The sequence below is a fragment of the Acanthochromis polyacanthus genome, chromosome 8, assembly GCF_021347895.1.
Source record: "Acanthochromis polyacanthus isolate Apoly-LR-REF ecotype Palm Island chromosome 8, KAUST_Apoly_ChrSc, whole genome shotgun sequence".
Taxonomy (NCBI): domain Eukaryota; kingdom Metazoa; phylum Chordata; class Actinopteri; family Pomacentridae; genus Acanthochromis; species Acanthochromis polyacanthus.
Genome location: NC_067120.1, coordinates 6944135 through 7016223, shown reverse-complemented (window position 1 = coordinate 7016223; position 72089 = coordinate 6944135). Strand labels below are relative to the sequence as shown.

General features: G+C 42.1%; 1 protein-coding gene across 1 annotated transcript; it reads right to left on the bottom strand.

Annotated features, from left to right (window-relative positions):
* Positions 1-21590: 21590 nt before the first annotated feature.
* mrpl23 (mitochondrial ribosomal protein L23) lies at positions 21591-67888 on the bottom strand. Its single transcript, XM_022193940.2, has 5 exons — positions 67736-67888; positions 64208-64330; positions 50140-50222; positions 45027-45100; positions 21591-22608 (listed from the first exon to the last, which is right to left on the bottom strand). Exons 1-5 carry the CDS (start codon positions 67753-67755, stop codon positions 22444-22446), a joined length of 465 nt encoding a protein of 154 aa, XP_022049632.1. The 5' UTR covers positions 67756-67888; the 3' UTR covers positions 21591-22443.
* Positions 67889-72089: the final 4201 nt, after the last annotated feature.

Genomic DNA, 72089 nt, shown 5'->3' with positions numbered 1-72089 from the left:
TCCCCCTCTTTGTTTCACTTCTTTCTCATTCCTGTGCGTTCCTTCTTTTTGTTTTTTTGGTATTTTTCTTTCTCTCTCATCATCCTTTGCCCATCTGTCTCACTCAGACATGTTTTCCAAGGTCTGCCATCCATAGATACCGTATCCACCAACAGTAGTCCGCCAGTGCCTAGCGGCGAGCCCCAGGGGAAGGTGGAGAGCTGAGGGAAAGCCTGCTGGGTAAGGGGTGATACGGGTGATATGGTTGGAGGGGGGGGGTCGTAAGCCCTCCCACCTGATAACCACAGCAGCTCTATCCAGAGATGCTTGGATGGAGGAACACACTGGTCCACTTCCAGTGTAACAACAGGGTGAATTCAGACTTTACAGATAGTCATAAAAACAATAATAAAGTAGGTTTATCCTGAATTTCTCTCTACTCTGATATTTTATAACAATTTGAAAATAAAATACGCTAAAATAGCAAGTGGATTGATAGAAATGGCTAGTCAGAACTTCAGCTACTATACCTGGAAAATATCTTGCAAAAAGTTATATTTCAGTGTGCCTGGATTTTAAAAAAAATGCTTTTTATCGCTTACATGTAGCCCAAGGCTGCAGGATACAGGAGTTCTGATAAAATCAAATAAAACCGAATTGCCACATGCACTTTTACACACGCTGTGTAAACTGTGTAACGTTTTATTTTCGTGATATAAAATGACTTGACTACTATTTTCTCTTATTTGTTTTTAAATTGTTGTTTTTAAACATGAACAAACTCCATAAAGGGAGAAACGTCGGCTTTTAAATTATCCCAGGTTCGTACACGTGCTTACATTGTTGTGTATAATCTACTTGTAATGCGTGGCTTATGGGGGTCCCATGAAAGTATTTAGGAGTTACTGGGAACTTATACGAAAGAGAGCGAGAGAGGTACAGCTCAGCTCTTATGGCTCAGCTTACTGGAAAAAAAAATTCCTTGAGCTTCCTGGGAAAAACAAGCAGGACTTTATCAGGGAAAGTACAAGTCACTGGATTCTGATGTGGAACTGGAGGCTGCTGTCAGAAGGGAGCTACGTTAACAGATACTCAGCAGTCACCAGTCATCCCTAAAACATGTGGTTCCTGTAAAAACAACCCACTGATCCCCCCCTCCATGAACCCCCGCTACTATCCAGTCACACTGACCATCCGACGGGGGAGGGAGAGACGTGTTTCTTTCCTCAGGGTATCCCCCTTGGGCATGATGTATTGCATGAGCGTGGGTGTGTTTGTGTGCGTGCACGCGTAAGACGGGAGCTGTTGGTTATTCTGGTGTCGAGATCAGCACCACAACACTGCAACTGGTCCTGATTTAGAGTAAGTGAGCGGGGCTGTTCCTCTTGCCTTGTCAAACTTCACAACTAAGAGGAAAAGTCTAATCACTTGCATTATGGTTTTGATCTTTACAGGCATTTTTTCCTCCTCTGGATGCTTTATGGAAAGACAGGGATGACTGGAAATGATGGGGGGGGGGCATGCATCAAAGCAACAAAGGTCCTACATGGGACACTGAGCTAACAGCCCCACCAGGATGATCACTGAATAAACATTTTCATCTTTGTCTTTTAACTGATGCTGTAATAAAACACAGATTTAACCAGTCTGATGTAACTTCAGTCTCCTCGCTCAAAGTGCCTCAAGCGACAAACCTCTGTTTGTGCCTGCCGTGTATTACCATTAAATACAAGCTACAGCAAAATAAACCCTCTTTGATTTGAACTGACACTCTTTGATAAAACCCAGAAGGTTATGTCTGCTACATGAAAATAACGAAATATCTTTCCAAATTGAGACTCTGTTTTCTATTAACCTGGCCAAAAATAACATACCTACTTGATTGCTCTATAAGCCTTATTTTATGTGAAAAGAACGTAAACCCAGTCAAACATACTCTATAATTTTTCACACCTGACCAAGGTCACATGTCAGTTTGCGAGATTAATCTACCAAGAACAGCAGCAGCAGGTTCAAGTCACAAAGCCCTCTAGTGGTCGCCGTGTTCAAGAAAAGAGCTAAGAGAGAAGTCAGGTGGCATCATTATTGGCCATGAGTAAAAGGGATGTTTTTTTTCCACTTGGAAAAACTCCACACAGGTTGCATTTGAACAAATTCCTATTTTCTTTTAATCAATTGCTGTGTTTTATTTGGTGTAATTCAAAACTGTAATTCAATTCAGCTGAGTTTCGTGTGCATGGTGCCAATTCAGAACATGCTGTAAATCCTATCAAGACACTTCACACAGGAGATAAATACTACATTATAGAGACAACTTCAAAGATTCATTTTCCACAAGCTCACTGGCAACAGGGGGAAGAAAAAGCCTTTGACAGGAAGGAACCTCCGGCAGAACCAGGCTTAGGGAGGGAAGCTATCTGCCTTGACTGGGTAGGGTGAGTGTGAAGGGGAAAGAGAACAGGATAACAAATAGAAAAAGGACAAACAATAAACACTGGGAAGTTTGGTGAGGCCAGTAATTGCAAATCAGAAATGTGTAGCTCTGAGAGAACCAAACACAAAACACAGCAGAGAAGACACAAAGGTAGTGGCATGAAACTGTAGGAAAAAAAGGATAAAAAGACAGGATACAAAAAGTCCCACAATTACATATTGACCCCTCTATTGAGATAATTTGTTACAAGAAGGTCTTTAAGATTTGATGCAGATTGGTCATTAAGGGTTTTCTGAGTGAGGAGAGAGATGGAGGAATTTAAATTCTATGCTTGATTTGACAGGAAACCAGTAAAGAGAAGTGAATATGGGAGAAGTATAAAGACTCATTTCTGTCACTACTGTTTGATCAACTTGAGGTTTTTCAGAGAGTTATTGGAACATCCTGATAATAAAGAACTACAATAGCCCAGCTGAGACGTAACAAATGAAGGAACTACTTGCTCAGCATCATTATGAGACGAGATGTTCCTGATTTAGACAATGTTTTGCAGATGAAGGAAGGTTGTTCATTCCTTTATCGTACATGTGTTCTCTCAATGTTCTCAATGTAGCTGTGCATTCATTTTAAACTCAGAACTTTCTGGATGACCTGTGAAAGGACTTGGTAAGTATAACCTATATGTAGGCAGAAGTAGTCTTGGTGTTTTCCATTGCAGAGATGAGAGTTCAGTTTTTAGCTGGAGGACAGGGTGTGACTGTGCAGTCCTGCAAACATTTTGAAGGTCAGTGCATATAAGCTCAGGAAGGAGAATCTGACAAGGCCGGGGGAATGTGAGCAGGTTGGACACTAAGCACTTAATAGTGGCAACATGAACTCAGCAACTTTTACGTGTGTGATTTTCCATTCAACCTTTGACACAGCTTCAAACAGGATACACAGTGGCATGCAGAGAGTCACAAAAATAAATTTCATACTCAGTCGTTGCAGCGGCGTTTCACAGCAAGTACATGACAATCCAGAGCCTTGAACTGGTAAACACATCCTTTTGGAAAACTCAACACCTCACTTCACAGTAGATCTATATTAGAAAAAAAAGACAATCCTGGAAAGCAAAACAACAGGCTGGAGCAAAAAACACAACTCCTGAAAAACACATCAGGCTAAAAAAAAAAAAAAAGAGTGGACAAAAACACATCCTGTCTCATACTGGAACCTCAATGACCCGGCGGCTAACAAAAGTATATCCCGAATAACAGGCAGGTTTGTGTCAGGGTTTGCATCCTGGAGGGCATGCCCAGGGAGGGAGAGGAGGAGAGCGGACGCAGCTGGGTTCAGGGTGGGCCTCTAACCTCTGGGCCACCCTATACCAAAAGAAATATCTGCAAAGCGGAAATCCTCTTTAATATTCCGCATGCAAGAAATCTGACAACGGCAAAAAAAGGTATAGGCTTCCTCATTTATTTCAATGCACCGGTATAACCGAGGTGCCACGCTGCAAAGACAAAAAACACACAGAAGCACAAGGAAGCTCATCCTGTTTGGTGCTATCGCATCATCAAGTCACATTCTGAATCAGTGAAATACATAGGATTTACCTTACAACAAAACACCTGCAGCAGGGGTGGCAAACATACGGCCCGGGGGTCAAAACCAGCCCACCAGAGGGTCCAATCTGACCCGCAGGACGACTTTGTGAAGTGTAAATTACAGAAAAGACATTAACTGCAAATTTTTCATTTGCAAAACTATAAATTTAAAGTAATTTCTAGACCTTGACAGGTTGTTTTGATCACAAAGTAAAATAGTAGATTGTTCATTGTTCTTTTGTCTCTTTTTTTGTAATATTTTGCCTTTTTTTATCTCATATTTTTGGCGTTTTTCTTGCTTTTGTAGTTTACTTTTTGTCTCGCTTGTATTTTTTGTCTTGTTTTTGTCATTTTGTGTTTTGCTTTATTCATTGTTTTTTGTTCCTTTGTAACTTTTTTGTCTCTTTTTGGGGTTTTGTTGTGTCATTTGCCTCATTTTTGTCATTTTGCAGCTCAGTTTTGTAATAGCTTGTCTTGCTTTTTTGTCATTTTTATCATTTTGATGATAAAGTAAAACACTGTCGTTCAGTTCTAGATACCTGTGACTAAATGTTTTGTGCCTTTGTAGACACACTGTGATCTGTAAGTTGTAATGTGTAAAGAAACTGAGGCATAATATTGCTAAAATTGAATTAATTTTTCTTAAGAACTGTCAGGGTGTTCATAATGTTTTGTACAAAGATAGTTCATTAAATGTGAACATTTTCAGAATGTACTTTTTTGCACTAAAACAAAGGAAAATTTTGGAGTTGTCGTTGTTAATCGGTAAGTATGTTATGATTTTACTGGATTTTACTGAGATCAAATTGAACTGAATGTGGCTCCTGAACTAAAATAAGTTTGACTCCTACAGGACCTACAGGAATGATGGATAAATACAGTAATCTATTATGTTAAAACACCCCACTGACACACAAGGATGAAGGGAGCAAAACTCAGCATTCATGGAAAGGAAAAAAAAAAAAATCCTCTTGAGCTTTTGTGAACTTTTACCCAGATCCTGAGATGAAACGTACCGAATCCACATAACTGATGCACGATCCATTTGCTCTATATCACACAAACACATTCACTATCATATACAATTATACCACATTATACACAAGAGTTAATAATCCCACTCCACACCTAATGGGCCCCATCAGTCAAGAATACCCTCCGTGTAAGGGTTACACAGGGCCATTCAGAAAGTCAGTGCCAAAAAACTGATTTAACAAATGAAGCGTGTGCCAAATGTTTTCGTCAGCCTCTCAATTTAATGTAACTCTACAGCCGACATGTGCTTCATCGGGTAAATTAAAAATGTTCCCTGTATAACTTGTTAGTATTTTACTTGATAAATGGAAGCCCACTGAGTGGTGGTCCGCGCTACAGTCGAGTTTACATGAGGAGACGGAGTGACCAAGGCCGCAAAACCAAACACTGAAGCCCCTGAGAGTCCCCCCAACTCTACTATTAAACCTGTCAGAGATCTGACTTGTGTGTACGTGTTTGTGTGTATGTATATATGGCGGTCCCACCCCACATTTTAGAAAGTTCTGCCAAACACAGATCCATGTAAGGTCATTAGCCCACCTTGGACGTCTCTGCTTTGTGTCTTAATGGCAACTTCCCAAACACTCCACTCCTCTCTGCCAGGGCTTCCCACAACTCACACGAACATACTCTGTCTCATGTGGACACAAACACACACACACTCACACTCACATGCACGTACGTACAAATAGAATACAACCTGGCTGCCATATTGTAGGAGGCCTGCAGGAGCCCAGACATCGCTCTATAAATAGTGGTCGGTCTGACTGTGTGGTGCCCAGGGTGAGCAGAAGTTTATAAACTCAATTTACCAGCGTGTTGCCATCATTTCCTCTACTGTAGCCAATAGATTATTATTTATTAATTCATTTATTTTTATTAGAAATCAATTTTCTCTTTATAGTTTGAAATGTACAGTCTTTATTCCCTTTAAATCACATGAATTATTATTAATTGTTGTTTAAAGTCTAGGTTGGATGTGGCTGATTTTCTCATGAATGGGTTCCTTGTTGCCGTCCAAGAACTTTATAACTAGATTACCACACAAAACGAATGTTTCTAGACATTACAGGGATGGGAATTAATTTAATTAAATGCAATTTAACTGACTCCCTTGAAACAAATGAAGAGTAAAAGAGTGGAAACTTTGGTATGGATAATGACTTCTTAGAGTTTATTTGATTCTGTGCTGCAGAGTTTAGTGACAAACTGAGATGAGCCTGTGAGAGGTTATGGCTCCAGTGCAGCTGCAACAAAAGTGGACTGATGCACCAAAATCAAAATTAGAAACAGTTTGATTGGCAAGTAGGTTCTACTATACAAAGAATTTGACTTTTAGTGCATTGCAGTGAACAGCAGCATAGATTTGAAAAGCGCAGCACATCAGTGGACAGAAAGTGTTGCAGGACAAATAAGAAGCAAGTGTATTCAAGGGACTGTAGGTCATGAAAAGTAACGAAAATAGGTTCAGTGTGAAAGCTTTTTCTGCAAACAAGGTCTGACAAACCTGCATCTCTCATTAGTAGCCAGTAGCAATAAAGCTGAACATCTAGGAGCTAAAAAAACAAAACAAAACTAAAATATTCCACAAAGCTGGTGGGGACAAAAACAGAGCAAAAAGGACTAATAGCACTCCAGGGGCATAATACTGTTTCTCCTTTTCTAATTGGCGAGTAAGTCGGCGAATGTTTTCAAACACAATATTATCTTTAAAAGCCTGTCAGGTTGCTTTGGAGTTTCACCTTCCAGTGGCTTCGGGCTGTTAAATTAAATTTAGTGCAGTGTCAGAAACAAATAAATAATAACCCTTTAAATATTTAAAACATACTTGCTATCTGTTGTTTGAAAAGACCCAGTGACCTTGCTCCTGGGACAATATAGAGCCTTTCTCACACCCTCGTTGAGGCTTAGAGGAGCGCAATAAATAGGCGGCTAATTGGCACTAAAGGCGAGAACTGAACAGGGGAGTTTACCATTTTTGCCTTTGATGCAATGAAACTAAAGGGCAAAGTTGTTTTCGAGCGTTGTTGTTTTAGAGTGCAGTTTTGCACTCATCACCTGCAGTGAATTTATTAAACCCCTCCGTGGATGAGGTCAGCGTGTTTAAGGCAAAGGATATGCGGGGTATTTTAGTAACTGAAATACACACACACACACACACACACACACACACACACACACACACACACACACACACACAGGCACATTCATACTTCTATCTTTGTGAAGACTCTCACTGACATCGCTGCATTGTCTGCACACTCACCCTAAACTTAACCACTAAATGGTTAACCCTAACTCTTACCTAAACCTATTTTAACCCTAAAACCAAAATCTTAACCCTTAAACGGGCCTTTGAAGGTTTGCAAAGCGTTCTCATTTCCCACAAACTCCCTCTGGCCCTCACAGAGATAGACAAACGAGCGCACACACATGCACAGTATGACTCAGGCCGGTCGAATGTGTTTGCTGCCTGCTCGGCTCTCATCTGGAAGCTCCAGACATGAGATAACGGGGATCTAATGATGACTGTCTGTCTGACCGAAGGAAAACGACCCCCTGGGCTGAGTCCCGTTACCTACTCCACACAAACACACACACAACTGACACAAAAACAGATGTACACAAACAACCTCCAGCCAGCTCCATGCCATAGTCCATCTAATCCCAAACAACTACACGAGGCGGTGTGCGAGTGATCCGTTGCATATGTTGGACAGGAAATTTACACACGCCATCCATTCATTTACTTTGCTGTTTATCTATGATTAATCAGGGTACTACATCCTGTCACCCGCCTGCAAAACAAGTCGTATATCTGCAGGCTAATGGTCCAGCCCAGTATTGTGTAATGTTTAACGTCTGCTCCAACGGATTTATATATGTATGGATGGAGGATTTTTGAAATGGAAAAGGCATATGAAAATGGATCCCATGATGGAATCTACCTGGAGGGCACGTTGAACCAACAAAACCCCCCCTTAACAAGAATCTATTTCCAATCCACTGGAGCATTTGCATGTCAAGATGTTTTGGAATGCTTTGCTGTTCATTGACCTGTCACAGTACAAATCCGCTAAATAGATTGAATTTCACTTCAGAAGACTCTTTGCTGCGCACACACGGGAACACAATGCATACTTTTTGGTAGCAATGCATTGCAAATTACAGCCGTGGTACATAATGTAAGCCATGCACACAAGCACATGTGTTCCTAAATCACACACTTACAGTATAAAACCCTACGTATGCAAGTATCCCATTACAGATATATTCATGTTATTTTACCCCTTTGCCATTTTCCTCCCCGGCCAAACGCAACACAGTTTGGAAACTCAACATGGATCAGTTCCCATCATTGCCATAGTTGCCATTTTCATAGCGTTAGATTTTTCCAGAGTGGAGAACTTCTATTTGTTTTTACTGCTACTGTCACACACTCAGCTGCCCTGCAACCTAATTCATACTGCCCAACCTGACAGTGCTCCTTTGTATCACAAAACTGGCGCACAAGCTGTACATTAGCTTACTTCCACACATAAATCCACACCATATGGAAATGTACATTGTCATGCATTAGCGACAGATAACAAACACATCTTCTCAGCTGCACACACGCGACCACAGAGCACACACTTCTGACAGTAAGTAGGTAAACTGGTTCCTTTACATCAGAGTTTCCTCCAAGCAACCCGCCTTGTTGGGAAATAATAAGTAGCATTTAACGGGCACAAAAGGAAACAGAGAGAAAGAGGGGAGCAAGTGAGAGAGAGCAGCCACCGTGTCCACTCACACAAAGAGTGTGTTTGACTGCCAGTGTTGCAGATGGAGCGAGTGAGTGCGCAATAACAACGCCGATGACTGATATTTCTTTAACACTGGGGCCTATTCCTCCACGTGGAAAAGAGCAGAAGAAGAAGGAGGAGGAGAAGAAGAAGAAGAAGAGGAGGGGTGGTGGTGTGTGGCTGAGGGGAGAGAAAAAACCCACTGTATTCACCTGATGCCAGACCATAACATTATGACCCAATCCCTGTTATATTTACTGGTGGGGAACACTCAGTGGTGCAGGAAGCAGCTATAACATTGTTTTTCCCTCCTGTTAAAAAGCCTGTGTTCTAATAAAACTTTGGGGGGTTCAAACCCACAGCTCCCCTTCGCTCTGCTTCCAGGGGGAAAGCTGAGTCACCTGAGCCCTCCTCTGCCCTTTAATTCTCTCCATCTATCTCTTCATCTTTTTTTCTTGTTCTTTCCCTCCATCTCTACTCTCCTGCCTTTGGAGCTAACCGCAGAGTACAGAAAAGCCAAGTCAGAAAAAAAAAAAGAAATGTATTTTTATGGCGAATCTAATAATGTAATGTAATGGATCCATCATGTAACCCAGAGGAGAATCTGCTTTCACACACTGCACGGCCAATAACCGGGCCAGGGATTTATGTAGACTACATATACATTGAAATATGATCCCAGGACTATTGTAGTTTACTGCCGTTATGCAAGTCTGTTTGAAAACTTGGAGACGGACAGAGAGTGAGGTAAAAAAATATCAGAGTTCCTCTTTTGTGGATATTTTAGTGGGTCATGGGCTGCCTTCTCAAGATGTCATCAACACACCAGAGGGATCTTTCGCACACACAAACAAATATTATGTTACAGGAACAACAACTGAGAACAGAAGGGGGAAAAAAAGCAGGCCATGATCATAACAAGGCCGGAGCAAGATGGATCTGATGTTGTCTGGGTGAGGACATCGCAGAGCAAACTTTTTAATTACAAATAGATTAGACCACTGTGATGCTGTTGTGTGGTCTCTGTGTAAACTCCCCTCTATTTTGTTTTGAGACTTGTGTGGATTCCTTTTCCTTTTGTTTGTCTTCAGGAGACCCAGGAATCTCTCCCTCTCTCTTTCCCTCCCTGCCGATCCGTGCACAGGAAAGAGCGAAGGAGAGGGTTTGCTGGTGCTCAGACCCGAATGCACATGTATTCTTAACTGATTCTGAGTGGCGAGACTTGTCAGGATGTTTCGCTAACTGTACACTTAAGGCGCCAACAGCAGTTCCAGTCACTTCAGAACCGCAGATGAAGTGTTGGACTTGAACGCACATTAACGGGGCATCCACCCTCCCTCGGCCTGCCTCTGACTTGGGTCCAGCTCCAAGGGTTGTGCGCTGATGTTGTTATTGTTGTTTTCGTGCTGAGAACAGGAGTCCTCGCCAAAACGTACTCCTGTAACAATAACAAGACCTGGAGGGCCCCTGCTCGGTTCTATGCTGGGCTTTATTGGCACAGGGGAGCACCAACAACTCTGTCATCTCTGCTCGCTTCCTCTCATGTGTCATCAACCACCACAAGAGGCCACATGGAGATGTTGGCGACTATCTAAGAAGAACGCAGGGAGATGTGGTCTGTCTCACTGGTGCTCCCATGTATGATGACAATGAAGTTATTCTATTCTGTTCTGTTCTATTCTATTCTATTCTAAACATACGAACATGGACAGTGTGCAGGGAAACACACAGAACAGACTAACACGCATGCAAAACACACTAAATATACATGCTTGTATATGTACGTCACATTTACAAACCTGTGAGTACAAAATTCACACTTGGATGCAAATCATGACTTTTGGGTCAGAAATTTTGAATCCTAAACACCGATGACTCATGGGCTATAATTCTCTCTGTAAATATTAGGGTAAACATTAGCAAAATACACAATGTAAAAAGTAGTAACTATATCATGATATCTTTAAACAATTAACAAAATTACACCATACACAGAAAGAATTGTTGGAGTTTCACCTTTCCAACACTCCCTGAATATATTGTGTAAAAAAATCAAATTAAATCTAAGCTTAAAATCATTGCATTTTAAATAAAAATGACTTTAATCTAATTTAAAACATTACTGTGAAAGATTAAACATCTGCATTAACTATATCCTGTAAAAAAATAAATAAATGAAAACTCTCCGCTTCTCTGGATACCTAAGAAGCCACAGCAGAAAATTTCAACTTTTTGACTGAACTCAAATAACACACACATATATATACGTATGCATATATATATATATATATATATATATATATATATATATATATATATAGATATATATATAGATATATATATATATATATATATATATATATATAGATAGATAGATATATTTAGCAACCTTAATAGGTATGTACTAAGTTAAACGTTCTATTATTTGATATAATAACAGAAACTCCAGTGGCACTGAAGCATTAATTCAAGATCTAGAAACTAAACTGAAATCTTCTGGCCAAGGGCACATACTGTCTTTATCAGAGGCATGAACTGATTCACAATGAATGACGCATTTTGCAGTGAAGTTTCATAAAGTGCATCAACTTTATCAGATACTTTAACAGACATATCTCCTACACAGGTACAGTCCCTCAAGCATGTAATTGATGGCCGTGTACTACAACATGTTACTATGTAAATACGTAACTGTGAGGGAAACTACAACGGCCAACATGTTTGACAAAGGGGTTACTGAGGCAGAGGGTGGGGACTGGGATGGCAGTGGAACCCCTCAGACCTCGCTACGTCTCCCCCGCATTTTGGGGAAAGCCCGTTCATTTCATCGAAACTATTTACATAACTTCTAGGAAGAATGTTGGCCCATAGCAGTTAGCTATTCCATGTGCGCCACACAGTAGAAACGCTGTTACGATAATTGTCCTCTTACACGAGCGGAGTGCATATACAGTAAGAAAATAAAGACGGCGGGAGGGGAAAAGGCGTAGAGGGAGGGAGAGGGAGAGAGGGAAAGTGAAAGAGAGAAAGAGAAAACTGCTGATCAGGAAAGAGAGAGTGGGGTTCCACGGATATTCCCCCAACACAAACACATCCACTGTTGATTTTTGTCATTTTCTTGGCTCTGTGAAGAACAGTAGTTGGCAGAATAGTAGGCTCACTGATGGCTTGTATGACTGGCTGGTAGGGTCCTAGAGGTGACTTCCTTTTGACCTATTACCTATTCTCTTTCCTGTGCTTTTCCTCATTCACTTGTCTGCCATTCCTTCTCTTAACTTCTCCTGCAAACCAGTTGAAAAAACAATCAACCTGGACCCATTTGTGCTGCCTGCTACACCTACTGCACAGCTGGCATCCATTGTTTGCAATTAGCTCCAAAGCATGTGTTTGACAGCATGCGCACTTGTATACGTGCAAACTTGCTTGTACATTTGTTTTTTTTTCTTATTTTGTAGGGGTGCACATGTGTGTCAGGGTGCAAATGTGGGCACACATGTGAATATAAACACATTTTTCTGCACATTTCATGATCAGCAGAAAAATCAGGCGGCCTGGGAAAAACCATGGAAGGACACGGGCCTGAGCAGGTCCAATTATTAAGAACAATCCATCAATATGCAGCCTAAGTCCTGGAGCAGGCTCAGCAGAAAAACATGGCAAAAAAAAGTGAAAGCAGAAAAAATGTGGTCCGTACGAGGAGGGAGAGAAAAATCTGTCTTTACAATCCCTCTGTTTCGGCTTGCCAACTTTCTGCTGGCTGTTGGTAGTGCGGAAATGAGAGCGTGCTAGATTCTCCCCTCCCGAGAATAACACAAACCCCTCAAAGCTCAAATCAAACACACAATCCACGTCACAGGAAACCATTTTGAAGCGTAAAACCTCCCAATGGGAGCTCCATTTGAATGCTGCGGGTATGCACTGCCTTGCTTGCCCCCTGCGCCTCCCACTCTCTCCCCTCCCGCTCTCTCAAGGCTTCAACCACAACCTAACCCGAACCACACCACCTCTCAGACGACAAGACTCCCTTTCTCTCACTCCCTGTCCATTTATCCTTTTATTTCTTACCCTTTTTTCTCTTTTGTTGTCCCTCTTTGCCTCTCTCAATTCCGCTACACAATCAATTATTATGTTATCATCAATAATTTCATTTAAATGATGTGGGACTGCTTAGATATGGATCGTACTTTGCATCTTTACTGTGCACATGTACACTGAGGGACGTGGTCTAATCAGGTTAAGGGTCGTGAGGCAGTCCTCTCTGTGAAGTACTCAAGTGACCTCTCCTGCCACCAGCAGCCCCCCACACCTCCCCTTCCCATCTCAAACCTCAACCACAACCTCTCATACCCCCACCCTGCTCTCCTCGCCTCTCTGAACCACCTCCTCTCCCTCCACGTCACCCCCTTTTCCTCCTCTTTGCCCGGCAATTGAAACACTGAGGTCAGGAGGGCATATGGGAGGCAATCACAGTAGTTTGTTTTGGCTCCCTTGCCCCCACACCAAGTCCTCGGCTGTGCAGAAGCAATGCCGCCACCTTGCCTGCTTGCTGCCTGGGAAACAAACACATCCTCAATCACCCAGAGGCCCTGTATCCGCCAAGGCCACACTAGTAGAGCCTCATCTGACAAGCTCAGGCCACAAAAGTTGGACTCCATCTGATGAACTCAAGCCATACAAGTCAAGCTCTGTCTACTGAACCTAGGCCATATTAGCGGGAGCCAGACGGTCAAATCCAGGTCGCACTAGTCGAGTACCCTTTGTTGAACCTGTGCCAGCGAGGACATATTACTCAAGTTCAGTGTCTACTCAACCCAAGCCACTCTAATCAACCTCTGATGGTCAAACCAAGGCCAGGAGAGTCAAACCCTGTTGAGTGAATCCAGGCCACAAAAGTCCACCCTGTGCTGGTTGAAATCAATCCAGAAAAGGCTGATCTATGTTTGGCTGGGTGAGCAGTTCTGTCATTATGTTGGCTAAGTGTTGGCTAACAGTGGCATTCTCTGACGTAAGTGCTGCGCAGCTGAGGGCTGGAAGTGAAACGAGATGTAAGACAGGAGAGAAGATGTTTCCCAGTTAGAGCCAGTGGCCAGCAGCCATTTAGACTAGAGATTAGTTATACGAGTTAGACGAATTGTCTTACGCCATCCACCCCTTTCTAATCCTCCACAAACCAAGACCAATAGCTTCTAAATCTCACTCTATTTTTCTCTCTGTCCGACTGTCTCTCACCAGTTCACCTTCTCAAATATTTTCCTAACCGCGCTCCTCAGCCGCTCACTGCTCTGCCGTACTTTCACCCTCCTTTGAACGTCGGCCTTAAACACTCTCAATGTGAATGACCAGCGATGTACAAGTCTGAGAATGTGTTTGTGCAACTCTGCTGGTGTGTAAATAATAGGGGTACTAAACTCCAGTCAGTGTTTTTGCAGCTCCCCCACCAATGTCTTTCTGACAATGAGAGCTAAGGCGGGGCCTCAGAGCAGTGTCATAATGTAAACCACAACATTCTCAGACCTTAAAGAATCTCCCATTTGGGATGCATCTTATTAGCATGGACTCTGTTGGCCCTACACACACACACACATTGCCACCACACCCTTAGTGTTATGCTTTGTCTCTATCAGGATGTCGGTAAATTAACCTCAAGGCTCTGCTCCTACAGTGACATAAAGAGATTAGTGACCCCAGTATGATGAGAAGAAACTTCTGTTAAAGCACAAAAGATTTTGTCACTTGAAGGAAATTAATTCGCCCAATCTCTGAGGCTCATTGTTTCAATGATCTCTGCTCTCCTCTATTCTCCTCTGGCCCATGTTTCAAGTCTTAGTGACCTGTGGGCAGACGAACAGGAATGAGAGACCCACTGATCTCTGTTCAGCCAGGCAGCAGCTGGAGTGCTGAGCAGGTACATGAGGCGCTGAGACCGGCCAGCACTTCCAGGAAGTTCAGCATCAGGGATCAGTCTGTGTTATTGACTTGGCAAAGCCTCCGGCCAGTATGATTCCACCAGCTAGGGGTTCACTGACAAGTGCGCATATGTGTATGTGTGCAAACCAGGGCTCGGTGCTCTGTAGTCCAGATGGGTGGCCAGGCCCCAGTTGATTTCCGTTGAACTGAACCCATTTTGAACCACTCTTTTTCTCTCATTCTTTCTCTCTGTGAAACACACACACATCAAACCAACAGCATTCTCTTCCTGTGCTCTTCTTGTATCTGTATCACCGTTATTAATTTGTCTAAAATGCAAATATAAGTGTTGGACAGGTGGCAGAGACAGAGACCACCCAGTCGGTCGAGACGTATTTTGTTGACAGCAGATAAGCTGAAATGGAATATCAGGAGAAATTCTTCCCCGTCAGACAGACAGCTGGGCATAAATCTCACAAAAACTATAACACACTCACACACACTAAAAAAACACCTCTTTGCCAACACAAACAAATCTTCCAGTGCAAACACAGATCAAATACCCTGCCAGGGCCGGTTTAGCTTCAGCAGCTGGCAAGTGCCATCTTCTAATTTATCCTAATTGATGTCGTGACAGGCAAAGAAGGGAAGGATCTCTGGAGGAGCACAACATTAAAAAACAGCAGGAAAGCACTATAAGCCAGTACACGGCTGGCTTTGCCTCTGCGTTCCACTGAAAGCCAGGGGACGAACAGAAGCAATAAGATGCTTCAGATGAACCAGAGCAGGACAAGAAATGGACATTCTACAAATAGTTGTGGAATAACGGTCCATATTTGTGACTATATACATAGAAATACGACAAAAAAGTATTATTACCTAAATGTCTCCGCTGTGCTGAATGGTAGCACATAATAGGACTAATATAGAACATCATGTGTCATAAGTGTTTTAGTTTTGCAGATAGTTGGAGTGGAGGGGATCATAACTACTTTATATCTTGTTGGATCTTTAATCCGCAAATCAGCTATGAAATCAGTTTAGCATCATATAAAAGTACAACATTTCCATCTAAAATGTATGTCATGACAAGTGGTAGAATGCAAATGAAAGTTCTTTATCTTAGAATTCGATGCTACATTTTATGTAAACTACATAAACACAGATCATTTACCATTTAAACTCTGCTAAATATCACCATTTTACATTTTATTCTAAAATACGATGGATTGTGTTAGAGATTTGAGAAACCAACCACATTTTTTCAAAGTTACTCCATCAAGGAACGCGACGGAGTTATGTGACGATCGGCATGCGTGAATCCATCTGTATGAAACATTACTCAAAAACGGACAAACGGATTTGGATGAAATTTTCGGGGAAGGTCAGAAAAGACACAAGGATCAATGGATGAGATTTTGGCAGTGATGCAGCTTATAGTCTGGATCCACCGATTTTTTTTTGTCTGCATTTATTCTCATTGTTTAACTCCACAGAAGAGGTGTCAACATTTTATGAGATTAATGCATATTTTAGTCTTGCAGCCAAATATTTTAATATTTACTGCATGCGTGTGACATCACCAGCCCTCCCTGAGAGCTAAGCTGATATTCTTTATTAGAATTCCCTATCATGAGTTAGGGAGGGCAGTGCTACACCTCAGTGATGTGCAGGGGAAACAAAGGGTGGCCAGGACGAAACAGAACGAACAGGGATAGGATCTAACAAGTGGCGCTGTTATAATTGAAGAGTGTCAGGTGCTGTGTTATTCCCAACTCCTAATTACCCATCAATAAACAAAAAACAAATAAAACAAAACCAAAAAATCAAAAAATAAATAAATAAACAGCATTGAACACCATAGTTGTGGATGTCTTGACAGTATAGAATATAATAGAATAGAATAGGCCAGAAGAAGATACTAGAGAAAGAGATAATGAGTTTAGTGTAGAGACTCTGGAGAGAGTCACAGCACATTCTGGCGGGTCCCATAATTTGTCTACAATGGGACTCAACAGGAGCTGGCGAGACCTGATCAAACATGCAAGTGTGAAGGACCCCGAAGCCCAGAACAGCTATCACAGCAAGGCAGGGCCAAGCCAACAGGGCGCACCGATTTGTTACGGATTTCCCTTTGCCAGATAGTGGCACGGCATCACTGTAACTATGACAACGAGTGAACATTAGGTCAGCAGGCAGCTGACGATCATGACTGTGATTCTACTACAAATCCACCACTGTGGACTTATCAGAAATTATACAGTGAACATTTGATTAAATTTGGGGGAGTTTCCGAGTCCCATCAATTCCCGCTGCCCGCTACATATTTAGGTCACGCGATTTGGTATTCGTACATAACCTACACATGCATAACACACGTCTGTGCTCAGTGCAAGGTAATAAATTAAAGATTTCATCAGTCAGAAATGATACAGATACTGAGTGGTCTTGGTGGAGTACTGTGCTCTCTGAGTGCTTTTCTTGTTAAAATTGGTTTTATTTTGAAATGCTGTTTTTAAAATAATTTTAGGACAAAACATGTTCTAACATAATAATGTAACTCGAGCATGTATTACAATATATAGTCACTTTATGTTTCGGACACGTAAAGGACTATTTGGTTTTAAAATTTCTGCAATGTTACTTAAGTGAATGCAGGATTTGTACTGAATATTTTTAGAGTTTGTGTTAACGCTTTTACTTTGCATCAACGACAATCAAGTAAATTACCTTAAAACTTCATTTCAATACAGTCGATCATTTTTAAAAAATCAAATGTATCTCAGAGCGTACACTACATTATGCTTTGAATTAAATCTGACTCTTTTCAAGCCTGAGTCTCAACTGATGTTGCCTTTTTTTTGTTGTTGTCAACATGATTCATTGCATTGTAAAGACTGGATTTCATTTTGTTCACAAGAAATCCATGTTTGCTGCAACAGGAGATCATCTGTCAGGCCTTCTCGATATTTGAAAATACTTGTTCATTTGCAATGCATGCTGATTTCTCGTAATCCAAGCAACAATAAACAGCCTGTCCACATGTTTTCTACAGTGTACTCCCTCAGTTGTTGCTCCTGGCTCTACGCCAGCAAATGTATAGATGTGAGTACAGTATGACCGTATACTGAGGGGCCATATCAGGGGACGCACTCTGCTTGTGCGACTGGTACACAAGGAGCCAAGAACACAGGCATCATGTGTGTGTTTTGTTAATTCTTGGAAAAATGGAAGATGTTAGCATTTTCTCTTTTTACGTAAGGGTACGTATAGTACATGGACTCAGTGGAAAAACACACCCGCACACAAACACACACGAACGCACATATATGCACACACTTATGGGGTGACAGAGTGCACAGGCTGAGCTCAGATGAACCAATGGCAACCTGGGGAAGGAGGAATGTGTATGGCGCTAGTCCAAGAGAGGCCGTCAGAATCCTCAGCAGGCAACCCCGGTTGTCTTAGTGAACACAAGTGTGAGTGTGTGGGAGTCTGTGCATCGGAACAAGAGGCTGCTAGGGGTAGTAACTGTCCAGCTATGAGTGTTTGCAATTTTACAGACAGTTGGCATCGAGTTGTGTGAATGTATGCCACAAAGCTTTCCTCTTTTGCTACGAGCTTAGCCTGTATGAAGCTCTCTCTTTCTACGCAGCCAGCACAGCCACAATCAGCACATAAAGATGAGATAAAATGACCTCATCAGCAGCCTTACTGCGAGATCTAAACTCCTTAAGAGTTACAGGATGCAGTGGAGCATCTGTAGGCGAAGATTTCCCAATGCAAGAGGAGGCCGGTTACTACAGCCAGCAAAGGAGGAGATCTGCCCCCGAGGGAGGCTATAGAGAGGCCGGGAGGACACTCACTATACCGCCACTCATCCCAAAAATACAACATGATGTCATGCTTACTGCAGTAGCAGAAACAGGGTCATGTGTGCACTTGACTAATGCACAACTGAAGAAAAAAGAAAAAAGGGAGGGGTGAGAGTGAGAGAGAGAGAGAGAGAGAGAGAGAGAGAGAGAGAGAGAGAGAGGAGTGTGGAGGGGAAGGAGGAGAGGAAAGAGCTGTTTAAAATATTCAGCCCCCCTTCCATTAACTAACCATGTAGAGATGGGAACACAACTTGCACTGTACATTTCAAGCGAGAGAGAGAGAGAGAGAGAGAGAGAGAGAGAGAGAGAGAGAGATGGTGCACTGTGGTATCAGACCTCTTGCATCCAGTAGCCCTTAAATCCAGCTCAGCATTTTCTTAGTGATGTCATCTCTTTTTGACTCTCACTTCACTGTCTTCACTTTCTCCCTTCATCTCCATCTGCTCTCTCACTCCTCGTCCTTTCAGAGCTTTCTTGCCATCTTGCACGCACATGTTCACCCCTCCCTTCTCGCTCTCTCTCTGCAATTACACAACGTGCAGCACATTACATTATGCATCTTGTTTCAGCACACATAAGCATAGATCCCTATAAATCTGGAGCTGCTTAAAGTCATCGAGGGCTCGGCCGAGATAGGAAGTGCAGGGCTTGTTTGTTCGCCTGTTTCACCGCACACCTCCGTCCTCCCCCTTTTTTTTTTCGCACTCCAACCACACTGCATCATCTGACAGACAAGGAGAACACTGCATAAACAAACAGGGAAATGGCTGCCAGCTGCATGGACATGGCCGGACAAGGGGGGAGATGCATTTTGCTTGCAGCTTTTTATTGGGTATGAAGAGAAGAGAGGCAGCGGGAAGACGTTGGAAGGGGAAGGAAGAGTGAGGAGGGGAAGCGCAGGCAACTAAAAGGTCTTTGAAGCTATTTAGCAGTCTTTTTTTTTTAACAGCAGAGAAGTTGCTGCAGTATACGTATTTATGGTGCAGACAGATTTGGAGAAGAAAAAAGGACCTCATTGAGGGGAAAAGTGTAGAAACAGTGTTGAGTCTGCACTTAGTTTTGGCCTTCTGCAGGAGATAGCAGGAAACACCTACTTACATAAAATCAGTGCACCTTTAAGGTACTGAGCATGAAACGGACAAAATTCTCAGAAAAAAACTGGCAAAAAAGACAAGAGTTAACCCCAGATCATCACAATCTAGTCCGATGTTCACTGAATTTAACATGAAGAGCAATAAAGTGGAGACATGAGGTTGAAAACCTCAATAAGTATTAATATGTTAGAGTATTTTTTCAGACTAAGATGACTGCAGGGGAGCCGTGCACACTCAGAACACCGAGTCAAAGGGTTGCAACCTGAAAACAGCTCAAGTTTTTGTCACACCATCATCTGTCTCCCATGGGTGTTCAGAAGTAAATTAATAGTATTTCTTCTATTTCAGCAGTTTCAATGAAAATTTCAAGCCTGTGTTCTGTTCTGGAAAGAAAAACAGTCATTACTTTTATTAACATCTTCAGCACTTCAAGATCCACTTTGATTCTGGCGAGTCTCTCACAGATGTTCCCACTTTAAAATGAAAATCTCTCCTTCTTCAGCTCATGTAACATTTTTAATGATTTGAATATCTCAAGTTATGCTGTCATCAAGATTGTTATCGTGGATAAACACACTTATCCTAAAAAAACCCGAACCCTTACTGAAGCTGTCAGCCGACTGCGCTGCGTGCTTTTATTTTCATTTACTGTTGTACTCCTTCCGCAACCAAATGTTTTTCTGTTATTTATCAGTTAATTAGTTGTTCCTGTTTACTTGTTCTTTATAAAATGACTCAGGCATTCAGCTCTGCAAGCAAGAGATGAGCTCATGAACCGAATGTGTCTGAGTGTGCTCTGTGCACTGTAAAATGTGTCCAGAATACAACACATCCACTGCTGCTCGGGGGCTTTAAACACAAATTCAGAATCAGCACCTCAATGACAGTTCATTAATAAGAATCAGTTGCTCAAGTGCGTGTGGCTGATTTTAGAGGGAGCAGGGTGATGAAGAACAGGACTTTTTATTGCCATTCAGAATTTTTGATTTATCCCGTCTTAGGTGTTTACGCATTGCATTTATTTACAACAGCGTTTCCTCAGTCACTGTTTTTATTGAGTCCCTTCATTTATAACAGAATGTTTATTAGGGGGGGATTGGAAGGGGGGTGGGAGGTTTTATTGTTTGTTTTTTGTTTCCTTTTGTTCTGTAAAGCTCTTTGTGCTACAAAAGGGCTACACAAATAAAGTCTGACTGATTGATTGGAGACAACAGGGACAGATTATCACTTGGCACACAGCAGAATGTCGATTTCCCAACTTTCATGTGGGGTCTCTCTGCAGACCAGGAGGGGAGAGAGAGCTTGGTGTACCTTCCTTGTCGGCTGAGCAGCTGTTTCACTAGAGGTCCAGACTGGGCAACAAAGAGAGAGAAGGAGCAGAGAAAGAGGAAAATAAAAAGTGAGAACAGGGCAGAGAGAAAAGGAACTGGACGCTTCTTTCGTTCCAAATCAGATTGCTTTATGGCGACGCAGGGGGGCGAGCGGTTCCAGGCAGCAGACAATGGGCCAACAGGATCAATATTGACATTCTCCTTAGTGATAGATGAGTTGGCTGGGTGAGGTCAGGGACTGGACCTTTGTATTAGCCAGCCAGCATTAGTGGTCACGGCTGGGGGACACTTACTGTAACCTTGGCCTCTCAGCATAATGGAGGGTCTGAGCGAGCCCAGGAGAGGGCCCTCCCCTTTATGGGCTTTATTACGGTAAGAGAGCTCAGTCTTCCACTGGCCCGATTCAAACACAGATCATTACTCTGTCAAAACAGCTACCAGACCACGCTGGCACGCGCACGAGCCAGCTTGTGTGGCAAACAGCGTCTCAAAATGCCAGTTATGCAGCGCAGCAGTCGTGACTTGAGGCACGCAGAACGCAAGAGAAAGTAAGCAGAACGCTTTTGGACAAGTGACCTTTTATTAGTTGTTATTCCAAAAAGCACATACAATTAGATTCACTGGCAAGTCCTGCATGTTAGGCAAGGACACAGACACAAACACAACACTGGGTACAATCTTTGCTCAGAGTTATGGCAAGAGGTGCTACCACAAAATACTGTAATATAACACTCTCGCAAATTCCATGTACTTTCTTTGCTGAAACAACATCTCAATTGTTGTTTACCCAAAGTGGTCAATTAATCCAAGGCAAACTCATAAAAGAGGAAAGGATGTGGGCTGTCCAGGTAGGCAGATCCAACTGGCTGTGAGTCAGGGCTACTAGGGATACCACACTATACCACTCCCTAGTATGGCAGAGGGGAAAAATATTGAAGGAGAGGGACAAGGACATGGCGGGACAACTGAGGAGACGGAGGAGAAGGAAAGTCCTGAAGAAAGAGTAAAACAAAGACGGAGAAGGTGTAGAGGTGTCGGTGCCAAAGAGGAGGAGTAAAGAAGAGGGAGGCGCAACAGAAGGAGTGGGAGGAGGAACGAAAAGAGGTCATCTGAGGTGATGGAGATTCTGTACGGAGGGCTGGTTTCATCAAAGATGGAGCCGGGCCACTCTCCTCCTCTGATTCTGTTCTGGCACGAGTTACTGGACTGAAGCCTCACAAACACACACACACACCAAACACATGTCCGCAGTCTCCCACACACATGCTCATTCTTCCGAACTACACACTTGTGAGCGTTTCTTACAGAAATAGAAGTGACATCACAACAGTCGCATTGTAAATCAATACATGTTGCTCCCAACCGAACGCCTACGCTCGCATCGGCGCATACAGTTCCCGGTCAGTGGGCTTCCTCAGAGCCCAAACCACTCTGTGACCCCTCCTCTCCTGGGGTCCAGTTTCTGCCTCTGCTTCTCATCCTCCATGAACTTCTCCTGCATCTCCTCCATGGAGCCCTCAGTCGGCTTCTGGTCCTTTACTGGGAAGATGTCAGGAAAGGTGAACGTCTGGCCCTCAGCCTGATGGGGAGCAGAGAGAGGAACAGAGCAAAGAGGGGAAAAAGAATCAGTTCAGAAAGCACAGCGGACCTGCTTTGGAAGAGAATTTTGTTTATTTTCGACACAAAATCATTTCATAAACAACACGTCGAATTGCATCTTCCTTAAACCATTTCCTTTTCCTCGCAGAGAGACGCGAGATGCTGATTTGGAATTCAGGACACCGTTTCCACCTCTACGTGCTCTTCCTCTCTGCCGTTCAATTTCTCCAACTCTCTCCCACATTTAATCTCTCATCTCTCTCCATTTCTCTAGTCCTGATTTATTCAGAGGGAAAGGATGGTATCCATTATTTATTCCATACCAACCCATCTCTAGCCATGGCTAATGCATCACTGGCACAACTGTAGTCTGTGTCAGGCCGCAGCAGAGTACAGTACAGTACACACATGCATTCTTGCACGTACACAAAAACAACAAAATATAACAGGTCAGTGGGTGCAGGCCTGCACACATATCTATAGTCTGTCTCTCTCAGGCTCTCCCAAGGACACCTGGCAACAAGAACTCACTGTTATCAGTTGCAACTGGAATCAAATTACTGCCATCCTTAAATGACTCAACTCCATTTCAAAACACACACAAACTGTACATAGAATTTTTTTCACTGCATGTTTGGATTTTAAGTACACCGTGAATGTTCGCAAACGTTCCCGAATTGATTAATCATCATTAGCACTGTACTTTACACCAGCAGCTTCCACCTCATAATGACAAACAGTCACTTGTGATTATGTGACTCATAAACCTCTTAATTATTTTATATAGAGGCGTGTCTTCTATAAAATAAATTGCTTCAATGAACACAATTGTCAATCAACTATTCTTTTTAAATATGTGAAATATTTTGTTTGGGGTCAGTGTGTAGGCGTTCGGGAATGGTCTGGCTCTGATGTGAATGTTACTTTGTCTGTCTCCAACCCCCAAAATACCAAGAGAAACATGCATATAATTACCGCATAGCATGGTTTAATTCCCAAAGGGGGAGACAACATGAAGCACACTCAGCCAAAGACGCAGAACGGAGCTGACTTTGTTTACTGTAAAATGTGCTCGAGTGAGACAAACTTATAACAGGAGTCGTGGGTATTATTAGTGTGTGGGATGGTGAGTGTTCTGCCATTTGCTGCTGAGGTTATGACCAGGTAAGAACATCCATTTAACAGTAAAGAACAGAACAGGACAAGACGAATGAGCACTGGATGTTCGGTGGACTTCACCTCATAAAAACTGAGTGGATGCACACTGGTTGGAGCGTCCTCGCACACGCTGACATGCTCTGCACTGAACAGTCCAACCAATGAGCACCAACATATGGACAGCTCAACTGCCGGGTCTGGGACACACACCAAATTTGGCTCGGATGAGACTCGTCGATTTTGGTTAACCACGGTTCACTGAAAACTAACCATGTTTTAAAATGCATTTTTTCTCTCTTTTCTGTCCTCTTGCATCCAAAATTTGTAGTGTTTTCTGGTTCCAGAGTCAACCACAGACAACACAGAATGGCATTGCTAAATGGAACAGAAAGTGAAGAGGAAAATGGGGAGGAAATGCAAAAAGCAAGGCAAAAACTCTGAATATAAATCCCAGGAAGACAGCATAAATGTTACTTTTGACATTTGATGCTCCACCTGTATTTCTTACTTAACTAATCCTTATTTGAGTTTTCAGACACCCTGATGGGAGAGGCTGGTAAGTTTACAGCCTCCACAGATCCAGAGTCATTTCATTAACATATTAACAACAGTTCAGTCTTCATTTATGTAAACTACAATTGAGCCTGACATGTCAAATCTGCCAAAAACGGCATGACCAGACACCTAACAACATCCGACCTTCCAAAACACAACTATTATGGGAACTACTATTTTGGTACGATACTTTACACAGGCTTGAATTCATGTTACTCTCCGACACCCGGCCATTTGGGTCTACATTCTCTGATACCAGCTTGAGGAGCAGCTAGAGCAAAACATGCACAACCTTCAATCAAAAGCAAGCCACCTGTTCTTGTGTTTCTGTCTTGCGGCAACGCCTGTGTTTCAAACTACAGGAGGTTTTCTAGTGAGTGCAGAAATGCAGAAAAAGAGGTAGAAACCAGTCGGGAGAGGAGGAGGCGGCTCAGTCAGGCAAAAGGCAGAGAGCTGCCAAACACCAGAAAAGCACCTGGAAACCGACGGCACGGCCAAGGCCCTCGGTTTCTCGATGCACTCAGCGCACACTTTGCCATCGAGGAATGCAGAATCCAGAACACAAACAGTCAGGCCAAAGGAAGTTTGCTGCAGAAGTAAGAGGAAGGAGCCAGGAGACGGAGGCAGCGGGGGAGAAAGATGGGGGTAGATGATGTGAGGAAAGTGGCGGTGAGAGGAAGAGGAAAGAAGGGGTGACGGAGGAAGGGGTTCTACCTCGGTGCTATAAAACACCAGACCTGGCAACAAGATGAACAATGAACCGGTGAAACCAAACAAGACTTCACCCAACTTGAACCAACGTTGTCGCATGACAATTCCCAGTTATGCAGCGCAGCCCTGGACACCTTATGTATACACAGAGTGAAGATTAATACCGGCCTCAGAGAGCGCGATTCACAAAAAACAACAAAGCCCTGAGACTGAAATCAACAAAGCGCTGAGACTCATTAAACAAGTCTTTTTGTTGGCAGGAGGCCGTGCCCTGTGTGTGTGTATGTGCGTCCGTACGTCAACGTCTGCTGGACACATTTCCGCAGTGAGAGAAAGTTCTGGCGGAGAGCATTCATATTTTTGTTTGAAATGTATACATCACACCACAGCAGAGGTAAAGCCCATGTCACCCTCCATCTCTATTTGCTACCTGGAGCTAAAATTATCTTCCTGTGTGTCTGTCTGCCCCCCTCTGTGTACTTGTGTGCCAGAGAGTGTGTGTAGAGTGATTTATAGAGACACCAAAAAGCCCTGGCCAAGAAGGACACAGTGGAGAAAGACAGTCAGGCATTATGCACCTCTGAGGATTTTCTGTTACCTACTATGCTTCCTAGACGACAAATTCAGGGAGTGGGATATTTTCCTTGCTCTGCCATCATCTTCACGCACGCTCCCAATGAATCAAGCTGGATCCAGGAATACTGAGAAGAGGGCCCATGCTGCTAGCAATGTAAACACACTCCTCTTACGCACATGAACAACCCATTACATCCACAGTTTCCTTCTCAATGGGAAAACAAGGATTAGACATTTAGGGTCTTCAGTCTGCATGTAGTGTGTCAGTCTGCCCCGTGTTCCATCTCTGGACCACTGTCAGACTTTAAAGCTTTTGAACCGCAAAAACTTACCAGCAGATTTGGAAGGCATGTTACCTTGAAATAAATTTCAAAATTTATCATTGTGAAAAACTGTAAAAACAGAAAGAATTGGTAGATTTTCAACTTTTATCTTAACTGCCATTTAGTGAGCTAATTTAACCAAATCCAAAGTTAAAATTGTGATATTTCATGATAAATCGCTTCATTAAACACGTTTTATTTGAATTTTACCATAGTAAACTGTTTGCGCGACTCAGCTGTTACCAGCAGCCAAATGAGAAAAAAGTCTGGGAATTTTCAGGTAAACTGCCTGAACTGCAGGCTGTGTCTACATAGGGCAGATAGGAGACAAGTCATCATCATGTGTCGTCTTCGTTCTTTAGGCTGGTCACCATAGTTCTGATCCATGTTGCATACTATTAGTTGTAGCTGGCCCCCAGAACTACTATAACCTGCAACACTCAGCTAACTTGAGCAATGTGTGCCAGTCGTTTCTTCCGGAATCATCTGCCTGCCATCCTTTTCAATCCATGCTGTGTGAGTACACCTGTGTCCACATGTGGAGTCTCTAAACCCAGATATCTGGAAGCTTGGGTTTTATGGTGCCGATCTGACCCGCCAGTCATAGAGTGAATAATAGCAGTCGACTGTACGCATTTTGTGACGTTAGCGTGGGATTTACGAACACCACACACAACCTATTCATTCTATCTGGTTGCAGTTTAACGCCTCACATAGGAACAAGCATGGAAAATAAAAATGTAAGGAGTAAGGAAATATATTGGTGACACCTGGGGCACTTGGGAAAATGTAGATGTTTCCAGTTTTATTTAAATTCCTGTAAAACAAATCATCTGAGGTATATGGTATTATATTAGCGTCATAATGAACATAGGACAAGCACAAGACTTTATATTGTTGTGAGAAATGAGCTCCAAGTGAGTAAAAATGTGTAAAGAGCCTAAAATGCCAAGAAATTGTTTGGGGTTGAGAAGGTCAAGCAGAAGACTGGGGACAACCTTCAATTTAAAGAGGACAGTTGGTGTCTTGATATTGTTTTCTTGGCTGTCACAGTGAACAGAAACTGAACTGCTTGGAAGTGGTTCATGTAAAACTCCCTGACACAACTTTGGTGGATTATCCCCAAATCAAACATGGGTTTGTGCATGTGTGTGTAGATGCAGAGAGTCATACACATAAGGCGAGGAGTCCTGTTCGGGAAAGAAGAGACTGAAAAGAGAGAAGACCAGGTGACAGATGGAAAGACACGCACAAAGGACAACTGTATTCAATCACATCGACCTTTCCCTCTGATCTGTAGCAAACTAAGCATGCAGTCATAACTCAAAAACAGCTGCAAGAAAAAGTCCTGGTGTGTGTGCTTGTGTTTGTATGGGTTATAATTTTCCCCTAAGAGTTGAAAAATGAGAGAGAGAATGAAAAGGAAAGTCAACCTTGGGATACATGTGAAATCAATTTAGGAAAAAATGTGAAGAGGTGACTCTTTTATTATTCATCAGCTCAGATTTACGTATGAAATATGAAAGCCATAGTTGTTCTGGCCCGATGTGTTAAAATGTGTTTGATGAAAACAGGAAGGTGCCGGAGCACTGTGCTTTTCCGACCTGGAGCTGAATAGAACATTATGGCACAGTCACCAGCGGAGAACACAAAGGCTGATTCAACCTGCTACCGAGAAAGAAAACGTACACAACATGAATAGGTCGAACCGGACCAGGACTAGAAATCACAATGTGACACATGAGATACACATCTGTCTGTAGGAGCCTCTGACTGGGCTGCACAGTGAGCACAGAATAAGAACTATGCTACAAATATGATGAAAAAAAATAACACAAAAGAAGGCTTTCACAGAGGATTACTCAACTCCATTGTAGCTGGTTTGACTTCATTTTCCAATATCCCCGATCCACTGAATAGCCTTCATGGTATCAGATTTTATGTCCTCTGAAATGAAAGAAGCTTGGAGCAACATTTTATTACTTTGAAGACTGTTCAACAGCTGTAAAACTACTCTCCAGGTCAAATGGTGACTTCCATTCAGATAATCTGAACAAACTTAAAAATCGAATCCATCAGAAAACGCACTGTAACCACGATTTTACGACCTGAGATCAGCCTCTCTTATGTTCTCTCAAAACCTCAAGCGGCGAGAGTTACTATGGAGCTAAATAAGATGTGACTGAGGGGTGGGGGGCAAATACACTGACTTCTTGGATGACCAGACGTGACCGAATTAAAGCACAGAGCAGTTCTAAATGTGGTCAGAGAACCTGACAATGCTTTAAATGGTTTGAGAAAGTGAAACTGAGCCATTTACACGGCCTCAAGAGGCTGTCGGACAAATTCCACGTAGCTTTATTTGACGAGGGACAATCCGAAAGGCATCAGAAGATACAGCAAATCAAAAATTAACTACGTGCTGGCAGATCTCATTAAAGTAAAGACAAATGTGGGCCGCAGATACAGACGGAGAGGTGTTGACGATGCGGCGAGAAATCTCATGAGGCTGTGGCTCATGCGGCTGCGGTGGCAATGTGGTGTGTAAACCGTAGCAAAGCGCAGAGACATCTTGAGCACTGGTGGTGTGTCTGTGTTTGTGTGTGTGTGGTAGTGAGTGAGAGGCAGAGAGGTGTTCACATTGTGGTAGAATCCATTTTGACCGCATGGTAAGAAAGCCTGGCAGACTACAGCGAAGAGACCGCGGTGGTGAGGTTGCCGGGATTAGAGCTGAGGGCAACCCCCTGCCGAGCGTGTGGGATATAGATTTGTGAGAGTGCGTGTGTGTACGAACCCGGTTTATCTGCACTGACTGAACGTGCCTCATGCTCTTTTTCAGCAGTTAAACACGCCGGCACCAGTTCATGGAGTTTACATGCCTTGCTCATGGGAAACGCTAAAGGGAAGAGCCATTAGTCAACTTTTTCCAAACAAGGGTGAGCAAGCTGATTGTGATTTCTTTGGTCTAACCCACAGGTAAAAAAAAATATGTTGCATTTTTCTTTTGGGTTCATTTAAGTTCCCACTACCCTGTTACGAGTGATCCGGGGCTTGTAAACGAAACTCAGATGGACTCACAAGCAGCTTGTTTATTGGACAGAGTTTTGGCAACCTGTCACTCTGTGGGATCTCAGATTTTGACAGCCAGCATAAGGAGGGCTAAAAACAAATGTGCTTCCAGTTCCTTTAGGTTGACATACACATTCCTAATCTTAAACTCAAGTTGGGATCTGAAAATCGTTCGCGGCCTGCCCAGACTTTCAACACACAAGACTCAGATGATGTATTTTCCAATATTTTTTCAATTTCATAAACAGAACAATACTAAGACAATGTGAGCCTATGATATCCACCGCAAATTAATAATTCAATAATACATTACTTGTAACAATTTGGTAAAGCTCTAAATGTAAGAAACTTCTAAATAAGTAATGAACCCTGTTAAGCCCATCTCCTGGCTTTCTGAACCTCGATTAATAAAACACCTATGCAAAAAAGTTTCACACTAATTCCACCCCAGGTATTTGACATAAGGGAAAAACAGACAGACAATATCATTTGAAACGTGGAATCAGGTCACACTTGCATAATCGCGGACACTTATCTCCTATCTGCAGTTGGAATCACTTGATCATCTCTGCTGATGGCAGCATCTGAAGCTTGCTGACATACAAGATAATTCAACCAGATCACCTAAAGCTACATCTTTCATGTCTTTCTGTACATGAACAGCTCCACCCCCTGTCATCAGTCTGTGAAACTCCTGTAGTTTGCAGATGACACTACCCTCACTGGACCTCACCTCTGGTTAGGATGACTCTGCTAACAGATGGGAGATCAACCATCTGGTGGTCCAGTTCAGTCACAACAACTTGGAGCTTACAGTTATAAGACAGTGGAGATGATTTTAGACTTCAAGTATGGACAAAGCTGAACCCACCTCCATCACCATTGATGTTGTGGAGGCATTTTCCACCTTCTAGACATCATCATCCATCATCATCCAGGACTTCAGGTCAAGACGTCATCAGGAAAGAACAAACAGCTGAAGAAATTCAAAATGCCAAAGACGACGACGACGGTGCACTTCTACACTGTCCCCTCACTTTCTCCATCACCATTTGGTAACAATCCTGCACTGCCAGGGACCAGGTCTGACTGCAGTGCATCATTCACTCTGCCAAAAGGTGATTGGCTGCAATCTCCTGCCCCTCCAGAACATTTTCTCCTCTGGCAACCTGACACAAACTGTTTGAGGCTACTGCCCTTTCACTGGAGGCCTTCAAGTCATCAAGGACCAGAACTTCATGACACAGGACATGTTTTTCCCCAAGAGCAGACAAGACTTTGACTGTTTCCCTTAATCCCACCATAGTCCATTGATGAAATGTTATACATTAATGCACAGCTTTTTAAAATGGAATATTATTGTCCTTTGCACATTTCAAGTTCTTGCCATTATGTACTGTGTGGACCTTGCAATTCCCTGGCAAATCATTTCACATTGAAAATATTTCACATACTGTTTATTTCAGTAGCAACACTCACTTTTTAAATCTTTAAATCCCTTTTTAAAAATTTTCTATTTGTGAACAACTTACTGTTATGAACCAAAACACCAAGACAAATTCCTCATATGTGAAAACCAACTTGCAATAAAACGGATTTTAATTCTTACAATCAATCACAGCTGGGCCCATTGTCATGTAATATTCGAGGCATTCAACAGCCCAAAACAAAGCGTTCACTCTTGCGAGTCTGTAAATTTAGAAGATTTACTAGAGTCTCTGAGAGACCACCCGCGATCAGTTTACCTCGATACAGTGGATATGAATCATGCATTGGCTAACATTACATTGTCAACATCCAGTTTGTTTCCTGTACTTTGTCTTGAAAGCCACAAGTGCTGAACATCCAGTTTCCACACAGTTAAAATAGTAGCACAAGGCACCAGAAACATCAAGTAACTGCTAAACTGATCAGTGTGTTTTGAAGAAGCAAGCAGAGAGGCAGGGATTGTCTTCTCCTTGTTTTCACAAATTAGATTTTCTGATGTTTTGCTTATTGAGGCTGATTTTCCATCTCCATTTCTTTTCTACCAGTTACATTCCCTGCCAGTGGCGAGGTATAGATCAGAAATAGATGTGGTAGATGAAGGACAACATGTAATTTAAATCATATGGCTTTGTTTTATTAGTCCTGATTGCTACTTTTTAATGTAAATGTTTTCATCAAAAATATTTTCCGGGAATTTTTAAAGTTAAATACAGAATGGAAAATAGATTTTTTAAAATTTATTTATTGCAAATAACCTCTCATGGACCATCTGCAGTACCTTGGGGTTCCACCAGGGGGCAACGACTCACACTTTGGCAATTACTGTGCTAGAATTTTGCATTTCTGCTCATCATACCACCTAAAACTAAAATAGCTGAAAACAGTGACCAGTTCAGGTAGTGCTTTTGAGCATGAGTAACTAATGGCGGTCCCAGTGTCAACATCCATCTCCATGTACCCATAAAACCATATCACCCTATGAAAAAGTACATGCTGATAAAATGCTTTTGTATCTGTTTGTTGTAGTTGGTAAAAATAACAACCCCTGTCCTGTTCTAACACAGCGTACCCCAGTTATCTTGGACTTGTGTGTTTTAAATCATGCTGCCCTCAGATCAAACAACAGAACTAAGTGTTTTTCTCACACTTGATGAAGATGTTTTCCTTCAGCCGTGAGAGTTATCAGGTTGGGTATGTCGGAAGCGTAAAAGCTGCTGTCAGAATCAAATTAAGTGGAACTACATCTCATCTGGGTTATGGGTCCAGAGAATTCTGATAGGGTGCCTCGAAAATAAAAAACAACCTGACCTGCTTTGCAGAATATGTGTTTGACATAAGATTGGGCAAGAAATCAATACCGCTGTCTGCTATCTCTGGAATTGCAGCATTATTATGATGTTCTAATTTTATTACAGTTGTAGCAGTTTGCTATTTAAGTAGGCATTCCTCGAAAGGTATATTTAAATTATAAGGAAAGATACTTATTACAGGGGTTTAGTTTCAGAAAACGGCTTTAAACATGCATTTTTGATTTTGCAAAGCTTGGTATACTGCAATATCCTGGTATACTGACACTGTGATAATAAATTCAATGTCAAACAACCTTAGTGAGAGGATGAACTGTCATACTGTGTTGCAATACCACACAATTGCACAAAAGATTCACAGTTTAAACAGATGTGCAATAACAAAACCACAGTAATGACAGAAACCTGGGTTTGCACTCCAGTATTTAGGCCAAATCTGAAAATGCCCTCAAAAGCTCGAAACCACAATCTTTACCAACACCTAAAGCCAACCCTGCGGCCGCACAGACATCTCGTCTGCAGTTCCGTAGCCTAATATTTCATAATCTAGGAGCACTTTTAATCTGTGATCACAGAGAAGAAGCAGTCAAAGAAACTGGGGAGAGACAGGAAAGGCAGTGGAAGAGGGCAGAGGAAGAGAGGAGATGTAGCCTGATGATTGTAAATAGCTATTGCTGCCAGGCCCCTGGGTGGGCTACACACATTCACTCTCACTTTATCCACTGACACACATGCACACACAGACATCACTCTGCCCCCATTGTGCCTCTGTCCAAACCTCATGGCAGAAAATGTTTGAGTGAGAGACAGAGATGGGAGACAGAGTGGAGGGGTAAAGTAACACAAGACAGATAAATTGCACTTTCATTTTGTCAGACAGGACTGTGAGATGAGAATAATTCAGTGGGAAGATGTACAACAACAGAATTTTTTTTTTTCCCTGTTGTCCTTGTGTTTGCAAGTTTGTGGGATCAATATTCAAGATTGGGCTACAGCCACTGAACATGCATCTTAAATGTACACTTAAAAACTGCTCCTATACAATAAATACAGTTATTTTGAATATTTAAAGCTCAATTTTACAACTAATCTGAATGCAAGGTTTTGTCATTTGAAACGCATCAGGAAACCAGTTTCACCGAGAGAAAATGACTGCCACAAACCACTGCAACAGATAACACAACATAAAATGGGCAAAGACTTGCTCTGCTGAAGACTGGAAGTATAAACACTTATCTATGTAGATGTAACTGTCTGAATGCACGGATATTGTAAACCTAACTGTCTGGATTACTGAAGGGCTCCTATTACTGATATTGGGTCTTTTATTTCCAAATTATTTCTAGGTTTTGTGTTTTGTGATGATAGATTGTAATGTCATCATCAACACTGTTGTGTGCATGCTGTGTACTTATCTCCTGTATGCAACAATTTTTACATAACAGACAAAAGAAAAAAGGTCTGCTTACAATGCATATAGTCTTTCTTCCACCAGCGACAACAGAGTTAAAAACTCTGTCAGACTTATAGGACATGAGAGTCTGTGAGGCATTTAGTAAAACAACTGCTGAGCATGAGAGAAAGTGCAAAGTGAAATCATCTCCGTCTGTAAAAGACAGATAAGTGGCAGTGAGAGCAGGCACTAACCAAGAGCATCCTGCTGTGGGTTCATCCAGGGTCATGACCCGGCCCTCCCTCCAATTACAATGACATCTCCTCCACAACCTGGCAACAGTCAAATAACTTGGTCAGCTCTGGCTTGCAGCACTGTATGTTTGTGTGTGCCTCCATGTCATTCACATTAACGCTGTTACAGTCGGGACAAATGGTCCTCACTGACGATGACATGACAATGTTTTGGACAGGGACGGAGCGTGATTCTTCAATTCAATACTGAAGTGTTTTTGGTTGAAGCTGCAGTTTCATATACTACCGTTAGATCAAACTAAAATAAAATGAATGTAACAATGATGCTGCATGAACTTGTGTCCACGTTTAAAATAGGAGTAGGGGTGGGAACCTTTGGGCACCTTGTGATTTGATTACGTTGACGATTCAGAGGCTACGATTCAATTATAAAACAATTATTGATGCATCTTTAAATTATGTATATTGATGCTCTATTTCACAAAACATTTTTCTGTCTAACTGAATAAGCATTCATCACTTGCATTTTTTATAACAGTGCATTTGTAATAAGAAACAAGAGTTCAATTCATTTCCATTGTATTTTATTAAACTAATTGAAATCCGTGCCAACTAGAAAGAAGTTATATGGCTTCTCATGTTACTGTGTTACTCAAGTATTTCATTTGAGTGTGACACAGCTTACATATAATGTAGCTCTAGTCCAGTTTGCTTCCACTACTGACCTAATAGAAGCCGAAGTGTTTCGACACGTCTGCTTTTAAACTAGAAGGAGCTGTTTGGATCTCACGGCGAGGTGGGTGGCGGTCAGCCATGTTTGTTTTCCTCTGTGTGCATATTGGCCTGTCTGGTCCAGGTGCGCATCCAAAAGTGTCCTGGAAAGGATGCGTACCGTGCTTCGTAGTTCCACATTGTTTAGAATGTTTTTAATTACTTTAACAGATTTAAATTATCGAAATTTGGAAGTTTCTGAATCGATTCAGATTTGTCCATGTCCGAATCGCGATGCATTGAAGAACTGGAAGTTTCCCCCACCCCTAGCGACCAGAGCTCGCTTTGGTCAGAGATCAGGATGCTCTCGCAACATCCAGTGATACTGACTGTTTTATAAATCACCTTTAACTTGAAATGCAGATGTCCAGACCGTGGTGCATGAAAGAGTGGCAAGCATAAGGATTTTATTTTAAAAAAAAAAAAGCTGGTGTGTCACATTGTCTCCCACTCTTTGCTGCTTTTTTTTATTGGAGCAAGAGTTCAGTGATTTTGTGTGGTGTGGGATGAAATTTGAGCTGAGCACTGAGCAGTATTGACCCGAGTGCCATGAGAGGGCTATGAGCACAAAAGCGATGGGAAGGAACGGGCCCGAGAGCGAGGAGCGGAAATTTTCATTGATCCACTCCACTCGCATGCCTTGGCTGATATCTAATTGTGAGGGACAAAGCGATCCCCCCGCTTTGGTGTGTCTGGAAAGAACATGAGTCCGGCAGGTGGGTGAACACCGCCTCTGGTGTTCAACTGAAAATACTTAAAGATCTACCGCAGAAACCTTCTGACATGCTGGTGCAAGGCGTCCAGTGATACATGGCCACATACTTCTGCCCAGAGACAAACGGAGGGTGTGTGGGAGCAAGTGTGTGTGTGTGTGTGTGTGTGTGTGTGTGTGTGTGTGTGTGTGTGTGTGTGTGTGTGTGTGTGTGTGTGTGTGTGTGTGTGCGCGTTTCTGTGCATGTGCGCATGGTAGTTTTCATGTCTGGGCATGTCTGCTCCCAGCCTGCTACTGGAGACATTGGACCCTGGTAACAGAGCTCTCAGGAAAAGATCATCACCACCTAAATACACTCCCAGCCACCCACAAAGATGTTCACATCCATCTGGTCTAGAAGTGGACACTCTGAGGATAACAACAACGTCAACAGCAGACGTGAATAACACAATCAAATCTGTCCATATTGGCAATAACGACAAAAAATCGCCAGTATATCATACCGCTTACAGTCTCAGACACCCACCCACCCACCTTCCACACCTTAAAGTCAAATCACACCCAAACCTCGCCGTCCACCCACATCATATGCACGCACACACATATGCATAGACAGCTGTTCACTATCATTATCCCCGCCATGTATGTCATTCACCCCTGCAACCCCCACAAAGTACCCCATTTCTCTCTTGCCAACACATGTAAACAACCCTCACATACCCTCCCCCAAATTTCAAGCATCCCCTTCACCACCCCCACCCCCTCTCAGCCCCAGACCCAACTATCTAGGCTACCACACACACACACACACACACACACACACACACACACACACACACACACACACACACACACACATGAACATAAACATCCAGGCAATGCCCGTGGCCCCTCCCGACTCTGAGGAATGCGGGGACCAGCTGGTGGAGAAAATAAAAAACGAAGAAGCATACCAAAACAGGAAATGCATCAGCAGGGGCCTATCAGAGGGCTTTATCAGACCAGTGGCAGCCCCACCGCGTACATGGGTGGCGCTGCGTGCTGATTGGCCGATCAAAGTTGCAGTTGTGTCATTACAGGTCAAGAGGTCAGGGGTAATCAAGAAAGGTTACAAGCATGCAAGCGTGTGTTCGTGCACGTGTGTGTGTTGCCATGGCCATCTAAATAAGGGGAATCTGCAGGAAATGTGGGAGGAAATGAGGGTGAGGAGAGAAGATGCTGCAGAGAGAGATAAAGTTAGAATCAATCGGAAATGGCAAAAAAAAGACGACAAAGAGTTTCATATTCTGTTCATTTGTCAGCTTTTTTCAATGACAAAAAAAATCAAACATCCCTTCATCCGTTATCTAGACACCATTTACTTCTCACTAGGGTCGCAGGGGTCTGGAGTCTATCCCAGCTGACTTTAGGTGAAGGCAGGGGACAATCTGGACATGTCGCCAGTCTATCACAGGGCTATATATAGAGACAAACAATCACATTCACACCTACGTACAATTTAGAATGACCAATTAACTGCATATTTTTTGGACTGTGGGAGGAAGCAGGAATACCCAGAGAAAACCCACGCATGCGCAGGGAGAACATGCAAACTCTATGCAGAAAGAGCCAGGCCCAGACATGAACCGGGGATCTTCTAGCTGCAAGGCGACAGTGCTACCCACCGACCCAGTGAGAAGCCCAAAATCAAACATCTGTAATGGAAATACGACTGCAGCACAGCTTCATCGATAACGCTTGGAACATCTGAACTGAATTCAACCTAAAGAGTCATATATGTGAAAGAAAACGCAGAGAACCTCCACAGAAGCCATTCAAAAAAAAAAGGTTTGCGTGTGAGATTCCAAACCGGATGGCTAAGACCCTGCTCTGTTCTCTATAATTCATGTTCTCTCTCCACTGAGCTCTTATGAAACCTACACGTACACACATACACTCACAAGATTTTACTTAGGAGTGAATTTTCCAAATCAAGAGACACAGAGAGATGGGGGGCCTTAGCGAAGCTTGATTGCCAGGAAAAGCTTCTCCTTTTATTAGGCTCACCACCAGCATACATGCAAGTGTGTGCACACACATATATATATGCATACACACGCTAATTAGTGCATCAGCCCATTCCTTCCTTCCGAAGAGTTATACGCCTAGAATGCTGACAGATAGGTTTAAGTGAAAGTAAGGCTGCTTGACTCTGGATGAAAGGAAAAAAAATCTGGATTTTCTCACTTTACAGTTGGTATTACATTTCTTTTTTCATCTTAATTCTTAAAAAAAAAAAAGATCTCAGCTGTGCCTAGGAGCTTACTGGTGTGGTGATACACAAAGCAAGGTTGTCATTAAATATGTCTGAGCAGTTCTATAGCACAAATTTTAAGATGCATCTTTTCACAAGGTCTAATTGATCTTAATATCTTTATTACCCTAAATTTTGTGGTGACAGTTAAGGTAATGATATAAATGTGTGCCTTGTTAGTGCAGAGACATGACAAGAGTGTCATTAGCTCACTAATGAGTTACATGTACAGAATTTCCACAAGAAAAAACATCTGGCCAAACTAAGTCTGTCTTATCTTGCTTGGAAAACAAACCTTTCACGACACTCAAATGACAAAGATGTAAAATTCAAATGAAAAGTTTCATCAATAAACCAAATAGTTTGGAAATAATCTGGTACTTCAGTTCACTTTACTCACACATTGTTCACATGACAAATGTTGCAGATTTTGCTATATCTTAAAAGAAACATCGTTAGCCAGCTAGACAACTAACCACTATCAGTATACCACTATACCAGTATACCACAACCAGAATGAACTGTGAACATGATATTTGCGCAAAATGTGCTTAACAGCCAATAGCTAAAAATATTTGCATTTGAACAATTAAAATACTTAAATTTCCTAGTCGTCTGGCAACATTTCAAATAACTATTTTGTTATTTTTCTTTTATATTCAGCAAGTGCACATTGTCTTCAATCCAGTGTGATCCGAGGTGCATTCAGAAGCTCACAACTTAATTCAGAGCGTTCCAGAACACGACCAAGAGCTGACCATGTACTCTCACTTTGGCCAGTCGAATTTAATTAATGCAGTTGTGATTTCAGCTGTCAGCAAGACCCACTCTCAAAGAGGAAAAGGCCACTCCAGGACGATATGATTTCTGAAAACTGTTAGCCTAGCCATGCTAGACCCATGTTTCTGAAGGCACAAGGGTCTAGGCACGCTCGACAGGGAGGGAGGCGGGCTAAAAGGTTGTCTATCAAATCCCTCTGCAGCAATTGGGTAGGTATACAACCAATCAACGCAATGAATAGGCTGACGTAGTTCCTAGAGCACCTGTGGATTGTGGCTAAGTCCCATTAGCTTCCCAACCAGCGGAGCCAACTGGTATATTAAGGATTTGCCATATCCCGTCGGCATAAGTCCAAATACGTCTTTCTTCTCAATGAAACACTTCAGTGCCGTCCTTTGTTTATCTTTCAAGTTGAATTTTAGCTTCAAATCTTTAAGGGCTGTGGCCAAAGCCGAGTCGAAAGATAACTGTTTATTGTGCGCCGGTTGTTTCTGTCAGAATCGTCGCCCCTCTGTCGTCACTTCGTTACGCCCGCCTTCTGACTCTACACTTCATGGTGATTCGTCCGGCCAGTTTTAGGAGCATCCAACCTCGAGCCTTATGGAGGGTAACTAGACCCACCCTGGCAGAGAATTAAATTCGTTGCCGTGGGTTGTCTAGCGCGGCTAGGCTAGAAAACTGTAGTACTCTGAACATCGCACCATTTCTCTGTTATGTGTTTTCTAGGACTGTCAGAACAATCAGAACTTCCTAGAATGCAAAATCTGGATTTAGTTTGCAGAAAAACATGTTTTTTGCTTTGTTGACCATATCGTCTAATACACTAATAAAAAAAATCTAACATATTGACACATTATACTATACACACACACCCACAACATACCATATATTAAAACAAAACAACATTCAAGGAGACAGAAATTGTGTTTGTGTGTCTAAATATTCCTCCTGTGCTAAGCAGAACATTAAAGTTAATTAAATAGAAAAACTCTGGCTGTTTCTATATTATACCTATATATATTATATATTATAGTCTCAAGGATTTAACATAGGAGGATACCGTTTGATTAAAAGAAAAGAGTTTCAAGTCTCCAGGACAGTTATAGGATACAATTCTCCACTTATGTTGACTAATGAGTAAGCTTTGAAATACAGATTTACAATATACGAAGCCTATAATAGTATAGGTTATTGAAAAGAAGCCAATAGTAAAGGAGAAACATCATTGTGTAAAACGATGAGAAGCATGAATATGACAGATTATCCAATCCTAAGCGAATGAGAAAAACAAACAAGAAAGACAGAGAGGGGAAGAGGGCACTGGAGGAAAAGTGGCAGAAGTTAAAAATGTTAATTGGTGTGATAAGCAAGGGTGAGGCAGCACCGGGAAGGGAAGGAAGCAAAGCGGCAGACAGGCAAATCTGTGCGAGGAAAGCCTGTGTTTGCGTGACAAGGTGAAAAGGAGGAAGAGGGAGGGAAGGAGAGCAGGAGCCATCACGATCCAAATAGTTGAAAATAATAAAATTCCACACAGATAAGCAAGATTTCCCCCCTCGGCCCGGCTGCCTGATTCAGCACCTCCAACTCCACAGAGCCGGGCTTCGCTCAGAGCAGAGAAGAGGAACGAAGGGGAAGCAATTTTTTATTTATTTATTTATATATATTTTTTTTTTTTTTGGGGGGGGGGGAGATTTGCCCCCCCCCCAATCCTGTACCCCTCTCCATCACCACTCTTTAGCCTAGCCAGATACACACAGCGGCACATAGACACACAACCCGAGGGTGTCTATTGTTAAGCAACAAGGAGTCAATAACAGATAGGAGATGAAGGGAGAGAAGCTATACAGCAAAACGTTGCCATCTAGTGTCAGTCACACGGAGAAGAGAGGCAGACTTGGCCACAGTTTCTCTCTCATAATCACGCTGAATACAGCTGTTTTTTTTCTCTTCCCCATTTTCAGCTGTGTCACAACTCCTCCATGTTTGCCACTGAGTCTCTATTTGTTTGTCTCCCTCTCTCTCTCTCTCTCTCCTTTCCTCTTTCACTTCTTCGAGTGATGCCTTTCCCTGTGGATTGAGCGGGGGTGGAGAAAGCGACAGAAAGAAACATGGGAAATGAGCAATTTGAATGAAGCTACCACTTATTCTACAAGTGTTGGTCCAACCCTATATCTTGTTTTGTTCTGTGGTCGTCGGGTCGGAACATTGCTTTGGGGCACAGAGTGAATGTGACTGGTGCATCTGGTCGGCTGAGTTGCTGTGAGTGACCAGGGCCTCCGAGAGAAACCTCGATGCCTTATTTACTACTTTTATGAAAACTTGGCCAGCAGGCTCAAATTCAATAGTCTGACTGAATAAGCTGTTTGTGTGTGTAGACGAGCTCTGCTTTAAATATGTAAAAATGTCCCCACAAAACTGCCAAAATGACAACTCTGAAGAACTCATCAGAAAGAAAGACGCATTAACAAAACTTCTTCAAATGAATAAACTATTTGGATGTGACTACAAAGCTTAGTTTTATTCAAACATCATCTTAACACTGCAAGAATTTTAGTAAATTATAAATGTGTAGAATATGTTCAAATGAGTCTAAGATGTCCTCAGAAATGGAAGAACAAAACTGACTACTATCAAAACAGCCACATCATTGGTTTATGTGTAAACAGAACTAGTTGCTCATTTCATGACAGCTAAAGGTCGGCATCGTGATAACACCTTGGACCATCTGTGCGCCCGATGTCCCTTCTGCTGCAAAGTTTTCACTCATCGTCTACTTTCACCACTTTCAGCCTTGAACAGATTCTTCTCTGACTGTATGAAGTGAGATTTTGTCAACAGAATAACTCTTGAGCTTGTGTGGGATTTGCACAATCACACCCTACAAAAAGATGGACTTGCAACAATGTTTACGGATTCCTAGTGACCACAGATGACTGTTGATGCACGTGGACATCTAATCTTTGATTTCATTCGCCCTTTATCAACTGTGGATTTCTAAGCTAAATTGTTGTAAGTATCCAACAGATGCTAAGATATGCCATGAGGCATCCAACAAGTGTCTGAAATGTAAGGTTTTTTTAACAATGATTTTGTCAGTCTTTCAAGAAAAAAAAAAGCAGAAAACCTTCACTCTCTAAACTTTGCTTGTTTAATGAGATAAAAAGGAATATGTTCTACATGTTTCAGTAGAAGAAGAACAATCAAAATGTGGGGTGGGGATAAAGAGTAAACAGGCTAGTGCTCTGTGTCTGCAATCGACAAATACTCCAGGATGCTTTTGCTTCAAGTGTTTATGCATAGCAGTTGTACTTGTGTGATCAGCCATTTCCAGTTTGCAGTGCTTACAGGGCACCATGTCGGTATGTGTCTGTATAAAATACTCCCACACTTTACATGTGTGAACGTAGTTTTGTCCACCAAATGCAGCCACCTTTGCGACATAAGGATTTTGTAATTAATGATAGCATAACGTTGCCATTTGGTGTTTGTCTTATGTTGTTTCTCAGGAACCGTGCATCCAAAAACCTGAACACTTGACACTGCATGTCTACAAACCCCCAGTGATACACCATGAAAGTGCAAAGCAGATAGAGTGGACAGATGTAAAGAAAAAAAAAACATACGCACGCACACCTCTTTCTTTATAATTAAATGGATGTGCACTGAGAAAACTGCAATGTAATAAATGTAATAAAACTTACCAAAAAAACCCATTTGTTTTTAATATTCTGTCAGCAATGCGAAAAGAAGATTATCAGATGAACATTCTGACCAGCAGCAGCAGAACTGCTGACTGTATATCAATACTGACATTTCCAGCACAACGTGGCACTAAACTGAAATGCTGAGGCTGGTCGGATATCCCATTCATATATTCTCAGCATCACCCTCCAGCAGCTTTCAACATGCGCTGCGAGCACTCAGTCCACTCAAGTGCTGCAGCTGACATCAGCCAGCAAAGCTCGCTTGCAAACGAGCTGCCACTCCAAAGAGAGAAAATAACTCCTCCTCCACCAAAACTCACCACAACCTTTTCATTTACATGCCAGGCAGAGAGTACCTTATCATAAATGTTGGACTGGCAATAATGTTGCTGAACAATGACTGAAAACATTCAAAAATGACTGTAATTTGACAAATGGAGAGCTTTCTCGTTCATGAAAGGCACCGGCTAGTGTTCACAAAGGTCTCAAATGGAAGCAAGGTTTAACTGGAAATGGTGGCACCGTGCACTTCGGCAGTGAGATGGGCCAAGAGAATTTAATGAGGGTAAACCACACAGTCTGACATGCATTATGGCATTTTAAAAATGCTTGGCTGCAAAGAAAAGCTTTCTCGTCTACCAGGCACATCCTGATTTTTTTCCATGCCAAACTTTGAAAAGGATTTGCTGCAAAAATAATACACATTTTCTTGATAATAAAGGTGGTGTTAGTTTCTTATTAAAGAAAATGATATTACACCAAGCTATTGTGAACCAGACAAGAAATGTAATTACACCTACTGTATATGAAGTAATGTCTACGACAGGGGTCAAAAAGTGCAATCCAGAATCAGATTTTCCAACATGAGCCCTTGACAGCGTCCAATAGATGGAACAATATGAGGTGTGAAAATCTAAAACAAGTGTTACCCTCAACTTGTACATTAAAGGAGCCTGAAGGTTGTCAGGTCTAAATGCAATCTCTAGACTTAAGATTTTTCATTTTGTACTGCTTTTTTTGTCGCTGCACCACCACCCTGTCTCACACACACACACACACACACACACACACACACACACACACACACACACACACACACACACACACACACACACACACACCCTCTTCCCGCTCCCCCTGATTGCTTTGCCCCGTCTTTGGACCTCCCTGCTCTGGCAGGACTCCATCATGGCCTTAGTCACCTCCCCTGCTCACCCCTCTCAGCCTCTCGCACACATATACACACTTTCCCACACACAGTGCACATTTTTACACATGCAGACGCTATCTCTTTGCCCACCACGACACTGGGGTCCCCCTCCTTTAAGCCTGAGGAAAATGGCCGTCACGGAACCCCGCTAACGGGAGGCCTCCCCTTAACCGCAAACCAGGAGTAAGGAATGAGAGAGGGAGAGAGCGCAAATGTATTGCTGCTGCAATATTAGCTGATGGAGGGAGCAGGGGGAGGGAGGGAGGGAGGGAGTGAAGGGGAAGAGGGAAGGATGAGGGTAGTAGAATAGGGGGACCACGGTGTGAGCATCTACCCACAGAACACTCTCCCACATGTGGAGTCAATTAGGAACAATCTTGTTTTCTACCGACTGCTGCAAAAGAGAGGAGGGTTTTCTGGAGCTGTGTGTGTGTGTGTGTGTGTGTGTGTGTGTGTGTGTGTGTGTGTGTGTGTGTGTGTGTGTGTGTGTGTGTGTGTGTGTGTGTGTGAGAGAGAGAGAGAGAGAGTGAGGTAGGAAAGGGAGTTGAGAGAGCATGTTTTTCCGAAAATCTTCCAGAGAAATAGGCCGGATATTCGGTTTTATATCAAGCCATTTTAAGCACAAAGAGCCTGCATCTGAGCATTTCTGCCCGCTGCTAAATGAGCATGACTTGAGAGACCTGCAACACGACTGCGACTGGAGAGCAAATGACAGTCGAGGAAAAACATCAGTCCTCTTGGGCTCAGCATGCATGAGTGATGCACACATGTAGCAGGTGTGTAGGTGTGTGTGTGTGTGTGTGTGTGTGTGTGTGTGTGTGTGTGTGTGTGTGTGTGTGTGTGTGTGTGTGTGTGTGTGTGTGCATGCATGCCTGTTTGAGTCTGTGTGTTGTTCTGCATCCTCACACCTATCATTGTCGTGCACGTCTGGTGAGACAGAAGCATCACTACTGACTCCTCTGGGAATCCCAGACACACGAAATCACAAGCCACTTCCTTGGTGTCAGACAAGAGGAAGTCTCCCCTTTAAAAGATTCATGGCAGCTTCAATTATGTATCCTCTTTCAAATTGTCGTGTTTAGACAGTTTTCATTATTCATCTGTTTCAAGATTGATGGCTCCCAGTCGGGTGGGTGGTGCGGCGTAAACAAGTGTCTACAGCACTGTTGATTTATCTGGGCAAGATCAAAACGGCAGGCACAAAACAAAGGTCCCTTGCTTTTCACGTCTGCATCAAAAGCCCATTAAAACAGTGACTTTTTTATATTTTGGTGGAGGTTTGTGTTGTTTCAAAGACTCTAAGCTTGAGAAAAATGTGCAGGAATGGGTTTCCTGACCCAGAGCTCAACTCAAACACAGGTGTGAATACAACAGCTGTGATGCAAAGAGTGAGTCGAAGCAGACACCAAACTGTCGAGAGTAACCCTTCAAACACTCGTACGCTACGTGCACATGATCGTTCACATTCCATCAATGGCTCACGCACAGGAAGGTGAGCCATAACAGATGATAACCATATCTCAATATTTGCTGTAATAACTCTGTCATGGAACCAAAGAGAACCTTTCACTCCCAGGCACTGCAGAAATCCAGACCGCTATTATTTTCAAGAGAGCAAACACAGTGTCTGAACAACTCACCAGGAACATGCAAAGTGGAGCTGTGATTTGTGTCGACTTCAATCTAAATCATGAGGAAAGGATGGCAGGTAAAGAAAACATGCTTGTTAAATTTTCGTGTATGTGAGGAAGAGTGGCTGTGAGATCTCACCGCGAAAGGCCAGCTGCTGCTGGTTGGGGCTTCATGACATCAGCTAACCTGCCTCACCTTAGTCACCCAGTGAGTTCCCCCTTCAAAAATAGCTCGTGACACAAAAGCTGAGGTTTTGAAGTCCCTAAAATGCCCCCACAATGAGAAATAAATCCTGCAGTGGGTTTGGTGTTGGAGAGAAGGAGAGAGAGTGTTATTGTGGTGAGGTCTCCACCTCCCACCGTGTATTGGACAGGAGTTAGTGAGTTAATGGCATCACCACAACACACTAACCAGGCTAAAGTGGGAGTGGGAGGATGAGTGTTTGTGCGTTTGTTTTCTCACCAGCTGAACGTAGGCTACTTTATAGTCTGGTTGCTTAACCTTCTGGTACAGGTGATTCCTCTTCTTGTTGGAGCCTGAGAAACACACAGAACAGCAGGTATTGCTTTTGTTGGCAAACAGGAACGACAACACATGAGCAAAATTTAGCTGCAGCAGACAGTGGGACAGAGTGATAATGAAGTCTGGGCAATATGAGAATATGATGTTATGACGATGGAAATCTTTCCAGGTTATCCCGTAGAGACTTTTCTATGCTGTTTGTAGTCAAGCAAGGTGTCGTTTAAAATTTCTAGATGTGTTAAATAATGTTAAGTGATGCTGTGAAGGATGCATCAGTGTATGAGAGGAATTCAATTCACTGGATTAGACAGTGTTTCACTGTTGATTGATAGTGATTTATTTGATAAGAAAGAGCATGAAATAGCATTGAAATAGCAACTATTTGAAAAAAATGAATCATTTGTCATTTCTAAAGCATAAAAGTCCCAGAAATCTCAATGACATCAGTGAGGAATCTCTTAGGAAATAGTGATGGACATTTTTCCTTGTTTTCTAATGTTACAAAAACTCAGCAAATATTCGATTAAATAATCATTAGGTAATCAGTGTGTTTACACATATGCTGTGTGAAAATCTTTTAGCCGAACTGGACGACTGAAGCACTATCCTGGCATCCTGCACAGCAGTTATGACACCATGATTCACTGCTTTTTGAACAACAGCTGTTTTACTACACATTTTGATCCAATGCGAACATTTTGTTCAGATTTGTCGATTCCCTTTTATGGCATCACGGTTCATTCCTTCCTGAGCAACAGACATTTTACTACACATTCTGTTCATTCCCCTTTATGACATTACATTTCATTCCTTCCTGAACAACAGATATTTTACAACACTTTTGTTCATTTCCCAGCAGAATAGAGAATACTTTGTGTGTATGTGTGGTAAAAGCAGGGCCTGATCTTGTTGACCATGGAACGCAGGTTAACCTCTTCCCCAGCTGGAGATGATGATGACATCATCCTCTCTCCTGTCAGACCTCTCCAAGTCTAGTAGTCGGGGGACTCGGGGAGTGTGTCTAAGTGTACGCATGTGTGCGTGGAGGCAGGCTAAGGACTTAGCTTCAAATAAATCACAGGAAAATTTGTACTACACTCCAAGGCACAGGTATCTAAATCTTTACATTGCAATAAAAACTACTATCAGTGATGGATAATGATGGCAGCATCAAATGGTTTATCTCTGCCTGAGAACTCTAATCTCAATGAGAACCTGGTGGTCAAGTCAACAGGCCCTCTGAGTAACAGCCATTACCATGGGAACGGTTTATGACATGAAAAACAAGGGAAACATTCCACTGTAATGAGTCATTTGTGTGTGTGTGTACGTGTGTGTGTGTACGTGTGTGTGTGTACGTGTGTGTGTGTGTGTGTGTGTGTGTGTGTGTGTGTGCGCGCATGTGGTACGCATAGCTAGTAATCACTAGCCAGGCAGCCCACTGCTAAGGGAAAGCCCTGAGCAGGGTTGTAAAACACCCCCCTCCACGCCACCCTGCCTAAGTGGAGGCCCCTGTGTGGGTGGGAGACAGAGGTAACAAAGTGTATGTGCCTGTGTGAGTCTTTGTGATTAGGGTGTTGAGGAAATCCACAGGGAAACGCTACAACCTTTCAAAGAGCAAGGTAAGACCATGACATGTCTCCTAATAAAACAAGCACGAGATGCACACACAGCTACACACCAAGAGGAAATACAGCAGTGTGTTCCTCTGACTTCGTGTAGCCCCTTCCTAACACATACAGACACACAGACGGAGCTTTCATACAACACTCGCAAACGCAAGCACAATTTCTCCCACTTTGAGATTGCGGTTTGGCAGCCAGCTATCACGTTACAAATCCCAGACCGGAGGGGTAACCATGGCAACTCCTTCCAAAATACCCCTGCCGCACATGGAGGGAAGAAAGGGTTGTTTGCGCCCCTCACTCTCCTCAGCCTGTTCCCGTCTTCACACTGGCAATGGAGTGGAACCCCTGACGCAGACAGGGATACCTTCTCTGACGCATCTCGGGATAACCGGGGGCCCTAAGCCTCTCTTTCTTCTCCATCTCCCCCCTCAATACTCACTGCTTTCCTTCCACTCACTGCACCGAGAGGCTTTCCTTTTCCCCAAGCTTCTAATGACACTGCCCTAATAAACAGTGTTAACTGGTTCTCCACACCGTAGGCTAGGCGCCTCTCTCCTCCTCCCTTCCAGTCTCTCCTCCAGAGGTAGAGGGGGCTCCTCTTGGCCCTTCATGCTTAGTGTTCAGCATCTCACCACTTTCCCGCCACCCAGATGTCCTCTTCCTTGTACCTTCCATGAATTGGCAAATTCCTAGAATTGTAGGGAGCCCCCCCCAAGTCAGTCCATGCAACTTAAGCTTTTCCTTCCCCCCATTAAAAAGCCAAAAGGACTATTAAATGAATGATATAACACGGGTCCTGGCGCTATAATCGTACTTGATGAAAGGGCAGGAGCCGGGGAAGAGGGATTTTGGGTTGGGATGAAGCATTTGTAGCCCTGAAGCGGCAAGTTTGTAAGTGAATAGTATGTGTTTGTGTAGAGGGAGCGTGGGGTGTCCTGGGACAGCTGGAGGCTGGAGTGCTGCAGCAGCAGATTGTCAGATAAGCAGCTGTGTGTGTGTTAAGGGGAAAGGAGAACCAGGCACGCTAACCACTACCGCAACTAGCCGCTGGAAAACACTCCCGCTGCTGCATGTCAGTGGAAGAGCGTCTACATCGTAAGCCGAAACTGCTAATCGCCACTGAGTCTCCAAAACAGAATCAATTAGACTTTATGCTTCTGAAAACACTTTTTCTGTGAATTCCACACACACCATAACCAAAATTCAATTTCCAAAACTGTCCACAGACGAAAAGAGTATTTGCTTTGATATGAAATCTTTGGAATTATAGAGGAAATAAACCTAATATGCAGTTAGTTTTATCTGGAAAATAAAAATATATATTAAAAGAACTTCATGTTAAGTCCAATAGGTTTGCACATCAACTCCACTAATACCACCTTCTGTCAGAAACCGTTTCAAAACATTTAACTGTATTTTGATATTTAGATCAACCACAAAGGTTCTCAGCTTTAAACTTTTAACAAATAAGTTTTTTTTTTCAAAAAATTAAGGCCATAGGAACACTGCAGGGAGCGCAATGCAAAGTCAAATTAAATCAAACATATGATGCTCCAACCTTTTATTTCTACATAATACAAAGAAAATTTGCACAGTTCTCATTTTCTATAACTAATCTGCAAAACAAGTGTGTCTGATGGAAGATTATTTATTTTAATTTAAGACTTCACAGATATACAAGGCTTTTGTTTTGAAAACTTTATTCACAAGACACAAAGTTTGCTGACGTGCAGGCTCCACGTGCACACAAGAAACAGGAGAGAAATGTTGAAGATTTGGTTGCAAAAAGAACCACAATGTCAGTTGTATAAAAATATTTCGTCTACAAAGAGGAGGACATTGACCAAAAACAGGTACTCTGTTGGCACCGTTTTGCAATACATCACAAGAGGCAACATGACTAATTTGATTGGCCTTTTAAATCACCACCACAAAACTTTGTATGATGCGTGCAAAACCAGGTTTAAATGTCATCCAAAGCAAGAAATTAATCTGGATTCATTTGGCAGCGTTACACCATGTAAAATACGTTCCAAACTACTTTTTTCAGCATTTTTAAGATTGCTTTTTTTGATTTTCTATGCACACTCCCCTACAAAATTACCCCAGACCATGCTAGAATGATTAATTCCTTTCAAATATAGTTAAACAAGTCATCTGGTGAATTTTTTCATAATACTAGCTAAATATATATATATAAAAATAATGCAATGCCAGTTTTCTATCAATATTACATTGTCCTACTTTGAGTGAATACTGCTTTAGTTTAAAATTATGGCAATATTTTTTAGCAATGTTTTTGTGAAATGATGAATGTTTGCAACACTAAGCATATGGAAAATGTGTTTAAGTAGTTTGATAGGTTCCAATCGATGCTTTGATCATATTTTCAGACATCTTTCGAGCCTATTTGATATTCAAGGGTAGATTTTAGATGGAGGCAGACTCTGTTTTACCATATCATCAATACCAGGATTTAATATGTGAAGAAAGTCTTCTTTGCAACACAATATAATTTTGAATAAGACAGCAATTAATTATTGCTATAGGGCCATATTTCTATTTCTATGCCATCACTCTGTGTGTGTGTTTGTATGAGTGAACTGGTGAGTGAGTGAGCACCATTTTCTTGATGTAGTAACAACAGCTGCAGTTCAACTTTAGGATTTTAATTTGGATGAAATGTCTGTGGCTTGGTAATGCATACCATGAATCAAGTGTTTTCACCACTCTCTCCAAACAGTTTGGACGGACTCCATGTCTTTACATAGATGTACAATCATGGTGTTTTGTAAAGTTCTTCCACCACTAGCTTTCCTTGTCATAAAGGCCAGTGACTCAGGTAATGTAGGTTTTTTTTTAAATCTTTAAACATTCATGCTCACTGCACTTAATATGATGTGACCAACAAAACTCATTCTCTGCAGGAAACCAAGCTAAAAAGCCTCAACTAACCTCTACAGAGGTAATGTTTATGCCAGTTATTCCACCCACCTCCAGGGTGGAGTTATTGCTTACACATACAAAATGCAATATTTTTGCAACTTCTGTGGCGTTTGCCTCAAATCGTTGGACTTTAAACATTATTAAAACAGTAATCTTAAGGAGAATTGTGTACAAATATGTGGAAATTAGCAGTTTGGATCACTGTCAGTAATGAATCTTATCTAAAAGTGTTACATAAGGTAGAGGTTCTGGACTTCATTCAGACTTGACCCGTGAACAGTTAGACTCAATTCAAACAGACCCAAAGATAATTAGACCCGACCCAAAACACAGCCGACCCGAACATAACCAAACAGAGAGAGAACACAAACCCTGGCAGCGGCATGATGATAGTTTATGAGGCCGTGTCAGCCACTCCAAGTTCTGTAAATGTTAATAGCTCTCTGTGGGTGCTTGTGCAAAACAGCGAAGACACTCACCGAACTGTATCCTGGTGCGGACTGCTCCCACAGGGACGTTATAGATCTTCTCCAAGTAGTTCTTCACGTCATACTTGGTCATTCTGTTCAGGACAGACAGAGAAAAGAAAAAGACAGAGGATGGGTTATGCACAGCTTCCAGGATCAGGGCTTGTATGTAACTTCAGTGTGTGTGTGTGTGTGTGTGTGTGTGTGTGTGTGTGTGTAGGGGGGGGCGCATAATGGAGGGATGGAAGATGTATGAGGCTGCAGACCAGCCCTTGCAGAGTTACATGATGGATCGCTGTCGATCACATAATACCCCAATCACTTAACTGACACCTACATAGAAATGATGCAGGCCATTTCCACACTGCATTCCCATAAACTCTGCCGTTATATTATCTACTCTAACGGACAGGACACTCCCGTGCAAAGCCATATTCAGCTTTTATTCTATGAAGCATAAAGTGGAAAGAGGAGAAATGTGAGTGTCAGTGTTCATCCAATTAGCTGTCTGCAAGTATTGATCGCGCCCGGTGAAACCCTACACAGGAAGTGGGCCTGGCACCAACTGATCCGACGGGCCAGCCTAGCTAAAGCTAGCCCACTGGGCAGCATTTGGAACAGATTTCTCCGACTAGAGGAAGAAAGGCTTTTAACTGCTAATCAATCTAGCCAATTGGATTAGCCTGGTAGAAAGCACTTCCCAAATGCGTCTGACAAAGTGCTTAATAGCGACGTTGTGGTCTGACATGAGTGCCTCGGATATGGCGTCTGTGATCACCTCATGTTTCTTTGATAGAAGAGGATAATGTAATATTCACAGTTTTTCGGAGAAAAAAAATAAAGACCTGGACTTGTAGCAATATTAGGTGAGGCACAGAACATTTGCATGAGAAAATCCTATCTATGAACACAAAGACTCTTTGTACCTAAGTGATGTAATATATGTTTCCATGCTGTAGAAACAATTGCCTTTTCCTCTATAATGGGCTAAACTTTGGCAAAGCCAACAGTGATGCAGAACTAGAACACTTCTATTTGACCTGCTAAGTTGTGTTTCGAGAGAGGTAAGCTTGCGTTTACGATACTTGAGTAAGTATTTCCACATTTGATTCCACCATTACACAGAGCATGATGGCTTAATGTGGTGACTGTTGATTATGATAGGGTTTTCTACCCAATAGCAAATTTAAGTGAAGGGCAAACCCAGTTCTCTCTCTCTCTCTCTCTCTCTCTCTCTCTCTCTCTCTCTCTCTCAGAGTCACAAGAGATTCAGGACCACTGTTACTGTGGAGGGGCTTGTTCATCACTGTGTGAGGAAAGATGTCACTGAACTAGCTGAAGCCCTTTCTAGACCTATTTGAATCCCTTCACCAAGTCAAGAGATGCATTTCTAGAGATGTGCACACAGATGCACCTCTCTGCTCCATTTGCACCCACCTCCCCCCATAACTCCCGTCTCACAGAGTGTGTGCCAGAGGGCAGTGAAGCAGAGCACAGTGACCAGGGGTACTTGAGATCAAGAGAGGAAGAAAGAGTGATTGCGCTGAGAGACAGGCTTTCCTAGAAAGCAGGGGTGGGGAACTGGAAGAGAGGAAAGTGGCTTGGGGACTGTGAGGTCTCCTCTGGATCATTAGCAGAGGGAACACTGATCCTGATTAATGAGGAGAACATTTTCTAACTCCCTACTGCTTTTACCACTCCAATTACCCAGCCACCAAAAACAATGAAATAGCATTTATGAAGCATGCCCAAGCACAGTAATGTCTGTTATTCCGCAAAGACGTCCATGCATGTACAAAAAACGCTTAATGAATAGGTATGAATTATAGCCGAAAAAAATCACATAAATGAAACACAGATTTAAAAAGTGAAAGAAATAAGACTGTCGCACATAAAAGCTTCAATTGCCTGGTTTAGGAGTCTGAAAAAACCTCTCTAGTGAGAACCAAGTTTTCAACGACATGACTTAGCATTTCCACCTTACACTGCCAGTGCCACAGGGTTTATATGCAGAAAACCTAAGGAACCAGTCCCGCCAACTTGTAGATTTTGGCTTCCTGTATTATTTGTAGAGTTTATACAATGGCTGTATACCAGATGTCTCCAACTTTCACAACCACGTTCATGTCAATGGCTTGCACCTTTCAACAATGATTTGCCACCGCGCCGAGCAAAGTCTGTGTGCAGTTCAGTGCAAGCTCACACTTGCTCAACTATGCTGAACTTTGAGCACTGCGCGCTGTGACGTATGCTTGCACGACCAATAGAAAAGAAGGCATCTCCATGGCTGAGTTGTTTGCAACAAATCGGTAGCTTCCTGCTCAAAAAGAGGAGGCGACATCGTCCCATCCAAACACTGCGTTGAACCCAGTACACAGCGCACACTGCATCCTGTCTGAAAGGGCCATTGCACTGAAAGAACATTTCAAGTGTATTTGCAATGCAGACATCAAGATTTTGCTCCACATTGGCATAAGTTGTTTATTGGACCACAACTGGCTTGAAAACTCTGTGACGTCCCAAATCATGCTCACAGGGGCATTCCTCACGCTCTTCTATGTATAAATGACTAAACACTTGAGTATTTGTATTTCAGCATGTTTAACGTAATTTCTCAATGAACAACAATATAATAAGGAAGCTGAACGAAAATGAACTCAAGCAGAAATGGCTGCAAGGGAGAAAAAGTGGGTGAGGAGGAGCCATACTAAAATGGTAAAGATTGTTAAAGTAGGCATAACTCAGCATAGCAACAAGACTCAAGGTGAACATCCTGCATCTGCAAGGTTTCTCACAGGCAGATCGTTACCAAAATATTGACAGAGGCTGAGCCCATAAAGGCAGCGGTCAGCCAAGGACACTTAGGGAAGCGAAAGAAAGACAATACTTTGAAAAAGAGCACAAGCAGCACAATCAGGTCAGAACTGGTACACACCAGAGGGACCATGCAGCACCCCTGTAGACTGCAGAACACTGGTTAGAAGTGGTCCCTCCAAAAGACTTGGTGCCAAAGAGCTTGTTCATTGATGTGGAAATAAAGCCAAGCAACTCGCATATGAACGAGGCTCCAACAGAAAATGGTTTCTTTGCACTATGACAATAAAGGTCTATAGGCAACAGCAAAGCATGTTGGAAGTTCCTTGCAGGTTCCTCTCATTTCTACCGATGGAGTTGGGGATTAAATCAGAACTGGCAGTCCCACTGAGAAGTACAACCAGTATTATTCACCTCACAATACCTTCTGGAGTCTGATAACTTCCACATTCAACTGGCCCAAAGATATAGCCATAGATTTGTGAATAACCATCATCAGTGACAAGAAGAACAAGGAGTCCCGCATTAGATAGCATTCCCCCAACAGATCCCTGATCTCAATATTAAGTCAGTCAAGGGTTAGACGAGGAGACAAAATTGACAGAAAAACCTTGGAAAGTTCTTTACGTTGTTGGTACAGCATACTTGTCTTGTCCTGTTTAAAAAGGTGGTCACCACATATTGATGACTATTTTATTAGAAGATAATTGAAAAATAAAAACTATTCACTGCATTATTTTTGAAAACATCCTCACTATGCAACTTTTTCTCCTCAACTGCCTAAAACTTTTGCTCAATCACACAAACACTGCAAAAAAGTTACGGGGTTACATTAGATAGCTGTTTTCTCTCTGACCTGAGTCAATACATGACTCCCATCTCAGCTACAAACTACAATGCAGTCTGAGAGAAAGCCTTGGGCTGAAAGCTGAGGAGAAAATGTCAAGTTAAGCGTGTACATAAACAAGGCTAAACTTAGACAAAGGGCGTGGTGTCTCCAACAGTGATGCAGGCAGCATCTGATCATCATCCCAGTATAAACACCCATCTGACTCCACAAGCTAACCTTTCACACTTCTGCCTCTCAGGAAGAATGAAAACCTGTCTCCAGCAACTGCTAAGGCTAAAGGCATCGTTCCTCAGCAACTGGTATATATTTATACGCAAACACACATGCTACAAAGATTCCTAGGCCAAGATGATGAAAGAACTCCAAACACAAAACCCAGAAGAGCATCAGATGACGCAGACGATGGATTAGATTCAATTATGGTCCGTTGTTGCCAAGCAGGGTTAAAGCAGGCACACTGGCCTCATTGTCAGAAAAACTGTTGAAAAAGTCATATTGTTCTTCATTGTTCAGTGGAAATATAGAAGAGACATATTAGATCTAAATCTAATGTCATGTGGTGATTGAAGAAACAATGGATGGAGGCGTGGATGAAATAAACAGGGTAAATGTGAGGCCTTTGTTGTGCCACACTGTGACAGTTGTTTGTGTATGACAATATAGCAGATTTTTCAATCTGCAGATTAGCCCGGACACCTCCGTCAGCTGCTTTCAAATGTAATCCCATCCCCTGCAATGAATCTACATGCTCCTGGATATTTCCTATTCTTAAACGCGGGCTAACTTACACTGAGCCAAGAAGATTATGAGTATCAGTTCCAGTAGTTTGAGGCGGTCCATTTACACCTGTGCTCCGAAAGCATACGAGAGAAGTAGGTGAAAGGGCACAGTTGAAAAAGTGCAAGAGAAGACACAGGCAGCTTTGACAGTGTTTGACAATGATGTATTCTCAAAGCTCAGAGACTAGTGCATGCCACTTGTCCATTAATGTGCTAGTGCTAAAAGAACATCTGCCAGGTAAATGGGTGGTGCCTCTGTTGTACATAAAAGCTGGTTTTTATAGCCACTCACTCACTATGATCCTTAAATACAAATAATGCACAACAAATACTGGCTGAAACAGATTCTGTATATTTGGATGAAAACCTTTATGAATGACATTAAAGAAAACACTCTTGAGTGATGTTAAGGAAAACAAGGACCTGGGACGTCCTAAGAAGCTTACCGTCAAACTGTAACCAGTTTGATACCAGCTGACGACTTAGGATTTGTTCAGACTGCTGGCAAATCAGCTTTGCTTTTCAAATCTGATCTTTAGGACAGACTGTCCACTAGGCCTGGGCGATAAAACAATAGCAACATGTACCAGCTATAGAAACCGAATTAATAGCAAGAACACTGTTCAACAGTTCCACTTAAATGTATTACATGCAAAACACCATGAGAAACTGTAAAGACAACACAAAGTTTGGTTTCATCAAAAACTCCCTGGTTCATAAAAAGCCAATAATATGTTGATAAAGGAGCCCAGTTGCCCTTCATTGTTCTCACAATGGCTGCCATGCAGGTCTTCAAAAGTGTGCTAGACCGCTTCTTATCACATTCAGTATTTTAGTTACCCTTGTAAGACGGGTCTCATGGTCAAAAAGCACCAACGACCTCCTGACCTAAGAGACTTACTGCTATAAGACTGAAGGACTTGCTGTTGGGGTGCACACGAAGAAGGCAATTATGGCATTCCTATCTGGTAATACTCAATCTTGACCAGCCAATTGGAACCCTAACCTCAGTGCAGCAGCTTTGCCATGGTCAACCTTCTTTCACTTCTCGTTTTTGTGTTGTGTGTTGAAAGTAGGGCTGGCCCAAATAGTGGTTTCTGGCCTCTGAATATTCGGGCCCTATTAAAGACAAATATCCGAATATTCGCTCCGCCCCCTAACGTCCCGGGGGGGGGGGGGGGGGGGGGGGTCTTCAGCATCTTGTCTTGTGTTTATGCAACAAAGTGAAGCGTGACGTCAGACTCGGCAGCCACCCAGCCGTTCGGGTGGCGTTTACAAACGCGAATGGAGGAGCCGAAATGAGCCAAAGAATACGGCGGGATGAGCCGAAGTGGGCCGAAGGCGAAGGGAAGACACAAGCTCCGGATATTTTCGTCTGGGGGGAGGAAGGAGTGATCACATAGACATATGTGTATACTTCATAGACATATGTGATCACAGGACGGGATGAGCCGATATGAGGCCATGTGGGCCGAAGGCGGAGGGAAGACAGAAACGGCGCATATTCTTTCCGCTCTAACATCCGACAGGGGGGTGGGGGGGAATATCCGGATACCGCCGTAGCTAACGAATATTCGAATATTCGGGTCCAGCCCTAGTTCAAAGAGCTTAGATTCAAAGTTAAGTGATTAAACTCAAATGAAACCTTTTTCAACCAGGTCTTTATTCAAAAATGTCATTAAAAATTGCCAGTATAAATATCAATACTCACTAATTGTGATTGACTTTTCAGCTTTATGACCCAGCTTTACTGTCCGCACTGTTTGTCATCAGTTGTGTTCAGATCAGATTTGCGCATCCAAACATCACCGACCTATTCGCATGGGTTGCTGTAGAAACATCAAAGGCATCACAACATAGCTATTTGTTGTTCCAGATTTTTCTGTACAGAAGTCACCCCCCTAAACTGTCTGAATACAATTTATTTCAGCATCATGTTTTCTTCCATAGTGCTCTATTAGAAGCATGAATTTTGCTCCATTTTCCCTCCAGTCTGATAAAAGTGTCTGCTTAATGAAGTTGTAGAATTGTAGTCTGGATTTGACCTCGTTGTTGTGTGTCGCTTTCTGAATGACGCAAAAGATGCTTTGAAATCTGATTGGAGCACCCAGACCATTCAGATTGAGACACATCTGCACAAATTTAATTGGAAACACATGTCAAAGCACCTTCAATTGTGGTTTTGGATCCGGTTTGTAAACATCGCATGTCATGTAGTTTTTTTTTGCTGTACAGACATTTTTAAAATCAATCTGGATACAGTTTGTATATGCCAAAAACCTGATTTTAGCAGGCACTTTGAAGACCTTGATGGCTATGATCTCCTTTCTTTGTTTTTTGTCCAATTTTTCTTTTTTGCCCAGTTGATAATGAAGAGGCAGACAGGAACAGGCTGTGGATGTGGGGAATGGGGAGGTAACAAAGGTCCCAGCCGAGACCTCAAACCATTGATGTTGCATTTGAGTGGCATGTCACATGCCTTCAGACAGCATAAATCCCATGTTTAAAGCTCCATTCAACAAACAATTCCCGAGGCCACAATTCACTATATAAATACAAAATATACAAGTGTGTATGTAGTAACAGATTAGCTCCATAGTTCTATTCCCTCAGCTGTCTATATGCTGACCCCAAATGACCTGGAGTAGTAAGACAAACTGATGTACACCCATTTATCTGGTTAACTACAAAACAATTGGTTTAGCAGTGGGAAAGTGGGCAACTGAATAAACGTTATGTGAAAAGCTATGATGATCTGGTAGCTTTGCTTCATCTTTTGGTAAAATCATCACAGTGATTCATGTTTCAAGAATGTTGTGTGCACTCCACTATATAAACCGAATTCCTTACCAGTCACTGTAAATTTGTATTTGCTGTAAAAACATCTGATCCCAAGAGCTGGGGAGTTGCTCCTGTCATGTCTTGCTTGCTTCAAGATAAATTTTACTTTGTACAGGGATGATTCAGTGACCATGGTGCCTTTTGCGGCTACCATGAGTCCCTCTTAGAAAGGTGGCTTGTTTTAGCAACTTGACTTGGCAAACCACTGGAAGGCTTTTAATGTGGCTCCTTGTTTGATAGGAAATGGGTTGCATCTACTTTTGGGCTTTATATAGTGCCTTTTTGGTTGGCAGATTATAAGAATTACCAGGGAATGGAAAAGAGGAGGACACAGAAACACATCAGGGTGATGAAGAGTTGCAGGCAACAGCTGTTTACTGCAGTTTGGAGGAATCTTATTCATTCTTTCATCAAAAAATAGTTGTATTCAATAGGGCTGGACCCGAATATCCGAAATATCTGAATATTCGTTCGCTACGGCCCATCTCGGCTCCTCCATTCGTGTTTGTTTACCACCACCCGAATGGCCGGGTGGCTGCTGATTCTGACGTCACGCTTCACTTCGTTGCATAAACACAAGACAAGATGCTGAAGACACCCCCCACCACCACCACCATCGTTAGGGGCTGGAGCGAATATTCGGATATTCGTCTTTAATAGGGCCTGAATATTTGGAGGCCAGAAACCACTATTCGGGCCAGCCCTAGTATTCAACAATACAGGACTTGTAAGCAAGCTATACCACGGCCTCACTTCTCTGAATATAGACACCACGGAATATGTGAAACAAAGATGGGAGAAAGAAGCTGAACATAGAAATAATACATGACATGTGGCCGAGTGACTGGAAAACACCGGTATCCTCCACCAACTAAAAGACTTGGAGGGACTTTTGTTGGACGAACCTAATCCAATTCTTTATCTAAACAGAAATCAAAACAAACTGGCACCCAACACAACTGCTGGAGGGAATGTGGAAAGGTCATTATCCAGGTCTATTGGAATAAGGTGACAAGAATTATATCAAAGGTCCTAGGTTTTAACATCTGCGTGACATTTATAACTCTTTATCTTGGCATCATCCTTGATGGCATGAATGCAAATGATGCTTACCTCCTTAAGATTTTGCTGGCAGCAAGTAAAACAACCATCACAAAACATTGGCTCCAGAAAAATTGCCCTACACAGCCCTCTTTGTCAACATTGTTAAGCAGCTGCATAATACAGAGCAAATCAGTTACTAAGACTCCAAAAAGACCAAGGAGAAAAACAATGGAGAAAATTTAGCCATTGAAACATAAACATTAACTACTATTGTCATTGTGATGCCCTGTTATTGTGATGCACAGACTTGCAATTCATTCTGAGACCCTTCCCGTTTTTATTTTTCTAATTTACTTTATTATTCATTTTTATATATTCTATTATTTTATTCATTCAAATTCTTTTGTCATTCTTCTTGATGTTAGGAATATGGTTCCCTGTTCCATGCTATGCAAATGTTCCTTTAAAAAAAAATGTTATAAAGAAAAAGTAAAAAAAAAGTTAGATTCTTTCTCAGTCTGTGAGTTACCTAATGTTGCTGTGGAAAACCACATATAAAAAACAGCACCACAGTTGGTACAGGTCTTAATTTGTTAATTTGGTGACAGAATTCACTGTCTAATTTGTTTCTACATCATTTAACACTGTAAAATGATGTAATGGTACAAGTGGAAAATATCAAGAGCTTATACTTGCCAAACAGAAAAAGAACACATTAGCAAAAACTAACATTGCACTTTTACAATCACTGACTGACAAACAGGCCAACTTTACATCACAAATAATGGTCTCAAAAGAGCAGGAGCACTCCTCAGTCACACTGACCTCAATTGGCCCTTTGACATCTAATGCTGTGTGTTTTAATAAATCCCAAAGAATTTATGAAAACCAGTCTATAGTGCATATAAATACACTACAAAGTAAACACCAAAGGTACACCAAACAATTCTTACACACACGTACATGCACACACACAACATCAAAGTACACTGTGTCAAAGTGGCTTAGTGGTGAGAATGAAACAGGAGAGTTGTTTTCTGCGCAGATGAAAGGCAAAAGAAAGCCGCTCCTCATTGTCGGCCTGCCCATTGTCAAGTTTGGGTTGAGATACGCACACTCTCTACTTTAACCCTCCCATCTAAATAGACAATACATGTACAGAAGTTGCTCAACACTAAGTATCAAGATCATAATAGCAGACTTTGTTTAGAGGAAAAGCCATTGAGGAACCTGAGACTTAGGGAGAGAAGAGACAGTTGAGAAGTTGAGAGTATAAGAGCAGCGTGTGAAGGATTAGATTTATTGTTCAGGTTTTTGGTCTGACAATACAACAGAAATAGATCAAAGACCAGGTCATGGGGAGTCACTAAACTCCTTACAGAGAGACAGGTCAGTAAAGTTAGCTCCACTCATCTACCGGCTCGCTAGATGACTTCATGCGACTTTAGCTGAGGTTAATTGGCGTGAAAAATGAGCCAGTTTCCAACACGCGTTTGTGAAATGGAACAGGTGAACAGAATCAGTGGACGATTGCCATGGCGATCATAACATGGTCTGACCCAACAGGTACTGAACAGTCATCGGAGTGGAAACACAATGTGGGCTGCTGTGTAACAGGGTCAGTCTGCTCAAGTGTGATTACAGTGAGAAACCGCAGCATGGTCTGGTTTCATAGTTATTAGTCTGCATAGCATGAGATGTGACTGAGTAGTAGACTGAACACAAAATTCAATGGGGTGTTCTTTCCTTTGTGTGTGTGTGTGTGTGTGTGTATATGTGTGTGTGTGTTAGCACTGGCCTCCAGCCATGCCAGGTGAGGTACAAGAGGTGAGTGTGTGGGTGTAAACCTAGAAATTTGATGATGTTCTGGAGCAGAGAGGAAATACTTACATAGCACAAAAGGTTCGAGAACAATCAAAAAGACAAACAAATACTTCCCTCTAGCAGGCAGAAAGAGAATTACGATAGAACACAGCCCAGGTGTCTCAAACAACAAGTGCCAAAGAGGGATTGGTTTTGGACACGTAGCAAAGCGTTTAAGAAAAGCACAATAAACAGCAGAGTCCAGGGTGGGACAGACGGAAAGGACACAGAGACACATGCGCAGATGCTAGCAAGCGAGTGGTACCGCAAACAATCATGAAAACTACAAAAAAAAGCAACAGGGATTGAGCCAAACAACTGTGGATATCTAGCTCCCAGGTGTCACCGAGATAAAGGCCACCTTGTGTTATTGCCCTGAGAACGCCAACATTACCACTTCTCATTAACAGCTGCTCGGCTCTACAATTTACCCACGCTTACACCGCCTACCCTCGAGAATCATAACTACAACTGCTTTCATTGCCATAATGACTCAGACTTCTCAATAAGCTGGAGTAGGAGTGATATTGGGATTGTGTCATTGTTTTTCTATGTGCATCCATTTTCTACATTGTTTGTACGATAAGTAAAAAAAATAACAGTGTCTCGAGCACACACTGAGGCTCCCAGCAGCGTATCAATCAGCCGTGCACCTCTCGCAAGGCTTCAAAGACTGCAAGGGAAAAAAGCCCTTACACACCCTTATAAACACACATGCACCCTGCATTTACCCACTTTTGAGCGTATATACACAAAGACACACACCGTTCTCACAAACTGACTCACCCACACTGACGAGCGCATGCACACACGTGCATGTACACACACACGCACACAATTACATAAGCACCCTAGGAGTTTGGCAGAGAAGAGGCAAGAATCAGAGTGGGAGGCCAGGCACCTGGATGAACAGATTATGGTCTAAACCCCACCAGAGACACATAGATGATCTGCCTCAAACTTCAATTTTTCTCCCCAGTGTGGGCTCTGGGCCTCTCATCGCCTGAGGAGTACTGCTAACCTCAGTGACCTTGGCTCGCAGAGGTAGTCAAAATCAGCTCATCTCAACTACATGCTGACTCCTGTTGCATTTTATGACAGAATATATATATTGTCCAAACCCACCAACGTCAACCCTGTATAACTAAACGCATATATGTTGCTCTTATTCTGGTGTATATGGCAAAGGAGCGCTCATGTGTATAATTAGAATGTGGTAAGGTGGTGTAATATGCAGCACATTTCACTCAAGTGCTGGACAATTAACAAGATTTTGCTTGTATTTTCAGAGTAGATGTTAATACAGTTTCCTCTATATGACTGACGTTTGACATTTTGCTGTCTGTAACTTGGCCTGAACTTCCACAGCAGAGCCAAACAAAAGTTCCTTTAACCTTTCCTCCCACATCACTCCCCATGGCAGCCTTTTGCAAGTCATCGTTGCAACTAAGTTCATTAAAGATAGCCATATGGTAGTACACAGTGAGTACACTACTGAGGAAGAATGCCTCTGCTTTGTTATTAAGGCTGTCACACCACCTGGTGGCCATGATACCCAACTCCTGGTGCAGAAAAGCTTCCCACCAGGGCCAGTAGAGTGCCAATGACAACAAAATACAGCAGCCTAAAATGTGAAACATAGTGTATCACAGGTGGAAATGAGACTAATAAAATCTAATAAAGGCAATGTAGTACAAGCTTGCTGTATGTTTTTTTTTTTTTTTTTACTTGCACTGCAAACTTTGCTTCTGAGTTGATACACTACTGTTCAAATGTTTGTGGTCACTCAGATAATTTCATGTTTTTCAATGAAAATTTACACTTTTATTTATGTGCTAACATAATTTCACAAGGGTTTTCTAATCATCAGTGAGCCTTTCAACAGCATTAGCTAACACAATGTAGCATTAGAACACAGGAGTGATGGTTGCTGGAAATGTTCCTCCGTACCCCATGTAGATATTAGGGCTGGCCCGAATAGTGGTTTCTGGCCTCCGAATATTCGGACCCTATTAAAGACGAATATCCAGATATTCGTTCCACCCCGTAACGTCCGACCGGGCGGGTGCGGCGGCGGAGACGGCCCGAATATTCGGATCCGTTCGTGTGGCGGCGCGGCAGCGGCAGTAGAGACGGCCTGAATAGTCGGATCCGTTCGTCTCGTCTCCCGGGTCCACATTTTGCCCTCGTTTAGTCTTTAGTTAAACTGAAGAATTCCCAAACACCGGTCTTCAGCATCTTGTCTTGTGTTTATGTAACGAAGTGAAGCGTGACTTCAGAGTCGGCAGCCACCCGGCCATTCGGGTGGTGTTTACAAACACGAATGGAGGAGCCAAAATGAGCCGAAGAACATGGCGGGATGAGCCGAAATGGGCCGAAGGCGCATGTTTATGTGATCACAGGACGAGATGAGCCGATGAGGGCCGAAGGCGGAGGGAAGACAGTAACGCTGCATATTCTTTCTGCCCGGTGACGTCCGGCCGGGGGGGGGGATCATTTATAGTGCCGTAGCGAACTAATATTCGGATATTCCATTTGCCAATCAGATACGCGAGATCTGGTCACGTGACTCCCGGTAGACGCCAGCGGTACGGACCATAGCATCAGTACAACAGCTACGGACCCCAAACCTAACCCTAACCTTAGCTTACCTTTCAACAGTTTGCAGTGGTTAGCAGCTTCTTGACTCGCGAGACTCGCATACGGGTCCGTATCTGTCAGGCAAATGGAAAGTGCCGTATCCGTAGGCCACAGGCTACGGGTACGGGTCCATATCTGTAGACACTACCTAAATGTTATCGACACAGGGGAAAAAATGAAAGGACATTTCTAAGGGACCCCAAACTTTTGAGTGGTATTGTATAGCCACGTGAATGTTCATTCATTCATCCTCAAGTAAAAGGTTCAAGCTCCTGTGATCATTACCAGCCAACCTAATGATAAAACTACGTATATGTTGAATCTGTGCCAGCTCTGAAATGCAGCTCAGGGGCTGGCCAACAGGACAGTGGCAATAAAAAAAAAATAAAAAATTTTCTCATCTATTTCCAAAAAGTGAAAGTATTAAAAACTCCCTAATCTGTCGTCATTCTTACTGTAACTACTAAGGCACTCTAACGCTGCATACTGTGAATTAGAAAGAAACAGGGCACAGTCATCTTACCCTGTGCAACCACTTATTCAATGATAACTTCACACACATAGCGCTGGTTAGCGCCTTGCATGGCAGCTTCCGCCATCAGTGTGTGAATGTGTGTGTGAATGGGTGAATGTGACGTATCATGTAAAGCGCTTTGGGTACCTTGCAGGTATAGTAAAGCGCTATATAAATACAGACCATTTACATAATTAAAGGCTGCAAATTTATACGTGTGCTCCAGTCCCCTTTGGTCCACAGGAAATTTGTTGTCCTCGGGCTGAGCATAAACTGAATTTCAGCTACATTTTGCTGAAATATGCAAAGATGCAGATAGTCCTGTTTAAATTAGACATATTTTTTGTTAAAAAAAATGCTGGAATGGTCAGTGGACAAAAATGCTCAGTGTGAACTACTTAACCAATATAATGTTAGCACAAGAAGGCCGATAAAACTCCAAGTCAACAATGAAGTCTTGACACATTTTATTCTGGGAGCTTGAGGCAATAGTAAGCAGTTAAAGAAGAATGGGGAGATTAAGTACTTACTGGGAAGCTTTTAAAACAATATATTAATTGCAAAATTTAGCCAACAATAGACTTACTGGTGCCACAGGTACTATTAGTCTAAAACGATTTCTAAACAGCAATCAGTTCTGAATTACCATTCCCAGTAGTAAACCTTTTGAACTAAGGCAAAACGCAATCTGACACCTAGTAGTACAGAACTAAACAATTGCAAGCAAAGACTTACTCCATTGGGATGCGAAACTGGACAGTGTCAGCAGGCTGCTCTTTTCCCGGCCTCACCAGAGTCAGGAACCAGTTGGGTCTGAAGAGCCTCAGCTGGGGGTTCCCCAGCTGGTAGAGAGGGTATCTGAGAGGAGAAAAAGGGGTTGATACTGATCATCCATTGCATCATTTACAAACATCAAGTATTTACTATAAATTACGCAAACTGCAAGGAACATATTAAAGCTGCACAAGTACCCATGTACATCTATGTGGTGCAATGAGTTTTATTGGCAGTAAGTGATGAATGCTGAAAGCTAAATGCTCCTCTATGTTCATAAGGTCAGTGTGTAAGGTTCGCGGTCGCCAAGTCGCCCGAAGCGACCAGAACGATGCCCGGGCGATAAACAGATACAGTTTATACATTTCTCATCGCCCGTCTGGGCGACAAGCATTTTATAAATAAATAAATTGAAAGATTTCTAACCTTTCGCTTTGTTCTGCGCAGGCAGTGTTGCCAACTTAGTGACTTTCTCGCTAAATCTAGCGACTTTCCAAAGCGTCCTAGCAACTTTTTCTGTCAAAAGCGACTAGCGACAAATCTAGCGACTTTTTCTGGTGTTTCGGAGACTCTGACAGGAAAACTCGGATCATTCTGCAGTTATTGTTTTCACCGAGCAGCAGGTGCTGCTGTGAGCTTCTCCCTCTCCCAGAGCACAGGCTGTCAGTCCAGTAACCCCGCAGCAGTCCCAGTGTCTGACTAGAGGACACATCACTCCACGGCCAGACGGCAGATGAATCGCGCATGCGCAAAGTCACTACAGATCCCATCCAGACTTGCAGAGCGGGATATAAATGAAAATGCTTCTTCTCTGTCATACTAAAATAAACCACAGCATTTAGCTTCTAGTACAAAAACATATTTTGGGTGTTTTATACTCACTTTTTGGTCTATTCCACAACGTTATTCCTCTCACCTACAATGTTGATTACAATTACATGCAAACTGGGAAATATGCAAATTAGGCGATGGCATCATTTAGCGACTTCCAGCAACTTTCCTTACTGAGGAGTTGGCAACACCGTGCGCAGGTTTACACCTTGCCAGCAACTAGCTCTGAGAATGAATGAGGTTTCAGCACGATGAAACTGGTAAAAACTAACAGGAGAACCAGAATGGCTGCCAACACCCTGGACAACATTATGACAATCCAGATGTGTACATCCTCAGTCAGAGAGTTTGACCCAGATCAAGCTATAGACAGCTGGCTGAGTGGTGCCAAAGCACCCAGGAGACCAGCTCTGATGGAGAGACTGAGAAAAAAGCATAGGCTGGTGGTCCACAGTCAGCCCAGTGCAACTGTGACTCAGGAAGCACCAGACCAGCAGCTGGAAGCAGAAGACCAGCAGCAGGAAGCAGAAGTCCAGCAGCAGGAAGCAGAAGTCCAGCAGCAGGAAGCAGAAGTCCAGCAGCAGGCAGCTGCTCAGGAAAATATTGATGAGGAGGAGGAGGAGGAGGAAGTAAGTTCAATGGCAAGAGGAAGGCATGGAAGATGTTGATGAGGGGTTTCTGGATGATTTTGACACAGAAATGACTGAGGAAGATGTCGTTGCTGGGCTCAAGAGACTGGCACAATTTGAAGATGTTGATGAGTTGATGTAGATGGACATCTAGTTCAACTAAGTTGTGATTGTAAAGATGAATAGAGACTGTTTTTTTTTTTGTAATGAGAGACTGATTATTTCGATTCTAATGGTAAGCAGGCGGCGTCGGCGACTTGTGGCGGAGACGGCCCGAATATTCGGATCCGTTCATCTGGTCTCCCGGGTGCAAATTTTGCCTTCCTTTTGTCTTCAGTTAAACTGAAAAATTCCCAGACAGCGGAGGTCTTCAGCATGTGTTTATGCAACGAAGTGAAGCGTGACATCAGAGTCAGCAGCCACCCGGCCATTCGGGTGTTTTCCATGGATCCAGACTATAAGCTCCATCACTGCCAAAATCTAATAACTTGGTCCTTGTGTCATTTCTGACCTCCTCTGAAAATTTCATCCAAATCTGTTACGTTTGAGTAATGTTGCGAACAGAGAGAGATTAACAAACGCTGATCATCACATAACTAGTAGTAAGACAAATTCCAACAGAAAACTTTGTTGAAACATTGAAATGGTCATGTTTCTGGTGTTTTACATGTTTATTTAAAAGAGGATTTTGCAACATTAATTTTTCAGTGTTGATAGGCTATTACATATGACATCGAAGTCAAGGTTTTCAAGTTACTGCTCGAGACAGCCACATCTTGGGCAAAGAAGCACATTTTAAAATTATTTTGTCAGGAATCAGTATAGAAATGTTGATACCAATAATCAGAACAACAATCACAATATCAGCGCAATATCGGTGATGGGCCAATTCATGATCATTTGACTCCTATTACAAAGATGCAAGGCTGCAGTGACCACAAAAGATAAAGGTAAGAGTAAAGCTGACTGTGAATAGTTTTCTTTTAACTACAATGAGAAAGTGTCAACTTTGCAGATACCCACTTTCACATTTAACCTTCAAATAAAGTGATTTTAGGCAAGGCACATTTATTTATATAGCACATTTCAACAACGAGGCGATTCAAAGTGCTTTACAAAGACATTAAGACAGAAGATGACAACACAATTATTAAAAGAAAAACAAAACACTTATAAAATCATTAAAAAAAAGGTCAGAACAGTAAAAAGATCAAAAACAGAAGTCAGAAAACAAGGGCATTTTAAAAGTTATATTGCAGAGCTGGTCATAAAAAAAAAAAAGATTTAAAATAACTTAAAAGTAACCGTCATAAAATAGTAACCGTTTAAAATAGCTGTCATAAAATAAGAGTTAAACTAATTTAAATTTTAGATCATGTAATGCCACTGTTTGCTTGTTTATACAGCAGAATGTCCCAAGACTTCACAAAATGGTATAAATATGAACATAAATGCAACCTCTGAATATGAAGGATGAAATATAGTCACTGCAGACATTTAATGAACAACTATAAAGACAATTTATGCTGAAGTCAAACGACATTGAATTTCCTGAGGACAGTTTCCTGTATAGTTAGCCTCTGGTTAAATCTCTTGGGAACAACAACACAACTGCTCTGGTACACTGATACAAACAGGTGTGTTGCTTCAACATCTGCACACCAATAAAACGACCTGGCTATCATAATAACCCACATATTTACTGCACTACGACTCTAGCTGCATGTTAACGTTAGTTTGTTTTTAGCTTAGATGCTAATGGCTAGCTGCTAAGGGTTAGCTACGCTCTCGTTGCATAACGTTAAACATTCACAATGAGCACATGAGCGGCCGCCCAAAACGTGCAGACAGTTCGCAAAACTAACTAAAACACGCGGTGTTAAGAGCTAAATTCAGACATACAGGATAGCTGGAAACCTGGGACATGCCAACCTTAGCTCACGTTTGCTAGGCTAACAAACTGCCACAAAATTTTACCAACTGAAGAGCAAGCCGAGGTGAAAAACCATAACAAAAAACTGACACTTACAGCAGTCTTGTTACGGGCATCACTGCAACGGTTAGTTGGCAGAAATAAGCTGCTAGCTAGTTGTTTTGTAGTTTTTCAAGGTTGTCATATGCTACACGTGTATGAATAAACTTCCGGGAACAATGATCCCCCGCGCAGGCGCACTGGATTCGCTCTGTCCTCAGTGCCCTTGAAGGGAAGATCCTATATCTGCATCTGCCACTTAAAAGCCAAGAGTCAAAAATGATGAGTACTGCATGTTGCTCAGACTGAATGAAAACAATTAAACAGCTAAAATACTTAACGTGATTTATTAAATAGCATTTAACTATTACTTAATTCTGGAACCAAGTGTCACTGTACTTTTATGATGTAATACCAATGTGGACCTAATTTCTTTAAATCTCTCAAATTCCTTTTCAGCAATGTATATTTTGGGTCATTTTTTCCAGTTATTTGGACCACCACTTTTCAAAATAGGCCACAAGCTAGAGCCATTCATAATTAATTTATTATTTAAAAACTGAAAATCCTCCTCACATGAATGTGATTGTATGTGTAGTCCTGTGATAAACTAGTGACCTGTCCAGGGTGTAACCTGTCTTCATTCATTCATTTTAAGTCAGCTGAGATAGACTCCAGCCCTCTATGACCCTAATGAGGATATAATGAACGGATGGATAGCTATACCCATTGCCATCATTTTTTAAGTTGATTTATTGGTTAGAGGCCACATTCTATAATGCATCTATCCACACAATTAACATATACTGCTGTAAACAAAACAAAATCATAAAAAAAAAAAAAAAACTGTTACAGGGGAGCAGGAGAACCCAGGTGCAGACTCAGGGAAAATGGCACACAGGTGATTATAGGAAGATCTTTATTCAACTAGAAACTAAACCAATACGTAAATGAAGAACAGAACAAAACCAAACTTGTCTAAACTCTACAAACCAACACTATGAATACAAAAACAGAAGTCTACAAAACTAAACTGGATTCACAAAACTAAGCTCAAGAGAGGTACTCACAAGATGGGGGAAAGTGAACACAGAGGGGGAGAAATCAGGCTGAGGGAATCCAGGGGCAGACAAAGATGAGACAGGACAACAGGCTGAGACCGAAGTAAGGCTAGTGAGAATCCGGGAGAATATCAGAGTCCATGTGGGGTAATCCAGAGGAGAAAAACAAAGTCCAAAAGGTGGGGAAGCAGAGTCTCAATGGGAAAGTGAGTCATTATGATCCAGTGAGGTCTAACTGAATGAGCTGAGCATTATACTGCAAGAGGTGATTGTGAACAGGTGTCCAGAGTGAGCTGATCACTGCAGCTGACACTCATTGCAGTAATCAGCAGGTAGCAGAATGCAGGCAGGTGAAACAGGGAGAGCAGGAGGGCAATGACAGGGAGAGAGAGAGAGACATGAGGGAGAGGACAGACAGAGGGAGCCAAAGAGACAGGTCAAAACAGAAACAGATCAGGACACAAGGGGGAAAGGAGGAAAAAGAGGAATTAGGGGAAAGAAGGGCAGGGGCCGTGGCAGGATCAAAACAAAAACTTTGATATGACAAAAAAATATTTCGACTGTTGTGTGCGGCTTTGACAATAAAATAATTTTCTTCTCTGATGGAGCTCAAGACTCAGCTGTGTAACAAATAATTTAACTGCAGATGATTAATTGTTACTCTGTGGTTGACAATTCACTGTTTCACATGTGGAAATGTACACAGTCCAGTTTACCTTTAGGTTCTGATCAATCCTGTCTCCATGTTGCCAAAAATTATAGCCTTTGTAAGCAATATGTCAGAGGAAAGACTTGTACAAACAGCAGGAAGCAACAAGCAAAGCTTCATCATCCGTCCATCCATCCATCCACCCATGAGTCTATTATTGTGTCTCACTAATCTGACTCAATTTACTAGTTGTATTTTTATGGACTTTTCAAAGAATTATAGTGCTACAGGAATTAGGCAAAATTCAAAAGTAGTAAAGAGAGAAAGGAGTTTTGTGATTTTGGAAATTTACTTCAGTCAGTGAAAGGGCTGGAAAGTGTCTTTTGCACTTTCTGTGCACATTTTCAGATTTAATTTTTCTCTTTGATTTTGATCCTGGTCACATGCATAAAGGATTTTATACATGAACGCATACATAAGATAAGATAAGAAAAAATCAGATCAAATACGGTGCAATACGATCAGATATTAAATGAAACGATACAATAAAACATTGTTAATCTGGATGAAATTCTTCAGGCTTAAGGAAGTTTTACCTTATGTACAGTAGATACATATATACACTGACAACATGGAAAACCTTTACATTTACACATGCACACATACTGTGTATATTCAGTACACCAGGATAGATTGAGTCTTAGATATCCATATATCAAACATAAATTGTGATAATGAAACTTTGATTGCCTTATTGTGCGAAATACTCAAAGGACACTGAAGACTTGCGCATCTGTAAATTACTTAAGCGCTATAATTTCCCCATAAATATCCCGAACCGTCTTCTTCCATCTCCTCCTTGAATTACAGAGGTCATATTCTTTTAAAGAATTGGTTTCAGTCGTAAGCGTGTCATCGTTGTGAGTGTTTTCTCGGGGCACATATGATGATGCAGCAGCAGAGGGAGACCTCGTCCCATCTCTGCTTCAGACTCTGTGCCCTGACGCCTCACCTCACACCACACTAGGATGTGCCTGCAGCCCGGGTAAGGATGATTGAAGGCCCCCTGAGTGGAACATGAGTCCCTGGCTCAGCTGGTTCAGACCTGGCAGGAAATGGACCACACTGACAGCCCACACTGTGCCTGGGAGGGAAGTTTCCATCAGTTAAGATGCCATGAAGTGGGTGTATGTGTGTGTGCAGAGTGAGTAGTTTGGCTTTTTTTTTATTAATATGCAGTAGTTGTAATATTTAGCAGATAACAAAGGCTTTTTGTCACATTACATCAGAATGTCTTGTAATGCTTGCAGGGTTTTTTTCTCCGAAAGACAAACAAACGTGTCTGATGATTGGGCTCTTTGGTTGTTTACTTGTTTGTTGCTTTGGAACTGGTTCATCTGACAACTGATATGAGAGTGTGCTGGAGAGTCTTAAAGGTGGTGAGCCAGAGGTGGAGAGGTTACTTTCAAAACATATACTGTAGTGTATACTGACCACTGCTTTTTACACATTGTGACATTAGATTTTTCAATAAATTTGATTCCATCAGCTGTAATATCTATGCATCGCACACCAATAGATTTATATTTTCACACAGGTTTTATTAGACTGTAATGCGCAAATTGTTCCTGTAAAAATGTTTTACACATGGCTGTAGGTTAGTGGTTTCTTAGTTGTTTCTGCATCCATTCCATCACTTTCTTTTTCATCTCTGCAGCATTTGAATGCGCAAATACTTGAAAACCAGCAGATACCGAGTCAGCCTAAACAAATACAGTTTCTTATTTGTAATACTAGATATGATTTATGACGTACATAAAATAGTAACTGTAGGTTTTTGCATTCAAAGACACAAAAAAGTGAAAAATCTCTCTAGAAATGTGAATTGATACATTTTTAACTATGTAAGGGTCTATATATTTGCTCCACAAGCAACTGAATGTTACGATCCAGTGTGAAGTTGCACTGAAATACTGACGTCTTCATTTTGTTTCATGGTGAAAAATGTCCCAACAAATATTGAATTTCACTCAGGGACAAAAGCAGAAAGAAAATAAGGCATCCAGAGAGGCAAACCTGTGTAATATCTGGATTATCACTGAGCTTCAGGGACCCCACGCTGTAAAAAGTTTTTGTACATTTTATGGTGAAAATTGTCAAACCATGATGGTAAAAATCTGTAAACTCTAAAACAGTTTGATGCAGTTTGTGTAACACTGAATCACCATAAATAGGTTAATCGGGAGAAAAAGTGTATTTTTTAGATTTTTTCGTCTTGAAAAAATACACTTCCTTACTCCTGCGCAGTTTTTAATGGAAAAATGCCTTTATATGTATAACAAAACTGTAATTTTTGCAATTAATTCTTGAAAACTACAGTTTTTCACGGTTAAATGAACATATTGTTGTACTGGTGATGGAAACATGCTGTGTTATTTATAACAAGTAACATATCAATTTCTGTATTTATTACATGTGATCAAATTGATGAACTTTTGTGTTTATGAGACAAATGCTTTCATTTTTGTAACAGCTTCAGCCGCAATTTTTGCAAAAAATGCATATATATATAATGTTAAACACACTAACTGTTGTGCTAATAATGGAAAAATGCTGTAATGTTCAGAATGTTACGCAAACTATATTTTATGTAGTATTTTCATGTAGATTTTAAACTTTTTTTACATTAAAATATGGAATG

Excerpts from the sequence above, each read along its gene's own strand:
- mrpl23 (XM_022193940.2), bottom strand. The coding sequence starts at position 67,755 with ATGCCCGTAACAAGACTGCT. Across the intron at positions 45,101-50,139 it reads CCGCACCAGGATACAGTTCG|GCTCCAACAAGAAGAGGAAT; the intron begins GTGAGTGTCTTC and ends TGTGTTTCTCAG. Across the intron at positions 22,609-45,026 it reads AAGTAGCCTACGTTCAGCTG|GCTGAGGGCCAGACGTTCAC; the intron begins GTGAGAAAACAA and ends GCTCCCCATCAG.